Source organism: Vigna umbellata, chromosome 1, assembly GCF_029865625.1.
Source record: "Vigna umbellata cultivar VRB3 chromosome 1, Vumbellata_1.0, whole genome shotgun sequence".
Lineage (NCBI taxonomy): Eukaryota > Viridiplantae > Streptophyta > Magnoliopsida > Fabales > Fabaceae > Vigna > Vigna umbellata.
This window is the reverse complement of record NC_142165.1, coordinates 11340167-11392508: the sequence shown is the minus strand read 5'-3', so window position 1 is coordinate 11392508 and position 52342 is coordinate 11340167. Positions and strand designations below refer to the sequence as shown.

The 52342-nt window shown below is 34.4% G+C and overlaps 7 protein-coding genes and 1 pseudogene across 18 annotated transcripts; 3 read left to right on the top strand and 5 right to left on the bottom strand.

The window, feature by feature from the left end:
• The first annotated feature begins 4929 nt into the window (after positions 1 to 4929).
• Positions 4930 to 8490, top strand: LOC124838032 (uncharacterized). Of its 3 annotated transcripts, XM_047313540.2 has the most exons (3): positions 4934 to 5093; positions 5163 to 5243; positions 6439 to 8490. In XM_047313540.2, the coding sequence occupies exon 3, from the start codon at positions 6449 to 6451 to the stop codon at positions 8384 to 8386; it is 1938 nt and encodes a 645-aa protein (XP_047169496.1). In that variant the 5' UTR covers positions 4934 to 5093; positions 5163 to 5243; positions 6439 to 6448; the 3' UTR covers positions 8387 to 8490. The 3 variants fall into 3 exon arrangements, with proteins under 3 accessions (XP_087950860.1, XP_047169496.1, XP_047169502.1); XM_088094734.1 differs by having other exon boundaries at positions 4930 to 5343; XM_047313546.2 differs by lacking the exon at positions 5163 to 5243.
• Positions 8491 to 11009: 2519 nt separating this feature from the next.
• Positions 11010 to 13474, bottom strand: LOC124838023 (uncharacterized). The gene is made up of 2 exons (XM_047313530.2): positions 12540 to 13474; positions 11010 to 12370 (listed from the first exon to the last, which is right to left on the bottom strand). The coding sequence occupies exon 2, from the start codon at positions 12288 to 12290 to the stop codon at positions 11172 to 11174; it is 1119 nt and encodes a 372-aa protein (XP_047169486.2). The 5' UTR covers positions 12291 to 12370; positions 12540 to 13474; the 3' UTR covers positions 11010 to 11171.
• Positions 13475 to 16836: 3362 nt separating this feature from the next.
• On the bottom strand, positions 16837 to 24833 carry LOC124832539 (putative E3 ubiquitin-protein ligase RHC1A pseudogene; annotated as a pseudogene). 2 transcript variants are annotated; one of them, XR_015780897.1, is made up of 2 exons: positions 24602 to 24833; positions 16837 to 18117 (listed from the first exon to the last, which is right to left on the bottom strand). The product of XR_015780897.1 is annotated as a putative E3 ubiquitin-protein ligase RHC1A pseudogene, transcript variant X2 (transcript). The 2 variants fall into 2 exon arrangements; XR_015780896.1 differs by having other exon boundaries at positions 24540 to 24832.
• Positions 24834 to 29328: 4495 nt separating this feature from the next.
• LOC148204624 (elongation factor 1-beta-like) lies at positions 29329 to 32815 on the bottom strand. Its single transcript, XM_088094710.1, has 6 exons — positions 32656 to 32815; positions 32431 to 32547; positions 32244 to 32316; positions 30393 to 30510; positions 30008 to 30121; positions 29329 to 29728 (listed from the first exon to the last, which is right to left on the bottom strand). The coding sequence occupies exons 1-6, from the start codon at positions 32739 to 32741 to the stop codon at positions 29565 to 29567; spliced, it is 672 nt and encodes a 223-aa protein (XP_087950836.1). The 5' UTR covers positions 32742 to 32815; the 3' UTR covers positions 29329 to 29564.
• Positions 32816 to 34554: 1739 nt separating this feature from the next.
• LOC148204623 (uncharacterized) lies at positions 34555 to 36527 on the top strand. Its single transcript, XM_088112870.1, has 5 exons — positions 34555 to 34699; positions 35005 to 35147; positions 35232 to 35329; positions 35584 to 35804; positions 36160 to 36527. The coding sequence occupies exons 1-5, from the start codon at positions 34555 to 34557 to the stop codon at positions 36525 to 36527; spliced, it is 975 nt and encodes a 324-aa protein (XP_087968996.1).
• A 2658-nt stretch (positions 36528 to 39185) lies between these two features.
• On the top strand, positions 39186 to 46773 carry LOC124832867 (Pentatricopeptide repeat (PPR) superfamily protein). 5 transcript variants are annotated; one of them, XM_088094703.1, is made up of 7 exons: positions 39186 to 42065; positions 42506 to 42799; positions 43173 to 43353; positions 44370 to 44852; positions 45323 to 45401; positions 45489 to 45556; positions 46459 to 46773. In XM_088094703.1, exon 1 carries the CDS (start codon positions 39382 to 39384, stop codon positions 42007 to 42009), a length of 2628 nt encoding a protein of 875 aa, XP_087950829.1. In that variant the 5' UTR covers positions 39186 to 39381; the 3' UTR covers positions 42010 to 42065; positions 42506 to 42799; positions 43173 to 43353; positions 44370 to 44852; positions 45323 to 45401; positions 45489 to 45556; positions 46459 to 46773. The 5 variants fall into 5 exon arrangements, with proteins under 5 accessions (XP_087950829.1, XP_087950816.1, XP_087950822.1 ...); XM_088094690.1 differs by having other exon boundaries at positions 45323 to 45556; XM_088094696.1 differs by having other exon boundaries at positions 44370 to 45401.
• Positions 46774 to 47702: 929 nt separating this feature from the next.
• UREF (urease accessory protein F) lies at positions 47703 to 52080 on the bottom strand. The gene is made up of 3 exons (XM_047325526.2): positions 52026 to 52080; positions 51843 to 51929; positions 47703 to 48637 (listed from the first exon to the last, which is right to left on the bottom strand). Exon 3 carries the CDS (start codon positions 48592 to 48594, stop codon positions 47875 to 47877), a length of 720 nt encoding a protein of 239 aa, XP_047181482.2. The 5' UTR covers positions 48595 to 48637; positions 51843 to 51929; positions 52026 to 52080; the 3' UTR covers positions 47703 to 47874.
• On the bottom strand, positions 49306 to 52080 carry ENA (DnaJ/Hsp40 cysteine-rich domain superfamily protein). 4 transcript variants are annotated; one of them, XM_088094674.1, is made up of 4 exons: positions 52026 to 52080; positions 51843 to 51929; positions 50159 to 50220; positions 49306 to 50042 (listed from the first exon to the last, which is right to left on the bottom strand). In XM_088094674.1, exon 4 carries the CDS (start codon positions 49929 to 49931, stop codon positions 49512 to 49514), a length of 420 nt encoding a protein of 139 aa, XP_087950800.1. In that variant the 5' UTR covers positions 49932 to 50042; positions 50159 to 50220; positions 51843 to 51929; positions 52026 to 52080; the 3' UTR covers positions 49306 to 49511. The 4 variants fall into 4 exon arrangements, with proteins under 4 accessions (XP_087950800.1, XP_087950792.1, XP_047181478.1 ...); XM_088094666.1 differs by having other exon boundaries at positions 49306 to 50025; XM_047325522.2 differs by lacking the exon at positions 50159 to 50220 and having other exon boundaries at positions 49306 to 50025; positions 52026 to 52078.
• Positions 52081 to 52342: the final 262 nt, after the last annotated feature.

The following is a 52342-nucleotide window of genomic DNA, read 5'->3' as shown; positions in this document are numbered from 1 at the left end:
CCGATGTAAATACCTTAAACATTGAAAATGAATAATGTTAGAATAAATATTGAATATATTTAAATTTCATAAATGTAGAAATTTACTTACAACAACCAAAGTTGTAGTACTATATACATAACATATTAGTGCCAAAGAGAATTTCAAAAATATCCCTCTGACATATGAAGAAAGAGAGCGAAGATGTCATGTTTGTGACTTTATGAGGCATTTGTAATTCTATAGGAGAAAGGGATATCTTCACTGCCAGCACACCAAGTTGTTCTAGAATTGTTTGTTGTGACGGTTGTGGCCTTTGTTGAAGTGATTCATTCATATCTTCCTGCCCTTGTGCTTCAACCTAGTATACATATTTAAAAACTTACAAAAGATTAATATTACCAATAAAAACAACAAAGTGCGTAATTAAAATAATTACCTCCTTTACAATTGCTCTTGATAATCTAACGAGCTAAAGGATAAAATTTCCAGGAGCCTGTTCCACTTTCTGAACCTCCTGAATAGGCACAAGGACTCAAGCTATAACATCTCGTATGTCTACAACCACTACTCTCATAATATCAGTTGTAATGGTTTCATGGTGTATGGTTGACCTTAATGTATACATTTTACCTAAGTTATCCAAATAATACTTGTAAGTATATCAAATAATATGATTCAACAAACAAGTATATCTAGGCAATATAATAAGATAAATTACCTACGGCCACAAAGCACTGTAGGGCATCATCACTAAAGAACTCGTAGTCTGCATCAATAGTGGAAGAAGCGTTTTTAGGAGAAACATCACAACTCTCCTTTGTGCTTATACAAAGATGAGAAGGTTGAGGGGATTCCTAGGTTGGCTTGAGGGGAGGCTAATTCTGCTCGCACAACTGCTAATAATTGTGCCCACATATAAGAGTATATCCTTCTTCAATTGTGCCCGCATATCACCATACTCTTTCTTCATCTCGCTGATCTCCTCCCTCATATCCTGTCTAATTTCTTCTCTGATACCCTTGAGGACCTCCTTACTGCATGAGTTTTACTATGATGACTTGTTGGAGGACCGAAGAATTGACAAATGCCAATAAATTTACCAACACCTCGAACACGTCTAGATGCTCTGAACGACCAATGGCAACTGCCAATATGTCTTCACGGCCCTCTGGGAGTGAATGTATCCTGTGTGCTCTGCTCTACCAACTCATCCTACAACCAAACATTTAAGTTAAGTTAATCACATATGGGAGGTCATATGTTGTTAATATAGGGACTTACAATGCGCCTAGCTATGCTCGTTGTTTCCTCATATGTGTACTCCCCAGATGGTCTTTGGCGAGCTCTCTTCCATGCAACATGGCGTGGAGGACGAGTTATGGTACTCGTATCGGAGGCCCCACTAGGTATAGAGACAAATACCTCTTTCATCATCTTCTGCTCCAATTTCTCATAACCCTCACGAAACAATATATGGGGTAGACATTTTCTTGTGCAACTCTCCTCTTAGCCTATGACATTAGTGTATAGAAAAAATTTACAATACAAATTTGTATTATAAGTTTTTTCGGACAAAAGTGCAAATCTTCTAATGTAATTTTTCTATACAAAATTGTTTATCTTCCATACAATTTTTCTATAAAAATTAAAAAAATTTCAATGACATAACTATCAAAATCTCCACAACTCTATTAAACCATGGTACTAACTTCAAAACCAACTCGATTACTTTTTTTTATATTAATTTTATAGTATTTAAGTTATAAAATCACTTATTAATAATTTATAATGCTTATAAATCACTAAGGATAATATTTTTAAACGTTTAAAAATAAGAGTAGAAATTTAAATGAAAGGATGAAGAAATTTAACATGTTTCCCTCGTATTAATACTTTGAAAAAATATTATTATTTATTACACGATTTTTTAGTCACAAACTAAAAATTTTGAGTACAATTTTTTCTAAATCAAACTACAAATTATTCTTTCCAATTTTTCATTTGGAGGATCGAAATGTAAACTTTCTTGTATAATTTTTTTGTGTGAAAAAATAAAAATTTGTATTGTACAATTTTTTTGGACAAAAGTGGAAATCTTGTGTAATTTTTCTGTACAAAATTGTTTATCTTCCATACAATTTTCTATAAAAATTAAATTTTTTTCAATGACATAACTATTAAAATCCCCACAACTCCATCAAACTATGACAACTATTACACAAAAATTATTATATTTGTTGTTGTCAATATTAAGTTTAGAAGAGAGATTTAAATTTTAATATACAAAGTTGACTCTTTTTAATGCCAATAAATAGAAGAATCTACTAGCGGAATATACAATGTTATTAGGTTAGATTTTTGAAAATAAATAAATAAATGTGCCTAAATTCTTTTCAACTAAATTACTATAAAGAGTCACAAGATTTACTTCAAAAATAAAGAATTTATATAATAATAATGATAAATATATTATTACAAGGAATTAAAACATCTAAATTATTGTTAACTAAATTATTACAAAATAATTAAAACATCTATTTTTTAAAGTTAAAAATATATAATGTATGTAATAATAATAAACACAGTATATTTGATTCCTTTTCATTATGCACCTATAACTCACGTAAACATAATTAGGATATAAGTTAAAATCATTTATTAACATAATTCTTTATAAAATTTAAATGAAATATGCAAAAGCACTATAAATGTGTGCAAAGGAATGAGATAAAGAAAAATAAAAACTAATTTACTTTCTTGAAAAAACACTAATTGAAGATATGGTAAACGGTCTCTGATTTTCAAACAGATTAACGTATGAAAAGAATTCTCAAAAAAAAAGTCAGAAAATTCTACAAAAAATAGTTTTTATGATGTATTTTAAAATAATTAAACTGTTTTATAACATAACATTTTATATTAAATTCATTTCATATTAAAATAATCAAATTTTATTATTTTTTAAATTTTAAATATCATTTTCTAGGTTTTTATAATATAAATTAAACATTATATATTGAAAAAATAATTCAGATTTAATTATTTGACAAGCTCTATATTTCATTATAAGATTTATTAGATAATAAAATGTGTAAATAGAAAACACATAGGAAATTTGATTTTATAAAAAAATTTGTGAAAAAAACTCACCTTTGTTAGTGTGATGAGAAAGGTTCCCAAGCCAAATGCCCTTTCCAATTTTTTCACCTAAGGCTTAATAAGAAGGTCTTTAATATCCATTACCAAATTTTCTATCTCACTTAATTTTCAAATCATTTCCACTTTGTTATTAGTATATAAGACTTTCTAACAATTAACTTATTGTCTTAAGAAGACTCACACACATTAACTTTTTATATTTTATAGTATTTAAATTGTTTTGTAATTTTATATATATATATATATATATATATATATATATATATATATATATATATATATATATATATATTAAAAGTAGAAATTTAAATAAAAGGATAGAAGAAATTTAACATGGTTTTCTTTATATCATAAATACTCAATAAAAATATTATTATTTAGTATGCAATTTTTTTTGTTAATATGTAATTATTTCTGTTAAAAACTGAAAATATTTATAAATTTTTTTTAAATCATAATCGAACCGTACAGAGTTATATTATGTAATTTTCTTTAGAGAAAAGGACAAATATTGTATATTTTTTTAGAAAAGATTGTACACCTTTCATGCATTTTTTTTTCTATAAAAATTATAATACAGAAAATAAATTATTATTGTATACATAATTACTTTTTTATATAATATTTTTTTCTACCTTCATTAAAATCTATAATTTAATTATAATATTATTTGAATTTAAAATAAAAATATTAATACATATTTCTATTTAGTTATCTATATAAAATTAAAATTAATAAAAATTTTATTTAGTTAAAAACTAATTTTGGATATTATAAATATTCGAGAAAATAAAATTAACAATACCCTCTTTCCATTACAAAAAAAATATATAGTATGTGTCTTCCGAGAATATTACATAATATAACTCTAAACCAATTTATTACAGAAAAGTGGAATATATAATATTATTAGGTTAGATTTTGAATTTAAAAATAAATAAATAAACAACTTCTTCTAAACCAAGCAAGTTAAAAGATTTGGATAAAAAATATAATATTTATATAATAATAAATATATTATTATAAGGAGTTAAAACATCTAAAGAACTAGATTATTACAAAGAGTTAAAACATCTATTTTTTTAAGTTAAAAATATAAAATTTATGTAATAATAATATTTAGTGTTTTTAATAATTTTGTAATAATCTAGTTTCCTTCCTTCTCTTTTATTTAGTGTATATATAATTACTTTTTTATATAATATTTTTTTCTACCTCCATTAAAATCTATAATTTAATTATAATATTATTTGAATTTAAAATAAAAATATTAATACATATTTCTATTTAATTATCTATATAAAATTAAAATTAATAAAATTTTATTTAGTTAAAAACTAATTTTGGATATTATAAATATTGGAGAAAATAAAATTAACAATACCCTCTTTCCATTACAAAAAAATATATAGCATGTCTTCCGAGAATATTACATAATATAATTCTAAATCAATTTATTACAGAAAAATGGAATATATAATATTATTAGGTTAGATTTTGAATTTAAAAATAAATAAATAAACAACTTCTTCTAAACCAATTTATTACAAGCAAGTTAAAAGATTTAGATAAAAAATATAATATTTATATAATAATAAATATATTATTATAAGGAGTTATTATTATTACAAAAAAGTTAAAACATCTATTTTTTTTAAGTTAAAAATATAAAATTTATGTAATAATAATATTTAGTGTTTTTTAATAATTTTGTAATAATCTGATATGTCTGTTTCCTTCCTTCTCTTTTATTTAGTGTTTTTTAATAATTTTGTTCTTTTATCATTTTCAGATCTTCAAAACCCTAATTCTGTCAAATTCAGTTTGAGCCTCGAAAAACCTATCTTTCTTTTCTCTGTCTGCATCTTCTCTTTAACCATTTCGCCATTCAACGATCTCCCATAGTCGTTATCGTCATCATTGACATCAAAGCTTTATCGCCGAAACCCTAGGTTTGTACTTTTTTTTCTTGATATACTTTTTTTTTCTTCACTTTTCTCTCCTTCAATCTCAAACTGCAGCTACGATCCTGTGTCGCCTCGTTTGTCGGGGAGCTAGTAGCCGCTTGCTTGGTTTAGAGCTTCGTGCAATCACGGAACTGGGTAATTCGGATTCCGCAGTTTTTCGTTTGTGGGATTTGGGAATTTTTGGTCTGTTTGGATTGTGAAGTGGGGATAAAGTGGATCTTCGAGAGGGAATAGCGTGAGACTCATGCTGATACTTCTTCGTTTGACCTTGATTGTAGTTTTTTAATTTTGAGTTAGCTGTGATTATAGGTTTCTTCGCCTTGAGTTCCCAGCTCTAGGCAACATGAATTTTCGTTGTTTAGATAGAGGTGTTACATATCAGTGTTAGAGGGAATTGTGGGGTTTGGTTGCTTATCCGAATTTGATTTTTTGTTCGGGGTGGGATGACCGTGTGAAAGTTGTGGAGTCTTTAGGCTTTTGTTTCAGTTTGACTACAAGCTTTGTTGTTTATTCGCATCTGAGTGTATTCTTAGAAGACCATTCTTTTTGTTTACTGTGTTGATTAATGCCGAAATGGAAGACAGGAGAGCATGAAATGTTGGTGTTTTATCTTACAGTTAATTGCTTAAAACTTTGGGCATGATTGAAGGGCTGAACTTTGGGCAAAATGATTTTTGACTTTGTGATACTTACACTCTCAGTTTTGTCTTTTTAATATCTGTGTGAAAAACTAATAGTCAGTTATGTGCATTTTTCTGGTAGATTTAACTGAAACGTTCTCAATTTTGAAACCTAGCAATGCCTGTGCAGAGATAGATCTGGATTTTTGCCCAGATGTGTAATTGTATAAGTTTCTGCAGCTGCACTCGCATAGAGGAAGTTAGGAACAGTTGATGAAAGAACTATTGTGCGATTATATTCTGTTCACAAAATACATTGAGTGTACGGACAGGAAATCCTTCCTCTTCCTCTCCTCATTCCTTAAAACAGTTTTTTTCTAAAACTTCGTTAAAGGGAGAAGTTCTACTATTTTGTGCTGTTTAATTTTATAACACGCCCTTATTGTTTTGACTTCTTTGCTTTCTCTTTTTGCCTCTGTTCATATGTTTTATTTTCCCCTTAGTAGTGCGTAGTGTGTTACTCAGAAGTGGCTGCTCGTTTGCCAAAGGATCTACTACACACATGATGTTCCTTATAAGTTATATGAAGATACTTTTAGCTCTGGGGGGTAGTGAGAGTTTTTGTTTATCTTTGTTGATACATCTAATCCTGTATTTATTTGGTAGTCAGTTATAAAGCAATGCACAATAACTTTTTTTAAATGTTACAGGGCTATTGTAATGATGTCTCCTGCATCCCGATCCAAGTCTAAAGACAAAAAAACTAGCAAGGAAGCCCAGAAAGCTGCTGCAAAGCCTACAGGATCTGGTAATGCATCGGCTGGTGTTCCAGCCAGTGCATATAACCCCTTATTAGGAACATTCCATACACTGGACATTTCACCGACACCTACCTCACCTATACATGCTAATGGTCGTTTTCGGAACATAGATGAAACAGATGAGCATCCTGTCAACTCAGTGGTTGCTGGTGTTGAGTATGATTCTGTTTCTAACAATGGTAGTTGGTCTGGTGAGTCCGAAGAACATAAAGAGAAAAGTTCTAATGCCCCTGTTAGATCAGACTCGGTACCAGGAGCTGATAATGACAAACGAGAGAAAATACGCCAGAAAAATGAGAGGAAACATCAACGGCAGAAAGAAAGGCGAGCACAGGAATTGCATGAGCGGTGTACTGGTTATCTCATGTCGAGGAAACTGGAGGCACTTTCTCAGCAGCTTGTTGCAATGGGCTTTTCTCATGAAAGAGCAACAATGGCACTGATACTGAACGAAGGTAGGGTCGAGGAATCAGTAGCGTGGCTGTTTGAAGGTGGTGAAGAAACAGATGGTAACAAGGATACAAACATACGTAGGGGCAATTTGAAAATTGACATATCAGATGAGCTAGCTCAGATTGCAGACATGGTAACCAGGTATGATTGCTCAAAACAGGAGGTTGAAAGAGCAGTTGTTAACTGTGACGGTGATCTTGATAAGGCTGCTGAAACCCTGAGAGAGTTGAAACTTGATCCCCCATCTGCTCCGCCAAAGCCAGAGGAAACAGGTGATCCTCTCATCAATAATAATGTTAAGCAGTCAGGAGTTGGAAGTCAGAGCTCAAGGCCACAAACAAAAGCTGTTCCTTTACCAAATCAACCTAAAAAAGATGACAAGGAATTTAACTATACAAAGGCTGCAATAACAATTGGAGTCCCTTCAGATTCCAGTAATAGAAATGTGCAACCTGTAAAGAGAATCCAACCTAAGTCTGAATGGGCTAAGCCCCAACAGGCTGCTGTACCAGCTGATAAAAAGTGGCCAAGTTCAGGATCTAATTCTTCTGTTTCTTATTCCCTGCAATCACCTTTGCAAATATTAGCCCCGCCTGCTAAGTCTGAAGCACGTTATGTGCCTGTTGGAGGTGAGTTTAAGAACCTTCAACCTGTAGCATCCAGGGAACCATTAATCATGATGCAGTGGCCCCAAACTGTAAATGCAAAGCAAGTTCCAACGACAACTATGAGTTCATCGCCTCCTGGAATAGCTGCTACTTGGTATACAACTAACGGTCCAGATGCTGTGAGATCTAATGGTTTTTTATCCCATGCCCCGAGCACTAGAAGCCCCAGTCCAAACTACCTTAGTTCTAATCAAAGGTACCACCAACTTCAGTATCAACCTCAACAACAGTTTGCTGGTGGCAGCAGCAATTCAGTAGATCACCAAGCAACCTGCCAAGGGAATAGCAATTGGAATAGAGCAGGTGCATCCCCAACGCTTGCTGCTGCTACTTCTCTGGGACTCTTTTCCGGACTAGGATCAGCTGGTCAATCAGGGGCAACCTCTCCAGTTGACTGGAGCACTGGTGGGTCAATGCAGTTTGATTATACTAACATAGACTGGTCCTTGGATAGAAGTTTAGCTTCACCAAGGTCAAACGGTTCATGGCTAGGATTTTCACCATTTTCAAAGAGTAATACTCAGATGTATGACTCAAATGCTTCAGGAGTCGTTTCTCAATCATCAAATGGGAGTATTGTTCCCTTGCCTGGACTGCAAGATGGTGGAGTAGCTTCTTCTGAGACATCTGCTGGTTCCCGGGACTGGGGTTCTCCATTTGAAGGGAAAGATCTATTTAGTTTACCGAGACAGTTTGTTTCTTCTCCTACTCTGTAAAATGAGTGGAGAAAGTTGAATGAATAAAATGAAAAAAGACCCAAAAATGTGTGTGATTTGATGTTGGCTCTGATGATTCTACAGTTGATGAATGTTGGTGGTAAGCTCAGTGGGTGAACCATCCAAGAATATTTTGCATGCTTTTGCGCTCACATGCCAATTACACACTATTCAGTCACAGAAACATCACAGTTGACAATAATGGTCAGAGTGAGTGAGTGAGTGGATAGTACTTAAAGCTAACCAAATTTATAAACTGGATACCGTTTTAAGTTAACCAAATGCCACAACCGTACTAGTCGTTGATGCGGAAATCTAAAATGAAGGCGTTATTGGGTAAAAGGTTACATCAATTTCGTTAAATAGAGTGGAAGTTATAAACAATAGCTTGTTTTTAATTGTGAAAAATCACTATTTCAAATTAAAATTGCAGACAATTATACCCAAGACATTAGTTGATACTCTGAATCCAAGTTATCTTATTTTTAGGGATGATAATGGTTTGGATTAGATATGCTTTGTTTAAATTTTTAGGAATGATATTTCTTGTCTAAAGAAATTCGTCTAGGTCATCCATGGCATTTTTGTCGGTATTGTGTAAAAATGTTCTTTTTTTATATTCATATATAACTATGGATATTTTTATATTTTATATAAAAATATAAAATAGCTTGTTCTTAAAAAGAGTGGAAGTTATAAACAATAGCTTGTTCTTAATTGTGAAAAATCACTATTCCAAACTGAAATTGCACACACAATCATACTCAAGACATTAGCTCATACTCTCAACTCAAGTTATCTTATTTTTAGGGATGATAACGGTTTGAATAAGATATATCCTTGTCTAAAAAAATTTGTTTACGTTATTCATGACATTTTTGTCGGTACTGTGTAAAAATGTCATTTTTATATATTCATATATAACTATGGATATTTTTATATTTTATATAAAACATAAAATAGCTTGTTCTTAAAAAGAGTGGAAGTTAAAAACAATAGCTTGTTCTTAATTGTGAAAAATCATTATTCCAAACTGAAATTGCACACACAATCATATTCAAGACATTAGCTCATACTCTCAACTCAAGTTATCTTATTTTTAGGGATGATAACTGTTTGGATTAGATATGTCTGTCTAAATTTTTAGGGATGATAACGGTTTGAATAAGATATGTCCTTGTCTAAAAAAATCAGTTTACGTTATTTATTCATGGCATTTTTATCGGTATGATGTAAAAATGTCCTTTTTTTATATTCATATATAACTATGGATATTTTTATATTTTATATATTTTTTTAATTTTAAATAAAATTATTTAAAAACGTCTTTAAAATAGAAACTTATATAAAATTCTTTTTAATTACAATTCAAATCAAATTATTTTACAAAATATTAATCTTAATAAATTTAGTCTTTTAAAATGTAAATTTTAAAAATATTAATCTTCAATAAAATAACTTGGTTTAAACGTACAGTCAAATTTTAAATTATTCTCTTACAAATAATATTCCTTCTATTAATAATTTTATTTAAATCACTTGAATATAAAAGAATATTTAAATAGTGAGTTTTTTTTAGAGAGAATTATTCAAAAAAATATAAATCAATGGAACACGAGACCTGCTTTTAATCTAAAATCTTAAAATAATAAATTTATAAATCCTCATTTTTATATAGTGTTTATTTTTTTCATTTTTATTTAATACGAAACTTAAACTCTTTTAAGAATCTCAACCATCCATATTTCTAAGTTTTTCTTTTGAAAGTTTCTCTTTTTGATAAAAATAATTTCAAGTTAGATTTTATTTATTTTTGTACCGTTTAAGATGAAACTTTGAGATATGGATGAAATTTTGAGCTAATGGTGAATGAAAAAAGACACTGAATTCATGTTTCCAGCCAAAAGATTAACGTTAATTTTCTTAAAGAAATTGCTTTAGCACGAATTACGTACAGTTTCCGATCCTGCGGAAAATGGTTTTCTTATTGTGAAAAATCTTGTTTCTCCCATCATTACTAAATTATATGAATGGATCCAATTGAACCTTTTCAATGGCGAGTTAGGAGGGACACCATAACTATCATACATAACTTTCTCCTATGCAAAACCACTGTACGACGACATTGCTATTCCTTGTATTATTTTTCATCGAGTTTTTTAACTTCAATCTCTCTCTTTCTTTATAATATAAAGATTAATTTTTTTAATCATCAAAATATCCCTCAAAGTGCGTTTTGAGTTGGTGAAAGTGCTGTAAAAATAAACATTTTCCTTTTCAATTTGATCAGAACAGTACTGTATTTAACTTTTTCAGAACAGCAGTTTATGAGAGCAATTGTCTTGGCTGGTTCTTGAATGAAAATTCTGATTTATATTAAGCCAAGGCCCAAATGGTTAGCACAGGAACACGGGCCCAGTACCGAGTAGCCCACAACTGGTTTAAGTCCATCAGCATCAGATCCTTCTGCAGACGTGTCCAGAAGCCTTTGCTCGAGTGAGGAGAGAGAACAGAGGATTCCAGATAATTCCTCCTCAGCACCTGGTGAACCAGCGGCGGTCCGGTGGCTTTGGAGTGCTCAGACGGCGATGGTAAAAATGAAGAGCGCAAAGAGACAAGTAAGTAAAACGTAAACTTTTCTTAATCTGATGTTATTGCTTTTTACTGAATCATTCTCACTGTTTCTGTTTACAGCTGGCTGCTGAGCACCTGCTGGATCTGGGATTGGGGGAGGGGATATATTTACATGAATCCTCTCAAGAACTCTGTTCTCACTAGCGCCCTGCTAGTTAGGTCCACATAGAAGTTGTCTAGCTTGCTTCATTGGTTGTGTTTCACGCCTTCTAGCCACAGTCATCTGATGAGCATTAGCTAGCTCCTCAACCAAGCGTAATTGATCACCTGATACAGGTAGAACAAACTGGTTCGCAGTAGGAGCATTGGTTCTTTGTTTGATGACCCTTGCCACAGAGAGAATTATTGGGAACCTGGCTCTCTTCAACTTGCTAACATCGTCAAGGGCTCCGAAGTAAGGAAAGAATGCAGGATATCTGCACTTAGCCATTGCTGTTATGACGTCATTCAATGCCAATACTTCAGCTCGCACAATGCTACTGAAGAAAATTGGAGAGTCATTGAGCATCAAGCACTCAAAGACCCACCGGTACGCACTCATGCCTGTCCAGGCAATGATGTCCAGAATGTAGTCGCAGAACCTGCTATACTCTCCATCCCTCGTCCGCTCTTCGATCAAGCACTGAATGACAGCCCTGCAAAACAGATTGTTAGCACCTAATACCTGTCTTATGTGCCCTGCTTTTGCTAGCCGAAACAGAGGCACGATAGGGGAGGTAGTTGGCACTCTAGCCAATGCTTTCATTGCAGACATCCTCTCATAGAAGAACTGGTCGTAGCTCACAGCATTGATGTTTTTGAATAGCAGCATGATCAAATAACCTGTGATTGTTATCATTTCCGGGCCACTGTACCTCCTAGCTAGCTCCAGGGGCAAGTTGAAAGTAGTCGCTTGAGATGGAACCCTCACTGTCTGATAAGAGATTCCAGCTCTTGTGGCATACCCCTCCATGTTTGCCCTCAAATTCACCCAGCAGTGCTTTAGCATGGCCAGCACAGCACCTACTGTTTCTAGTGGTTCAATGGATGTTTCTGCATTGTAGGTCAGAAGCCCGAACGCATAATTGTCAGTGGGATCATCATCCTCATACAGTTGTATTGACATAAGAGTCCCAATCTGGTCAAACTGCTTTGACCCTTCGCCTGCAGTTGGTTTGTCCATGAAAGCATCCATGAGATTGACAGGTTGATCTACCGGATTCAGATTCTGCACTCCAAGATCTATGTGCTCATTGACCATCCTAGCTTGTTGCTCTGGATTGAATGCCATTATGCTGAAAGGTATTTCACAGTTGTTGTCTAATAAGGCTCAAAGAACCAATGCTCCTAATGCGAACCAGTTTGTTCTACCTGTATCAGGTGATCAATAACAGAGTTCTTGAGAGGATTCATGTAAATATACCCCTCCCCCAATCCCAGATCCAGCAGGTGCTCAGCAGCCAGCCGTAAACAGAAACAGTGAGAATGATTCAGTAAAAAGCAATAACATCAGATTAAGAAAAGTTTACGTTTTACTTACTTGTCTCTTTGCGCTCTTCATTTTTCCCTTCTGCACCATCGCCGTCTGAGCACTCCAAAGCCACCGGACCGCCGCTGGTTCACCAGGTGCTGAGGAGGAATTCTCTGGAATCCTCTGTTCTCTCTCCTCACTCGTGCAAAGGCTTCTGGACACGTCTGCAGAAGGATCTGATGCTGATGGACTTAAACAAGTTGTGGACTACTCGGTACTGGGCCCGTGTTCCTGTGCTAACCATTTGGGCCTTGGCTTAATATGGTATCAGAGCAGGTCTAGTACCTGCTCTGCTTCCGCTCCGCCGGTTGTTTTTCTTTAAGTTCTTGGGGGTGGTTTTTACAATTCTGGAATTCTCTGTTCTCTCTCCTCACTCGTGCAAAGGCTTCTGGACACGTCTGCAGAAGGATCTGATGCTGATGGACTTAAACCAGTTGTGGGCTACTCGGTACTGGACCCGTGTTCCTGTGCTAACCATTTGGGCCTTGGCTTAATAATTTAGAAACAGGAAATGCTTACTAAGCCATTGTCTTCACATTGGACAGCAAAGTTGTTTCATATGTAACCTGTTTATGAAAACCAGTTTGTCTATTACAGCATTGACTGTATCAGTATGATGCTAGTTTCTGGATTTCAACACTGCTTATCACAGACCACTCTTCATGGAAATACTAAGACATGCCCTTTGTTGTTAAGCATATTGGAGTGATGCTTCTCTCATGTGAAGCTTATATAGATATCACAATCTCTGTCATCCAAGTTTAAATGTGTATTATTATTTAATATTCATAGCTGCAAAACTTATGATTACTTTTCCCTTGATTTTGCTTATTTGTATGCACTGAAGCATTGCTTATTGCCATCATCATATCCCTCAAATGCAAATAAAAATCACAGGTGGGTGCTGTTTTCGCTGTAATTCCTGATTAGAAACAGGCTTTTTAGCATCTGTAGTTACTTTACTTGCACTCTTTATTGATGTGGCAATGATCATGATTGTCATGAAGAATGTAAGTGTTTGATTTTTTCTTTTTCTTTCATATCTTCTGCATAAAAGCTGACACTTAAATCTGATACAAACAATTTATGATTTACTGTGACCTATACTGCCTTGTTGTCAAGTAAATTGCAGACTTTGAAGGCTAGGAACTGACATGATTCTACTTCTTTGTATATTTGAGCTATGAAATAGGATTCCAAGAATGTAAGTGAATCTCCCAACAGACAGAACATACCTCTGACACAAACTGACTTTAGTTTCACCACTTGCATTGTTGGACTCAAACATTTTCTAAAGCCTTGAAGTTGTGTAGGTATAGCTGAAATGTTCTACCTGCATGTGTTCATGTGATTGCTCATTGTTTTCTTCATGACCATCATAATCTTTTTATACAACAAACATATGCAGCTCATAGTTATTTCTTGAAAAGTAGTTTTCAGTTTTTGTCACTGACAGTTCTATTGCTTTTTGGAGTTATTCCTGCTGCATTGTCCTTGTCAAATTGAACTCAAACTCATCTTTTTGAATTAAACCAGAGTTTGCATTAAAGAAATTTTTAATTTTCTAAATCAAAAGTAACCTTTTTGAAAAAGACAAAAACAGCCATGTGGGAGGAAACTATGAGACAGCTTGTGTGCATGCATGTTAGTTGTGTTTAATTCAAACATTTATTGTTCAAACAACAGTTCATAAATAGTTTATATAATAAAATTTTCTATGTTTATTTATTTCTATTGCATTATTTATTATACGATGTCTTATTTTTCTTTTATCTGTCTCCATTTTTACCTTATCTGCAAAATCTTTCTGTCAGCACCTTTTCACTGCCAAAATCAAGATTTTAGTTTGAAATTCTACCACAGAAAAGATGCCATAAATTGTGGTAGTGAATCTGCTAGCTGTCAAATTGATTAGAGATCAAACACTCAAAATAATAATAAATAATAAACAAAGACAAATTAATGTGACAAGACATTTTGGTTTTACTTTATGCATTTTGGTTCATTCATAATAAAGTTTTGAACAAGTTGGCAGCATCACAGTTGGCTCTATTTTGTCTGCAAGGTTTGAATTCTTGAACTTTTTTTCTCTAATATCCATATAATTAAAGCACACAACGCTGTGTAGAGATTGGAAACTGTTCATTTTGCTTTCAATAATTATCCAAAGCCAAAAGTAGTACAAAAATATCTGATATGATAAAAAAGTAGTGGTTTGGTGGAGCCTGCATATGCTTCCTATATCTACTTTATTCAATGGCCAGTTCAAAAAATATGTAACTGTGACAGTAAACTGTGCAGTATGTATAGTAATCTAAGTTTTTGTTTAGTTTTTTCACTTGATGAGAAAGAAAAATAGCGTAATTTGTGGGACTAGGAAATTGCAAAAAATAAGCAGTGGTAATAAAAAATTGTGTGTAGTTTCCAAAATTGGTATTGAAATGTGAGGCATGATGTTTGTTTGTATTAAGTGTGACAGATAAAGCTTTTGAGGAAGAGAATGATGGTGCTTGTGACTCCTGGCATTGTAATTAATGTATACATGCCAACATAGTCCCAACTTTTTGTCTTTCTGTGTACATTACAATATCACAAAACCATAGTTTAATTTTAATTTCTATTAGAGTGATAAAATTGAGAAAAAATAGTAATTAAGAAATATATGGTGTGGTAAAAGATGTGTGAGAAAAATTAAAAGTGAGAGGATGCTTATAATTTTGTTTAGCTTATTTATGTTTATTTTTGGCTAAATGTTTGATTTTATTTTATTTGAGTTTTAAATAAATATTTATAAATAATTTATATTTTTTATGGAACTGTTTTGGTTATGCGACGCATTTTAGACAACGTGTGTAGTAAATGTAAATTGTATTTAATGAATGTATTTATGAAAAAGAGTTGAAATTTCTTTTTGTTTAGTAAATTGTTAATTGTAGTTTCTTACCGTAAAATGAAAACTAAAAAGTATTTAGTCAAATACATTAACATTTAAAAATAACGGCGAAGAGATAGGATAATGATGTTCTTATTTATTTTAATTTATTTAAAATAAACAAGAAAATTTTGGGCAACAAATGATAGTTATTTTTAATTTGGAGTTTTTTAGTGATTAATATATTGTACGTTTCAATGGTTTAGCTTTTATTTGTCTGAAATTACTTTGTTTGATTATAACATTAAACAACTAAATTATCTTGTATAAACTCTTCTTTGTTAAATATATATTTTGTTAATTTTATTTGATTGTTTACATATTTCTACTTTTATTGTTATTAACCCAAAAAAGAATCACAATCCATTGTACTCATGTTATTGCCATGTAAACTAAAAACAAGAAATTATGATATTCCTTTTTCCCCCTTTTTTTGTTATCCCTTTTTTTTACTTTAAGAATTACATTTAATATCTTCATAAAAACATTTATTTTTCTCAAGTTTTAGTTTTGTAATGTTAATTAAATACGATATTTCTTAATTAAGCACACTATTAATTTTTTTCTTCTAATTGTGTTTCTATCCTTATAAATTTTTATAATTTTAAATGTAATATATAAAAAGAATGTGGATAACAGTCATTTTAACTTGCATTTAAAACTTGAATGAAAAGGTTAGATAAAACAAAAAATTATTAAAGATAAAGATAAACAAATACAAACAAGCATCACAAAGTTCCAACCCCCTTTAGAATTTGGCCCCCACTGATATTTTCTCCTTTTCTTTATCTATAAATTGACTGAATACAGTATCTTATCCTCAGTTTTATATAGCAAAGTTAAATAAACTTCTAATGGAGTACATATTACTTTTTTCTGCATGCAAGGAGTGTTAGAATTATAGATATTTAGAGAGAAAAAATTACAATTTGTAAATGTAATCAAATTGTGAGAAGCATTCTAACGTAAATATCTGACTGACTAATTTGGATATACATCAGAGTCATGTCAATGGGTGCAATATTTGCTTACTTTTTCTCAAAAATAAACCAAACAGAAACCTATTCATCATGGCATGCAAGCAAGGACTAACACATTCAGTGACAACTTGCAGAATTCCAACAAATTTCCAATTCTATTTTAGCTATAAAAATACTCACTAAAATACACATTCATTGACAACTCACTAAAATACAGCATAAAAAGAATCCAGAGAATCTGGACTTAAAACATTCTCAAAAGTGCATAAACTTGATGATGCAGTGATTTCATGAAGGAAATCTGATGTGGGTATAAGTTTCATCTAACAAACAAATTATTCTTGGCATTTTGTGCTTGCTGCCTAGACCCCGAAAGAAACCAAACAAACCCATATCAGAAAGAAACAATCAAACTGCATAATGACAGATGAAACGTTGAAGTTTCAAAGAGATTCAACTGAACAGACAATTTCATGTACAAAGATTTTAAGAAGCCTCTATCTTATCTTCCTTACATAAGCTTAAGTTTGAAAAACAATCTTGATAAACTCTTAGCAATTTAAATTACAAGCATTATTAGACAGGAAATTATACTTATCCATGAGAAGAAACGGTTGACTTCTAGTGATCAAAAGGCCAACCACTATAACTAGTTCCATTATTCTGATCAGGAGTGGTTGAAGAGCTGCTTCCACCAGTCTCAGAATAATGACTATTGTTTGAGCTAGAAGAGGAGCGAAATGGCCACAAGAATGATAAGGGGTTTCTCCTTCCATGGTTCTGAGGGCTGCTGTTCTCCCTGCTCCTGGAGCTGCTGTCAGTGCCACTGCTGGTGCTGGCATTCCTTCCTCCAAAACTTCGAGCACTGCGGGAACTAACCTGTCCTTGAGGTGGCAACTCAACACGGCAAACAGGACACGAGTTATGCTGAACCAACCAAGGAACAATGCAGTCAGAATGGTAGATATGGTTGCATGGCATCTCTCTGGCTTCAGTGCCTAGTTCAAATTTATCTTTACAAACTGGACAGTGTGAATCCAAGCGAAGATGTGCCTGTGTTATCCTAATAGTAGGCATAGCATCGATCGAAGAACGTGCTGCCGGTGGTGGACCTCGCCGGTCATTCATGGTGAGTTGCTCAATGAGTTCTTCCAGTCCAGGACCCATAAAGTAATCACCAAAATCAACACGCTGAGGTCTACCACCTCTTGGGCTGCCAGTGGCCAAGGAGAATCCAGGAACTTGACCATGAAATATTAAATAAGGACCAGAACTGAAAACACCCCAACTCTGTTCAGGAGCTGGGAAAGAACCCGACCTTGCTCTAACATCAAAGTTTGAGTTTCTTCCAGCCATTCTATGCCTCATGAAATTATCAACAGCATCCATAAGCCCGAATCTCTGGTCAGAACCTCTCTGCCCCATGAAAGCATGTATAGCATCAAAAAGGTCAGGCATTTGATGAAACTCTCCGGACTGTGATGAAGAATATGAATGCTGGGGTGCAGGTGCTGCTCCTCGCAACTCATCAAGTTCTTGTACAAAACCTCCATCACAGTAAGGACAGAGAGTGTCTCCCCCATCAAGCACAATTGGTTGTCTGCACGCATAACACCAGTGCGTTGCTCCACTTGACATCTTTTTATTTTTTAACAGGATTTTTTAATCTGTAAATCTGCACCAAAATTCAACGTTCTGTGTGAAAGACACCCTCATATTCAGATATGAATAACATTGATTTGATTAATCAAAACAATAGTTATAAAGTTGGAATCAGTAAACAAGATTCAATACGCCAATTGACTATGCTAGTATTGATATGTAGGTCTAAACTGAATAACTTAGTAACTCACAGGAACAAATTATCCCAATTAAGCTAAAGGTGGTTAAAGCCAAGTCAACCATACAGTACAAAGAAGCACAGTAAATTATGCTCACTAAAATTTGAACCAAGGACAAATCAAGAGTCAAGACTACTCTGAACAAAGAAGCTGTTCATCCAGAGTCATACATTCGGATCGAAACATTAAACACTTGAACAAATTTGATGAAAGAAAAGCTACCCACATATTCTTTGATTGTTTTTACAATCAACTGAAATTTATTGGGCTCAAGAAAGGATGATGGTCACAGCTTTTTATTGGCTTTCTCTCATAATGTGGCGATTTTCAATACATTTTAACCATAACTATATGATGTAATAGAAATTTAGTTGCAAATGCTGTTAGGCCTTGGAGGGTTTATGAGAGGAGAAGGGTGAGGAATAAGACCTAACTGTTATCTAACAGAATAACAGTTAAGAGGGCGGGAACAGGGTCTATATAAGGACCCTGTATTTGTTTCTGAAAGTTAGTTAGTGACTTGTTTGTAGTTGACCGGTCTAAGGACCAGGTGAAGGAGGTTAAGCTCCTGTGAACATTGTATTCTTGATTTGTTGGTGTGAATGCAATTCCATTCTTTCTCATTCTATTTTGCTCCGTGTTGGTGTAAGTAAGTGAGAGTTAGAGAGCTCGTTAGGGATTTCATCTTGAATACCTAACAAAGTGGTCCGACCTGCCGGATCAGATCGGAGGAAAGCGCGAGTGATGGAGGGAAGAATGGTCAAGGTTGAGGGGAAGATGGAGCACCTGGAGTTGGCGGTCGACGGTTTGAAGGCAGAGACGGCAGCGAATCGCCAAGAATCGATCGCGATGCGCAAAGACATTCAAGAATTGTTACGGTTGATGGGGAAACGTAACAGCCAAGGGGAATCAGGCTCGGATGAAAGTCAGGATTCAGTGAACCATAATGGAGGGAACCGGCGCGAGAACGAAGGAGGGGGAAGAGAGGGAGAGCGATCAGACAACGGCTTTAATTGGAGACGACGGGTGGAGTTACCCATATTCGAAGGACCTGATCCTCTGTATTGGATTAACAGAGCGGAGAAGTTCTTTGAGATTCAGAAGGTAGCGGAAGCGGAGAAAGTCGAATTGGCTCATATCAGCATGGAGGGAAGCGCGGCTTACTGGTTCAAGTTCTGGAAAGACAAGGCAACGGATCGAACCTGGGAGGGGTTGAAGGAAGCATTGCTGATCCGATTCGAGAGTCGCCACCGTGGGGGAATTTACGAAAGAATAGCGGCGATTAGGCAGACCACTACCGTGGAGGAGTACGTGAAAGAATTCGAAGCATTGGCGGGGCAGACAAAGGAATTTTCCGATAACCAATTGTTAGGTTATTTCATTGCGGGGTTACGTGAGGAGCTGCGGTGTCAGATGAGACCACATGATCCCCGCGATTTGATGACGGCGATGAAGATTGCGCGGGACGTAGAGGAAGCTCTTCGCGGCCTAGGGTTGATGGGATGGACGGCAGCGAAGACTACCCCCGCGTGGGGACGATCGTCAGGAGGAGGAGCGGTGGTGACGAGGACGGAGCAACCAAGGGGTAGCATGGTTCGAGCGACACCGATAGAGAGTGTGGGATCGGTGAAGCGCGACACGGCGCCAGGGAGTGAACCCGTGAGGAGCGGAGGTTACGGCGGCGGGGACAGTCGGAATCGGAGCTCAAGAAATTTGCCGTATCCTGAGTACTTGAAGCGCCGGGAGGAGGGTAGATGTTTTCGCTGTGGGGGGCCCTTTAGTCCCGGGCACCAATGTCCTGAGAAGAACTTGAGGGTGGTGCTGTTGGCCGAGGACGAAGAAGGAGATGAAGGAGAGACAGGGGCGGAGACAGAACCGCCATGCATGGAGTTGTCGGCTTTCTCAGCCGGAGGGCTGACTCAACCAAAAACCTTGAAGCTGCAGGGGAGAGTGGGAGAGAGAAAGGTGCTGATACTAGTGGACAGTGGCGCGAGCCACATCTTCGTTAGTCAAGAATTGGTAAGGGAGCTGAAACTCGAGCAGGAAGACACATCCCCATATCACGTCAGTTTGGGGGATGGTCAACGAAAGAAGACGCGGGGGTGTTGTCCGAGAGTGGTGGTTTGCATGGGGGACGTCGAGATCATGGAGAGATTTTATTTGTTCGAACTGGGGGGCGTAGACATGATTCTCGGAGTGGAGTGGTTGGCTAAGTTGGGTGAGATCACGGTAGACTGGGGAAAATCCACCATGTCGTTCTGGCAAGGGGAGCAGAAACGCACCATAACCGGAGACCCGAGGTTGGAGAGGAGGGTGATAGAACCCGAACAACTGCTGAAACTTAGCGAGGTAGAGTCGTGTGCGTTGGTTTGGAGTCTGGAGGGCAAAGAGGCAAGTTGGGAGACTGAGGAAGAAAGTGAGTTGACGAGAGAACAAAAGGAGGATATGAAGAAACTTTTGGAACAGTATGCGGGGGTATTCCAGGAATTTCCAGGACTGCCACCTAATAAAATGGCGAAACATCAGATTGTTTTAAAAGAAGGGGCCGATCCTGTAAATGTGCACCCTTATCGTTACCCACATGTCATGAAATCGGAGATCGAGCGACAGGTGGCGGAGATGTTACATGCAGGGGTTATCCAACCCAGTATAAGTCCATTCTCCAGTCCGGTGATCCTCGTTAAGAAGAAGGACGGAAGTTGGAGATTTTGCATCGACTACCGGGCTCTCAACAGGGTGACTGTTCCAAACAAGTTTCCCATCCCGGTGATTGAAGAGCTTCTGGATGAACTAGGGGGAGCGACGTATTTTTCGAAAATGGACCTCAAATCCGGGTACCATCAAATAAGGATGGAAGAAGAGGATGTTCCGAAAACAGCGTTCAGAACGCACTTGGGCCACTACGAATTCCTGGTGATGCCCTTCGGCCTCACAAATGCTCCGGCCACCTTCCAAAGTGCCATGAACGAGCTGTTCCGACCCTACCTGCGGAAGTTCGTTCTCGTCTTTTTTGACGATATACTCGTGTACAGTCCGACTTGGACTGAGCATATGCAGCAGGTGAATCTCGTGATGGGGCGACTACAGGAACAGCAATGGGTTGTCAACCGAAAGAAGAGTGAGTTTGGAAGAACATCGATAAGATATTTGGGCCATGTAATAACAGGGGGAGGTGTCGAAATGGACAAGGAGAAAGTGGAGGCGGTTCTAGCCTGGGAAGAACCGAGAACGATAAAAGCGCTGAGGGGATTTTTGGGACTCACCGGGTATTACCGGAGATTCGTCCGAGATTACGGCAAGATAGCGCGACCATTAACGGAGATGCTAAAAAGGGGGAGCTTTGTCTGGACTGAAGCTGCTAGAGGAGCAATGGGTCGATTAAAGGAGGCGGTGACGACGGCCCCAGTGCTTGCGCTACCAGATTTCACACGACAGTTTCAAGTGGAGTGTGACGCCTCGGGGGTGGGTATCGGGGCTGTATTGACACAGAGAAAAAGACCCATAGCTTACTTTAGTAAGGCGTTGTCGGAGGGGACGTTGGGGAAGTCGATCTACGAGAAGGAGCTCATGGCGGTGGCGTTGGCGGTTCAGCACTGGCGGCCCTATCTGATGGGTCAGAAATTCGTAGTGCACACTGATCAGAAAAGCTTGCGGTTTTTGCTGGAACAGAGAATAACCACCCCAGCTCAACAACACTGGATAGCCAAGCTACTGGGCTACGATTTCGAAATCGTTTACAAGACGGGGCAAACTAATAAGGTGGCTGACGCTTTATCGAGAAAGGAAAGAGATGAATCGGAGGAGGAAACCGAGGAGGGTATTCCAGGAAGGGAGAAGGAGCTGAATATGGTAGTAAGACCATACTGGAAAGACTTCCAGGAAGTGGTAAAGGAAGTTGATGAGGACGAAGAGCTTAGAAAAATTATAACCGCCCTAAACCAAGATCCTGACAAACATCCAGCATTCACGATGGAGAATGGGAGGTTGCATTACAAGGGGAGACTGGTTCTCTCAGCCAAGTCAAGTTGGATTCCGAAGCTGCTGGTTGAGCATCATACTACACCGACGGGAGGTCATTCGGGAGTATACCGCACCTACCGCCGGATCGCACAGTCCTTGTACTGGATCGGAATGAAGAAGGCTGTAACAGAATTTGTAACTCAGTGCCTGGTATGTCAGCAACACAAATATTTAGCAGCCTCTCCCCAAGGATTGTTGCAACCCCTACCAATACCCCAGGCTGTGTGGGAAGATATCAGCATGGATTTCATAGTAAGGTTGCCGAAATCCAAGGGGTACGACGCGATACTTGTAGTTGTGGATCGTCTGAGCAAGTACGCACATTTCATTCCTCTCAAACATCCTTATACCGCAAAGACAGTGGCTGAAGCGTTTGTAAAGGAGATTGTGAAGTTGCACGGGATACCCAAAACTATAGTCAGTGACCGAGACCCACTCTTTCTCAGTTTGTTTTGGAGGGAATTATTCAAGTTACAGGGTACTCAGCTTCAGATGAGCACCTCCTACCATCCAGAGACTGATGGACAAACGGAAGTGCTCAACAGAATTTTAGAAGGGTATCTCAGATGTTTTTGCTCTGAACAGCCTAAAAGCTGGAACATGATTCTCCCTTGGGCCGAATACTGGTATAATACCAGCTATCAGGGAGCAGCGAAGAGTACCCCTTTTGAAGTTGTCTATGGAAGATCACCCCCTACTTTGACCAGGTTTGTACCGGGAGAAACGATGGTAGAAGCTGTAGCCCAGGAATTGCAGACGCGTGATGAGGCACTGCAGCAACTTCGTTTCCATTTGGCAAGGGCTCAGGATGCGATGGTCAAACAAGCTAACCGAGGGAGGAAGCCAGTTACGATTAAGGTGGATGACTGGGTATTTCTCAAAATCAGACCGCACCGACAAGTTACGATGCCTGTGAGGTTGCACCCGAAATTAGCAGCTAGGTATTATGGACCGTTTAAGGTGATTCAGCAGATAGGGGAAGTAGCATTCAAGTTGCAGTTACCTGAGAACGCAAGGATTCATCCAGTTTTCCATGCGTCCCAGTTGAAGTTAGCTATTGGAACGAAGCAGGTAGAGAAGGAGCTGCCAAAAGATCTGCAGGAAAGTGGCCCAACCTGTTTGCCTAGCAGAGTGTTAGATAGAAGGGTCCAGCAGCAAGGAGGGGACCAAAGAGAGCAATTACTCATTGAATGGCAAAACAGTGGGGAGGAAAGCGCCACTTGGGAAGATCGGGTGATGATGCAAGAACAGTTCCCAGAATTCAACCTTGGGGACAAGGTTGATTTTCAAGGGGGGAGTAATGTTAGGCCTTGGAGGGTTTATGAGAGGAGAAGGGTGAGGAATAAGACCTAACTGTTATCTAACAGAATAACAGTTAAGAGGGCGGGAACAGGGTCTATATAAGGACCCTGTATTTGTTTCTGAAAGTTAGTTAGTGACTTGTTTGTAGTTGACCGGTCTAAGGACCAGGTGAAGGAGGTTAAGCTCCTGTGAACATTGTATTCTTGATTTGTTGGTGTGAATGCAATTCCATTCTTTCTCATTCTATTTTGCTCCGTGTTGGTGTAAGTAAGTGAGAGTTAGAGAGCTCGTTAGGGATTTCATCTTGAATACCTAACAAATGCACCCAAATTTCACAACAATTTACAAATCACAAATTGCAATCATCAACACCAGATGCTACATATCAGTGTAAAACTACGCAAAACAACAATTGCAATAACAATCTGTTTTCATTGAGAAGTCATGCTTCCATCCATCAACACAACAAAGAATAGTTTAAGGAATCAGGTCCAACAGTAACAAGGGGGAAATGCTCGCATATCCATCATAATAGAAAAATTGAAATGAAATCAACGTTTTCCTTGAAGGATTTACAAAATTATCAAAGATGAATAAAGGAATAACAAAATTCATCCATGATTCAAAGAGCACTAATCGTGAGAAACAGTAACAGTGGAGATAAAGCATACCTAAATCCCAAGTTAAAATTAAGAAGACAACAACAAACTTGTCAACAAAGAAGAGGTTTTTTTCAAATGGGGATTCAATTTATCAATACCCAGTTACTCTAATGGCCAAATTAAGCTCGAATTTTACATAAACAATCAACCACAACAAAAAAAAAAGAGGTATAAACCCAAAAAAAATTGCATCAGTGCAGAAAGTTTCCGAATTCATCGTAGTGAAACTTATCAAAAGAAAAAAGAAGAAGCAAGAACTCAAAGGTTAGTACCTGAAGATTCGGAGTTTGAGGCAAAAGAGAGAGAAAGTAGGGAGAGGGAGAGAGAAGATGACCTTTTATGCTTCTGAAGTTTGTTCCACTGATGCAAAAGTCTTGATTTTACCACTTCAGAATTCGTGTTGTGACTCTTTCTTTTATACAATAAATTAAAGTAAAATTCTTAGTGGGAGAAAAGAAACATAGTGGAATTTCCAACACAAACTATCAGCAGTTTCCATGGAATAATTAATCAAACACGGCCATTTTTTTTTTACCGCGTTTGTTGCAGAATTGCAGTTACACGAGTTATCTTCTAAAACCTTTCGAATCTAATTTAAACACAACACGGAACTATTCTTTTGTGTGTTTTTTGGTGATCTCGTTTGATTTTGCAATCAATTTATAAACCTTTTTTGTTGCTAATATCATTTTAGAACATTCCTATTGCATTGTGAGTTCATTCTATGATTCTATCTTAAATTGAGGGTAACATTTTTGGCAAGACATCTTCCGTAGACACAAGTAACATAATTGTAAATCCTGTCTTTTAATACGAAATTATTTGTTACCTTATAATAATCTAACATGAATTTTTTTTGTGAGTTGAATTCGTTGAAAGTAAAAACTTTAAATGGTATAAAAAACTGTTTCATGTTTATTTTCTTTTTAAAATAATATAATTCTTGTTTATTTCAATTTTTTATTTTAATTAATATTTTATTTTCAATACTGACAAGACAACTGAGTAAGGATTAACAAGGAACACAAAGAAAGTATCGTGCTAGCAAAATTTGTTTTAGAAACTTTAATCAAATAGAATAGCATATAATAAAATATGTTTCAGTTTATATACTATGATATGATATAATTTAGTTTCTTACAAACTTAAAATATTTTAAACACATTTTATTCTTAAATAATATTTAAATTTCTATATAATTAATTTTTCTTTGAAAATCCAATAAAAAAATTCTTTAAATTAAGTGTCTATTAAATCAATATTTTTATGTTTTGGTTTAAATTCATGAAAAAAATATTCATTAATGTTTTGTCTTTAGTATTATATTATCCATTTTAATTAATTTTAAAATATTTGTATCAACCTGAATTCATCATAATAATCAATTGTAAGCGGATTAATGCATATCAATTTTTAATATGATTCATATTTTTTGACTTAATGTTTCTTAACTTAATACCATAAATTATTTGTGGATGATTTTGTTTCACAAATAAAAGAAAAAAATTGAAAGAAAATTCTGATAAGAAAAAGAAAAAAGTAAAAGAAACAAAAATATATAAAAAAAGAGAAAATATTTTATTAACGTTGAAAAATACTATAAGAAAATTTCTCTTAAAATATGACACTTGTTTCTACTCTTACTCCACTCCCACTGTTTTATTCTACAATCTACGCCAAATAAATATATTACCAGCCCAATATTTTTAATAATTACAAGGAAACGATAATATTTATAATATATACATAAATAGTATTTATATAATAAAATATAAAAGCATTTTCTATATTATTATATTGTTGGACTTGATCCGATTTACCGAATTTAAAATTCTCGAACATGTTACCAACTCAATTTTAATTGAATATACGCAACAAAAAGAAGAAGAAGCTATTTTAACCCCAACACAAAAGAAAATCAAGCTGGATATGTACACTCTTAAAATACAAATATATAATTCTGCAGTTAAAAAAACAAAAGAAAAAGAAATATAGTATTAATAAAAACTCGATTTTAATATTATTAGATTAACATTTTCTTTATTTCTTTATATATAATAAAATGGTACCTCCTATTACAATTTGAAGTTAAAAATTCACCTTCAAACCTTAATTAAAGAATTTAAATATTGAAGCATCTAGATTAACAATTTTTCAAACTAACAACCAAGAAGGAAATTATGAGTAATATACAAGAAAAATATAAAAATACAAATTATATTGTATGACTGTAATTGTTAGTAATAAATTTAAACAAATCACTTTTAAAATCAAACATTGTAGAACTTGACCAAATAATTAATCATCAGGACAATTAATTTCAGTGTTGAATAACTTAAGAAAAAATATGATTATTATCATAATTAGGTTATTGTTAATATAGATTTGAAACAAGAAATAAAGTTATTACACATTATAAGTATCTGAATTGTCTGACTTTAATATTAAAGTATCTTCCTAACGATATGAAAATACAATTACGTAAGATTTAAAGTGAAACACAACTTTTTAAATTCCTTGAATGACTCTTTTTAGATTAAACATTGACATTTACTCTATAATAAAAAAATTCAATTTATTTGAATTTACCTAACAAACTTTTTGATACTTTTACCTTGTTATGGTTTGTTTTGGTTTCTCTTATTCTCACCTTATTTTTCAACATAAAATACTAAGAAGGAAGAAACCTTTAAAAGATGTTAAAATATTAATTTAATATAAAAAATGAGATATTATAATCACAATAAATATGTTAGATCAAACTAATGTGTCAATAATGCATACTATATAGAATATTTTATGTTTTTCTCTTTAAATAAATGTCTGATTTAAGTTGTAAGTATCTCATAAATTTAGACATTTTTTGATGTACTTGTTTCTTTTTTAATTATTATGTGCCTTACTCTTTGATTTTACCTTCAATAAACTAATGTGACCATCATTTTTTATTTTTTTCATTTTCAATTAATTGTCCAATTTGTTTTTTTTTTAATATTTTTATATACATCAGTCAACTTACTGTAGGAAGTTGACCCACAAATTTAAAAAGATTGACTACTATTACTACGGTATAAGATTGAGTCTAAATGAAAAGTTATATTCAATATCCAATGTCAAACAGGTACCAGTCAAAATATTAATATTTATAAAAAAAAATAAAAATGTATAGCGAAGATGACTAATACATTGTAAATTGAAATACCAATAAATAAAAGTATTATTTTTACTCTTAAGTTACGTAAATACATTTTATGAATATTGTACAACCAATTTTTTTAGTGAATAATTAAATATATTTAAAATAAAATTCACATTAAAAATATAAGCAGTATATTTTTGTATATTTCCATTGTCGGTGATGTATTTTAAAATTTCACTGATAAAGAATGAACTGGGGAGTTATTTGACAAAATCATCGTAAAGTTTCATATGGTGAGAGAAACATTAAAATAATAATGTGAACAATTTTACTTTCATTTATTTCTTCTTTTTTTACATCAAAATATTTTTAATTGACAGTTGAGAGTAATACTCTTCAAATCACAAAGTAAACTTTTTTTAAATAAAATTTTCTTCGTACACATAATAAAAAATTAAACTCATAATAAACAAATTTAAGAAAGTCAACTATTTACCAACTGTGTTAAATTTTTTGGGTTAGTTGCGTTTCTCCTAAAATCAACTATTTATTTTATTAATTTATTTTTCCAGAAAAACATGTAGGAGAGACCGATAATAATATAGAAGTGAATGGAGCCTTTTGTCACTGATAAAATAAATAAATCACACTGTACTTTTGATTTCGACATTTCTTTGACCCTGAACTATTTTTCTTTTTCTTTTTCTTTTTCTTACATATTTTTTCAGTATGCATTTTCTGGTATTGGTAGATAAATATTTTTAGTATATAATTGCAGGTTTATCTTAAAATAAGTTACTTTTATAAAAGTAAAAATCACAACAAAATATAAAATTATTAAATATTTAATATAATTTCTTTCTAAAAAATATAATCATCGAAATATTAAAGTATTAAACATCAATTAGATAAAAGTAAAAGAAAAAAAACATTAAATAATTAAAAAAACTAAGCTATGTTTATAAATTTACATAATAAATTAATGATATTTTCATCACTTAAATGATCACCATCTTACTCTGATTTAAAAAGTTAAGTATTTCTCTTACTCTGTTAATTATTATGAAAATTTTCCATTAAAATCAAGATAAATTCAAACAATATAAATTTATTTGTAATCCATAATTTTTTTAAACACCAAAATTTCAGTTATTATATACTAAACCAAATTTGAGTTCCAAAAAATAAAAAAACTTTACAAAATAAAGTGATACAGACATTAGTGTATTATACTTCGTGTGAATGTGTGAATAAGTGGAAATGGGTGGTGAACAGGTAAACATGGTCAATAAGTTGAAATGAAATTATATTTGTTAAAAAAAGAATAGTCTCTCATAAAACCAGTGTTTTATAGAAAGGGTCATTGTAGTACACTTAATTATGATACCATTTCTTTCATGTTCTAAATTCTTTAAAAATACATATTACCTTCAATATTTGAGGGTCAACACAGTAGCTTCTTGAGAAAGTCAACTTTAACACTTCTTCAGAAACTTGTCACTTTTAAAAACTAATGTGTATAACAAATTAAAATTAACTTCATAAAAAAAGTTTAACATGACTTTTTTATTTCAAAACCAAACGAATAGAAAATAATAGTCAAAGGTAAAATCTACATAATAATACTTTAGTAAGATGAATTCTAGAAACAGAGTGGTGTGTCATAGATGAATGAAATCAGAAATCTTATGTGAAGGGTACTGTTGCAGTAGCAGTAATGATTGTTCGGTGAAGTTGATAAAGCCAAAGTCAGCAAATTTGGCTTTGGTGAAGGGAATATTCTTGGTTGGTTCCAACAACTAAGCACCAATAAATAACTTAAAAAGAACATATAATGGTTACGTGTCAGAAACCGAACCTGTTTCATGCTACATACCCTGAAGCACATTCCATGAAACTAGAGCTGAGAAACTTATAAACAATTAAATGCAAGAACATTGTTCATTTATCTTGGTATCTAAATTAAAAAGTAAAATTCAAAGTTACACCATAACATGGATACTCAGTATATCTATCTGTTTTACTTCTCACAATTCTTGCAACAAAACCACTACAGAAACATACCAAACATGAAGAATGAAAGGAAGGGAGTATCAATCAGACTCGAAGTCTGATCAGCCGCTTGAAAATGGCCAAACTCGAAATCCAACAAGAAAACTTAAATTTTGTTGAATGCAACAATGTCACAACTTTGGATATACTCGTTGCATGGCTCAACAGTCAGGCGTTCTTCTATGAGGGTGTCCACAGATACAAGGTCATCCACAATAGTCATCATGATCTGCAATTTCTTGATTCCATATCCCACTGGCACCAGTTTGGCTGTATCAATTAAAACAATCCATTTTAGATACATTGTAATGTTTTCAAGAAAAAAATAGATTATACACTTACATTATAAGGATGGTTTACAATGTCTTTCAATCACAAACTACTATGTAAAGTAGCTTTCTTTGGACTTAAACAATAACTGTCTTAAAAATAATGTTAACACTGATTTCTGATTGACTGATAGGATAACAAAATTTACAGACAATGCATAGCCATTATAGTGAATGGATCAGATTTGAGTGAGAAAAGTTTATGAAACTTTGAACATACATGCTCCCCACAATAAACCAGGCATCTCAATACTGCGGACAGCCTCTTCCAGCTTCTTCATGTCGGTCTCATCATCCCAAGGCTTGACATCGAGTAGGACAGAAGACTTGCCACCTATACAACGTCATTCAGTTACAGTTTCCAACAATTTCAGCAATGAAGTAAAATCTAGAGATAAGAAAAAGCCCCTGTATGTGACAAGTTCTTACAAATTTCAACCATTGTTCTACTGTATAGCAACATGCCTAGTTTCTACGTTTCCCAAATAGCAAGACAATTTTACTTGAATTAAACAAAGTCCAGAACAGCTTCTATCAATATTTTATTTATGGGAAATGTTTCGTGGACCAGAAATTACTGTCACCGAGCTCTTAAGAAAGCTTACTCTCTTTTTTCTTGGCAGGCTTTTTAGCAGCCTCCCTTTCCTCTGCTGCCTTCTTATCCTCCTCTGTCTCGTCACCAAAGAGATCAAGATCATCATCATCTTCATCAGCAGTAGCAGCCTGACAATTCAAAGAAATCCCAATTATTACATCAGTTGAACAAGTTCACTTTAGCAGCTACTGAACAGCTACAATAATATATAACATTTCACAATAAGTATCAGCATACTATAAAAAGCCAAAAGTTTATATTCTAGAATTCCAGAATACGTGTACTGCCTCTAATAGTGTTATCCTAGATAACGAGTTTACTTAATAAACACATCCTGATGAACCCAATCAAGATAACTATCTCGTTTTAATAGTGTCAGAATTGCTTAGCTAGTGTGAGGGGTTAACTTTTTGAATAGGTTAACTCATCTTTTGTATTTTACTGATGTAAAAAATATGAATGAATCAGCTAAGAGACAATTACACTCTTTTATACATTTTTTTACGTTTTCCATTTTTAAGATGATTCAAAACCCATTTTATTGAAATTTATTGGGTTTATTGTATCACTCACTATCAAACCGGCTATATTCAATCCTTAGAAAGAGGGTGTATTGGAGATTCCACATTGATCTGGAATATAGACAAGTTATAATATATAAATGGATACAAATCTATTCTTTATAAGACAATTTTTGTGAGATTAAGTGAGCTTTTAAGATCTACTTTCTAAGAAATAGTATTGTTCAGCTCTACAATGTGCCTTCAAAGTAGCTATCTTAGCTAAAAACTATCTCATTCAGGAATAGCAACTACATTAGTATGGTTAAAAATTCAAGCTCTGCTCTTTCCAAAACTGAATATTAACGTAAATTCAACCAGGTGTTCCCCTAAATGGAAGTATATTTTTGAAAGAAAATAATAATATATTGCTTTGTTTTCTATTTTAAGCACAAATCCAAGGTTTCCAAGTTTGACAATTTTTAAATATTCTCTTTCTGTTAGAGTGATAGTTTTAAATTTGAGATGTTACAAGGTCAAAATATTGAAAAGTAAAAAAAAGTGCCTTGTGGCGAGTAAGAAAATTAAAAATGAAAAAGAAAATCTTTGGGATGGATAAAAAATGGGAGAAATGAATGCATTGAGGTAATAACTTGATTATTAGCAAGCACTTGAATCATGTCATAAAATAATCCAAGGGCTCAATTAAAGATTCTCAGCAATTACATTTAAGACAGAAGGGAATCCAGGTCCCTTAGTGCCATGCCTCTCATTTCAGACCTGGACTCTATTTTCAAATTTCATTCAGCCAACTCTGGAATCATAATCCCAAGATGTTTCTTTCATTCATATTCTATTAACCTTATAAAGTTTGAAACACAAAATAACTGGTAAAGATTGCACTTTCACACACACTCTTGAAGTGCATGCAAGCCACTTCCTATCTCTTCTATGAAATAGGACCCAAATTCCCAGCAGTCACAAAAAGCAACTGCAAGTGCAAGGTCCTGCAGTCATAATTCAATGACTCAATTAAGGATTCTCTGCAATTACATTTCAGACAGAAGGGAATCCAGGTCCCATAGTGTCATGCCTCTCATTCCCATACCTCTCTCATAACCCTAACTTCATAGCTGCTCGACAACACAACTATAAAAATTCAGATTGATAACCTACCACTATATGCATGGCAATCACCAACCATCACACTCTTATTTACAAAAGGTTTGTCCTTTAGTTTCCTATCAACAACAAAATTCACGATTTATGACTAACTTATTTATGCATTTTCAATAAAAGAAACGATTTTTTTAAAAGAAAATTACAGAGACAACAAATGTAAGATTAAAGAAAACACATACCGATTTGGCAGGTGCAGCTTCAGCTGGAGCAGCTACGGTACTGAATCTAACCCCTTGAGCCTTCCCAGGGAAGCTACTCAAATAAAATTTAGCATTAACAAAAATTTGAAAAATCCGACAAAAATAAAATAACAAAAGCAGAATTGCAGCAGAAAAAAAGAGGAAATGAAGTGAGAGAGGAACAAACCTTGAGGCAAGATGAGAAGAGACAACATCGTACCACTTGGCAGCATTGGGGAAAGAGTCCCCAGGCTTTTCCACAACAGCTGCATACACTTTGATATCATCCTTTGTCAATAGATCCCTGAAGTCAAACAAAAAATAAGCCACACACAAATTCAACCACCCAAATATCAGAAACAGTGAAAGATTGGTTTTTTAACAGAAATTGAGTGAATGGTATAAGTGTTACCCAGAAATATAGGTTTTCCCAGAAAGGAATTGATCGAGGGTTTTGATACCCTCTTCGGTGTGTAGATCTGAGAAGGTGACAGCCATCTGGTGTGATTGAATAGAAGAGTGGCAATGCAGAGTGTGGAGTGGGAAGAATAGAAAAATATTCTGCTTGTGTTCAATGATTGATATTTATAGTCTGCATAGTCACAAACCCTAGATCAGTCCCAACCTTAGACTTCTGAACTGAAATTCATTAGAAGCCTTATTTTAATTATTTGTTTAACCTTTTTCTAATTCTTGTAATTTTACTTTCTAATTTTTCTTTAACTATAAAGAATAAAAGGCATTATATATATATATATATATATATATATATATATATATATATATATATATATATATTTTAAAGATAAAATTTATAACAAAATAAGTCTCTTCGTTAAAATGAAAATTCCAAGTTACTCATGGAGTTACTTATTTTCACTTCAAAAATATCATATACCATTTCAAAAATTACTTTTTTCACACAAAAGGATATTTTTTTATAAAACAATGTCATGACTTGAGAAAAGGAAGACATACACATGAATTAATAGTTGTTAATTCTTTGAATTTTTTTTTCAATTTCTTAATTACAGTTTGTTAGATGATTAAGACATTTAAACCCTAAACAGAAAAATATATTTAAATATTTATCCTAAACTCTAAATCCTACGTCCTAAATTATTATATATATTAAAAATAAACCAGTCTTCCTTTGTAGCAACCAAATTAGCTTTAAAAATGAAAATGTTATATTGAGATTTCAGTTGTAGCATCTGTTGGAGAACACTCACTGCTCAATACAAAGCATACATTTGTGAGGGTTACCAAAATATTTTTCATAGAGAAATAATACTTTCTGTTTTGAAAAGTAGATAGGTATTCATTTTTCACACATGCCTGATTCTTCCCATTTAAAAAAATAAAAGATTGTATGAACAAACCATATATTTAGTAGTTAAAGAAATTGAAAATTAAAAAAGTAAAAAAGAAGGGATTAAGTAAAAACACATCAATGTTGTTCATTTTGTTAGAATCTTTAAACTCAGTTACCATCCAAACTGTGATACATAAATGGTAAAGTAAGTGTTATCTATGCAGTCCAATAGATTGAATTATAAAGTTACCTAAATTAAAGTAAGTCACTCCTAGTTTTTTCAAGATAAACCAATTTGTCAGTTTATGAACTAACTTATTTTTAAAAGTTAATATTGTAGTTTTATTTTATGTGTTGGTTTGATATAAGAGTATCAAACCAGTCAATATCTTCTAATCTATTTAAAACATAGGAAATTGCAATATATCCCTAGATATGCTGCTGGCTCAGAATGAAATTTTGCAGAATAGTACAATCACATAGGCTCAGATTCAAGTTGAGTTTTGGTCCAACCCTTTTCACTACGATTTCCCACATATATGGCAAAGACACAAATTTGTACACAAGCCTCAAGTTTCTACAGCTGCAGAGCATAATCATGCAGAAGGATCAGCTTGGTAATTTCGTTACCTCACCAAGAAACCATTCGTTCTCATCGAAAGTTTGGTCAAATTTCTTGTCCTACTTATGTGACAATTCTTGAAGGACAAGGGTTAGGGGAATTGGCTTAGATTTTACCAAAGCTGAGCCATTAAGGCCAATCATGAATAACAACTTTGAAGTTACTTTGGATGCTCGTTAAGCACAAGAAATGCTGTCATAAGATATTATCACTCTTTGACAGATCAATTTGGACACACACTGTCTTCAGCACCTTGTCAAGGTAAACTCGTTCTTATTAAGCTGCTGCGAGTTTTGGTCCATTAGAACTTACTTTGCTGCACAAAACCTTTTCTGCAATAGAAGTACAAAAAGGTGGAGTTCCTCGGTAGGGCAATGGAGGGGAAAAATGTGGTGGTGATCCATGATGTATCTCGAGAACTCAATGTAAGAATTTTGGAATGGTCTCTGCGTGGCTTGTCTCTTGTGCCAGGAGATGTTCTCACACTGATTGCAGTCATGCATCAAGTTGTGACTCCTAGTGAGTAATGTTCTTCAGATTGCAGGGAGCTTCTTATGATATTGTTCTATTCATCCCTTGAAATGGATTTTGGAAGAAAGAAAATGGAAAATCAAAGATCAATGAGTCAATAAGTGTTGTGTTGATTAATCTGACTATTTCTCCAAAGCATGTTAATCATTTTTACTGGTTCACTTTGCATGATGTGTTGAAAGTCCTGCATCTTGTAGTGATAAGTCCAATTTATAATATATAAATGAGTGTTAACCTTATTTTATAAGTTGATTAGGTTTAAAGTTTATTTATTAACACATGATTTTTTGTAGTGGGATACAAAAGCAGTGTGGATAGCAGATTAATGTTTGGAGCAAACCAGAAGATGGTAGAGGCACAAGTTGCCAGGAAGAAGGAAAAGTATATGAACAATGAAGACATTGCTCGTACTTTTCAGCTATACAAATCAGAAAAGGTCATATAATTTATAAATACTAGTTAAGAAAACCATAAACCCTCTATTTTTTAATCTTGTTAACTTTGCACACCATATTTTCAGGTTGCACTTAAGATAGATTTGGCTTTAGGGTCGTCACTAAAGGCAGTTGCACTGAAATCAGCCTTGAAGTTAAAGGCAACTTGGCTTATACTAGACAGGTAAGATGAATTTAAACTTGCTATCATTGACTAGATATGCAAGAATAATATAACCCTTTTGAAACTTTTCATCTGAAGACTGTTAAAGTTAAAAATGAGCTCAAAGATTTGGCTATTACTTAGAACTTAATCACCCTTTTAGAGCTTCAAGTATTCTGTTTCTAACAACAACAAAATCACAACATAAACTGATATATAGTTTGTAAAAATCCAACCTTTTTTTAGTGAATCATCTTGATACAACCTGGTAACAGGAAAATGAAGAATGATGAGGAGTATTTCCTCCAGAAGCTTTCGTGTGGTATATTAAGAGTAAGGCGTTTCAATAAAATTATACGTTTAAGAGGACCACTACATCTCCCCCATGAATCACGCCCCAGTACCAGCACTAATGAAACAAACACTGACAGTATCCCACTACCAGACATTTCAGCTGAACATCTTTACCTCTTCAGCACTGACACTTCTCCCAACAGTAAATACTCCTATACTCTAAGACTTCATCTCGTTGCATGCACTCATGATATTAACTGTCATCTTTATCAGCTTCTAAACTTCTCATTTCTGCAATTCACATGTGGGTTAACATTAGCGTAAGTTTTCCTCGTCCACTTGAAAATATAAGTATGAGTCTAAATTTCAATTTAAATACAGATAAAAGAGAATTAATCACTATATAAAGATGAAAATCTATAAATTAACATCAATCTTTATATAAGTTCTACTCAGGTCTCATTAGTATTAGTATTGTGTGTCCGAGTAAACTCTCCGTCCTTATAACAGATCCATCGATAACAAAGTTATTTTACATATGCTAACTACCTGTGCAGGTACAGTAAGAGATTATCCAATGAACCAGAAACAACCACAGGGACAAAAGAGCCCTCCTGATGAAGTATGGCACTCAACTCCTGATCAGAGCACAGAAAGTTATAACGGTAAGCAAAGGGCTAATCAAACACATGAACAAAAAGCAAGCAGAAAGCATGGTGATAAAGAGAATGACCTAAAACTTGAACAGAAGTTAAAAGAGGAAAACTGTGACATAACCTGTGGTGGTAGCAACAGGCAAACAGAAGAGAAAGAAGAAAGGTGCTCTTCTGTTGGTGGTGCTAAAAACTTTTTTCTTGGAAAGGCTGAAGAATACACAGTGTGTGAACAATATTTTAGTTTGAGTAATTTTCATGTGAGGAACTAGTTTCAAATTTATACCTATATTCATTACACATTTGTGTTAATAGATCCTACTCTTCTCTAGTCAATGTGATGGTTAGATTAGCCATTATTGACCAATCTTTGTCTTAGTTCATGTGATAATAACAGTGCTAATATTATTAGTTTTTATTTCAGAAAATTATAACTGATACTGTATTTAGCAAAATGTATATTCTCAATAGCTATTCTCAATAGAATTATTATACTGTATCCAGTGACTGGTGTTCTTGAAGTCTGCAAATTTAAGCACTTTGACACTTTAACAAAAAGGCCCTACCAGAATTCATGCTTCTTCACCAAATTAAAAAGAGAAAACAGTTTTATACCTTTTAAGAAGAATGTTAGATCATAAGAAATAAAAGATAAAAAATAAATTGATTTAGTTAAAAAATCATAAAATATCAATTATTAGTTATCAGATTCACTTCATTTTATATGTTTATTTAATCAATTTTCTTTTATAGATCTAGATTTTGTTTTTACAATGCGCTTATATATATTATACAAAATTAAATAACACTAAATTTCAACAATAAAATTACTCAACATTTTTCACATAACTTTTGTCTCAACAGTGATACATGACATTTTGATACATGACATTGTCACTTCAATAGTGATACACGACATTGTCACTGCTACATCGTATTCACTCTGATAGGATTCTCATTTAAAACATGACAAATTTAGAAGAAAAAAAACATAATTTGAGGTACATGAATTAACGTCGTTAGTATTATTCTAACGAAAATATTAAATTGCATTACATTTTTAAAATTGAAAATCTAATTGAAACCAATGAAAATATAATAACATGAAATTTCAAACAAACATGACAACAAAGGGAGAGTTTAAGACCACTTACACATTCAAAAAGCTTAATATGTATACTCCAAACTCCAAAATCGATAAATGACATACATAGAATTTAAAATATTGAGACACCAAAGTGTAATGAAGTCACATAGACAACAATATTTTATTTAATACACAACATCCCAAAAATATCAACCCACCAAAATGGATCACAAACAAACAAAAAAAACTACACGAAAACCTTAAACCCTACAACAAAACACCAACCACAATATGTATATACAAACACAAATTAAGAAGTGAAACTCTCCTAGTCGATGACCAATTCCTTTGAATTTTAACAAATGGTATCCAAAATCTACCACATCATGTTTAGCTTTGTGCAATGTTGCCCAAATTTCTAACACATAAATGATTGTATCCAATTAAGTCTTCAATTTAAAAAAATCACAACTCATATAGTTCATAATGGGTCACTTAAGAAAAAAACAACGCAACTCATTCAAATATTATCATCTTACACATTCTTTCATTAACAATTTAAAAGTTGTTATGAAAAATATCAAATTAAAAAAAATTTGATCAAAATAAGGATCTAATTGAACACGAAAAATAATGAAAACCATGATAAACAAAGCGACTAAAATATGGACTACAAAAATTTTTTAAGTATATTTTAAAGGATAACGATACTTTGACAATATTTTTTTGACAACATTTTAATACCACCTACATCACAGAATGATATATAAATGATAATGTAAAAATGTTTTTAAAAAATGTTGTGATCCTATTTTAAAAGTTTTAAAAACATTTACAACTCAGTAATAATGTTTTATGTGTAATGATGGATGACGAGACAACTTGGACTATCAAAACAGGACAGACCAATACAATTCATAACCTCAGATTCTGACAACCAAAAGTAATTCGTTAAGAGTAAAAAATGAACTAATGATAATAAAAACACTCTATTTATAATATAATTTAAACTCTTTATATGACAAAATTAAATTAGTTATCAATATTCCATTGTATTACTTTAAACATGAAATAAATTATATTAAAATTATAACATAAGCTCATTAGTGAAATAAATAAACAATTTAGATGATAAATCAAATGTGTTCTTTTAGAATAATTTTAATGTGAATACAATAATAATAAAATTAGATACCATATAAAAAAGACAGCAACATAAATTTAATGTCTTAAAATATAGATAAAAACAATAACATAATCATAACAACAACCAAACTCAATATTATAAGAGTTTAATATTAATTTTTTATATAGACTAATTTAGGTCACATTTATATAATTTTAATAAAGAATCTTTCATAGAAAAATCCAACCATTTTTTTATTCCTATTTTATGGTTTTAATTACTCTTAGTCTCATTGTTTTTAAAATTGTGTTCGATTTCTTAAAGATTTGATTAAAATTAATTTAATTTCTATATAACTTTGTGTTCTTTAAGTATAACGAAAATAGTCTTTAAATATTTAAAAATATAAGTTTGATCCATATGCGTTTAAATTGTGATAATAATTACTCGTATTATGACAAATATTATTCACTTCATAAATGAAAAAGAAAAAACTAATGAAATTAAGATATACTATAAAAATAATTAATAAACCATGGTCAAATAATAAAGTAAGTATTGACATTTTAAATATGAATATCGTTTTATTTAAAATCAAAATTGTATTTTGTTGAAATTGATTTTGTACAGAATTTTTGATGTGCCGAAGACAACTTATTTAAGGTATTTAGGACTAATATGTTGTTCCGCCAATTTTATTATCCAAATTCGGAACAAATATTGGAATCAGAGGTTTTGGTGGATTGATAAAAAAGCAGAGTAAGGTAAACTAGTTAGTGTTAGTTTCGTTTAACCCCCCACTAAACCCAGAACTAGGAAAAGGAGGTTTTTCATGTTGCTGAGTCTCACACAGACATATACACAAACACTTGGAGAGCGACGGTACCCTGAGAGAAGAAGAACTCATTGATCCATGACCACTATGCTACCAATCAAACATGTGACCAAACACCGTCTCAGATCCAAATCGTTCGTCTTCTCCATTGTCAATCCTTGCTCTTCTTCCCATGCTGCATGCGCTTCTCTCGCAGCATCACTTTCTCCATCAACGCCCTCAACTTCAAATTCATTTCAGTTCACGAGAAAAGACGTGGTGTCCTCCTTCAAGACGTGGTTCGCAACGCGGAAGGTCCAGCTAGACCCCCTCGTCAACCGCATCTACCAACTCCTCACCGCCTCCGCCGACAACGAAGACTTATCCGCCGCACTGTCCGCGCTCTCCCTCCCGCTCTCCGAGTACCTCGTCCTCCGCGTCCTCCGTTACACCGCCACTCACCGCGACATCTTCTCCTGCCTCAAGTTCTTCGACTGGGCCGGCCGCCAACCGAACTTCCACCACACGCGCGCCACCTTCGTTGCCATCTTCAACATCCTCGTGCGCGCCGACCACAAACCCATTGTCCTCGAATTCCTCGATGGCTTCCGCCGCGGCGTCTTCCTCCACAACGTCCGTTTCCACGACATCCTTGTCGTGGGCTATGCTATCGCCAGGAAGCCTCAAAACGCGCTCCATGCGTACGCCCAAATGCGCTTCATCGGCTTGGACCTCGACTCCTTCTCTTATCACGTCCTTTTAGACTCCCTCGTTGAGAAAAACTACCTCAACGCTTTTGACATCATTCTGAGGCAAATTCGTGCCAGGGGTTTGGAGAATCACGCTACCAATATCATTGTTGTTAAGCATTTGTGCAAAGAGAGAAGGTTGGAGGAGACTGAGGGTTTTCTCAACGATTTGGTGCGTCGTGGGGAGGGGTTAAAAGGGCCTGAAGTGAGTTTTTTGGTTGGCGCTCTGTGTGAGTGTTTTAGGTTTGAGCGTGCGGTTGAGTTGGTTAAGCGATTCGGGAGCTCGGGGTTGGTTCCATTGGATCATGCTTATGGGGCTTGGGTAAAGGGTCTTGTTCGAGGTGGTAGGGTGAACGAAGCATTGGAGTTTTTCTCTCAGAAGAAGGATTCTGAAGGGTATTGTATGTCCTCTTCTAGGTATAATGTTTTGATTTATAGGCTTTTGCGGGAGAATCGGCTTCAACAGGTGTATGATTTGTTGGTGGATATGAATGAAAGTTGCATTCCCCCTGACGTGGCTACCATGAATGCTGTTCTGTGCTTTTTTTGCAAAGTGGGGATGGCTGATGTTGCGTGGGAGTTGTACAGTTCTCGGTCTGAGTTTGGTCTGTCTCTCAATCACTTGGCATGCAAGTATTTGATACTTACTTTGTGTTGGGATGGAGGTGTTGTGGAGGCGTACAACGTTGTCAAAAGCTTGGTTGGCAAGAGTTATTTTCCTGATGAGCAGACATTTCGCACGCTTGCGAGTGCATTGTGTAGGGAGTGCAAGATTGATGAGATGATAGAGTTGATGCATCTTTCTGTCGGGCGGGATATTGTGCCTCCTGCTTCAATGTATGACCAGTTCATATATGCTCTGTGCCAGGCTGGGAGAGTGCAAGATGGTTATTTGGTACATGGGGAACTTAAGACTGTTGCTGCCAGGGCTTCGTATGTTAAGATGATTAACGGTTTTGTTAAGTCGGGCAGGGGAGATATTGCTGCTCAGCTTCTTTTTGAAATGAAATTGAAGGGTCATAAGCTGAACTTTCCATTGTGTACAGCTGTAATTTGCTGCTTACTTAAAATGGATAATTCAAGAGGGCGTTTTTTCAAGTTACTGGAGATGCTCACTCGTTGTGAATTTCCTTGTCGCGTTTATAACTTTTTCATGGAAGGAGCTGCGCGTGCCCGGAAGCCTGACTTGTGTAGGGAAGTATTTGAATTGATGCAAATAAATGGTGTTGAGCCCAACTTGAACTCTCGTGTTCTTGTGTTGCGAGGTTATTTGCGCAGTGGGAGAATTTCTGATGCTCTGAGTTTTTTTAACGTTGTCCGGGGCCAGGGTTTGGAATGCAAGAGGTTGTATACTACCTTGGTTAATGGTCTTTGCAAGTGCAATAGGATAGACATGTCACTTGGGTTCTTTTTGAGCATGTTCAGAGTTGGATTGAATCCAAGTCTTGAATGCTATGAGCTTCTTGTGCAGGAGCTTTGCTCATTGCGAAGATATCAGGAAGCAATACGTATTGTTAACGCATATGAGAAAATGGGACGCCCAATTAGTTCTTTTATGGGCAATCAACTGCTTCAACATTCTTTGATTTCACCAAAACTCTACGATACATGCGTTTATTTAAGAGGAGTGGGAGAGGGGGAATTTTCTGCTAATTCAACACTTAACTTGGTGATTGGTGCCTTTTCCGGTTGTCTCAGAGTGACCCATTATATTTCGGACTTGGAACGATTAATAGAGAAGTGCTTTCCGCCTGATATTTTCACCTACAATCTGTTGCTGAAAGAATTATCCAAGAGTGATATGGACAAAGCTTGTTTGTTGTTTGGTCGGATATGTCAAAAGGGTTATGAACCTGATGGTTGGACATATCATATCATGGTACGTGGTTTCTTAAATCATGGAAGGAAAGATGAGGCTAAGCGATGGAATAAAGAAATGCTCCGAACAGGATTTTCTAGATTTGAATATAGAATCTAATAGAATATTCATTTAAGGACAATTGGTCAAGATGTAACATGGCTTACCCAATTTTAGTAAGTATATTATGATTTTTAACCATTTATTGGAAAATGGGCTACATTGGTTTTACTTTTTCTGTCAAATTGTTATTCTTAAACAATCCTTGTATCTTTTATTCTCCCTCCCCCTTTTTTCTTGTGGAAGCATTGGAAAATAAATTATGTTTTCACCTCGTATTATTTATCACACTGGATTGACATTAGCTATGATATTTGGCGTAGCTTTTATACATCACCTTATTCTCCATACTGTATTGTTGAAGTTAGAAGTATTGTTTCTTATCCTCTTTTAGAGCTAGTTATCACCACCAGATGAAAAATAACATCATATAATTCATGGTTCAGGACACAATTCTGAGTCTCAATAAGGTAGTTGTAGTATCACTAATTACTGATTGCCATGAGGACCTGTGGGTTTCATGTCAGTACCACATTTCTGAAGTTATTTTGTGCAGCTTGTTGAAGATACTGAAGTATTTATGGATGGAACTCTTGGTGGAAGTGCTAGTGGAGGAAAACTGAACACTTATAAGGAGTTGTGTAACTTAGCAAATGAGATGGGACAACTGGACTTGATATATAAGTTCATGGATTTAGCAAATTATCAAGCTTCTCTGAATTCAAAGAGGGGTGCTGCTTTTGGCTTTTCTAAAATAGCAAAACAAGCATGGGATGCTCTTAAGCCATACTTACGTTCTTTACTTCCAAGGCTTGTACGCTACCAATATGATCTGGACAAAAATGTGCAGGTAAGTTCCATTTAAGTAATGTGGTGAGCCCGGTACTGAATCTAATCCTTACCAAGGGCATTTCCAGGCAAATCCAGAAAATTTCTTTACCTACTTTTAATCTATATGATAGAAGATTATAGTGCTATATAATAAGTGTCTTTATCAAACCTCAAACAATAAAAACGTAGTTTTACCCCCTAAAATTTGTGGTTTGGTTCTCTATTTCCATGTAAGATTTCTCCTTTATTTTGTGCAGCTTTTCCTTGCCTTTTTCAGTGAAAAACTTATTTTTCCTTGGAATGCAATGTTATGCATGATAATATCCAATGAGTATATGAATTCTTATTTTCAGGCACGTACTTAATTTGACTATTGCATTTTTTTTGTCTAGGATGCAATGGGTACATATATGGAAGTCACTCACTTGTGGATGACTAAAAAAAAACCATTGATGACAGTTTAGACATCATAATTGCAGATTTACTAGAACAATGTGGATCCAGGCTTTGGCTCTCGCGTGAGGCACATGTCTTGCCCTTACAGACATTATTCAAGGACGGCAATTTAAAGAGGTCATTAAGATTACTTATATTTTTCTTGAGTTTAAAAGTGAGTTGTCACCGATCAATATAGACAAGAAGTCCTGAAAATTATAGTAATTAACTAACTACGCTAGGTGTTAGTTTTGTATTCGGTCTGATATTGTTTCTTTTCATTCTCTATATAAAGAGAGCCATTGTTTTCTTTGTACATTTTATCAATACAAAAGTTACTTTTCAGTTTCTCTTTTCTCTCTCTGTCTTTTGACTCTAATACTTGGCAACAAAAACCTTAGTAACTACTGTTGTGGTGAGTCACTATCTGTAAAAAGCAGGGAAATTTTTTCCACTGTGGGTTTTGTGATGTTTGCCGATGGAGAATAGTACTAGTTATTCTGGTCTTCTGTTTCTTCCTTCCTACTTTTATTGTGTTGTTTAATTGGCTTTATTCAGGTGTTAAAATATGGTTTATATGTTTATTTAAGTTTTTTTTTATTTGAAGAGAGATTACAAAGCTATTTATATTTGATGTGCTATTCCCTTTCATGAAAACTAATGGTTGATTTTCCCTTTCATTAAAACTAGTGGGTGATTTGTAGTATATTGGGCTGTTGAAAGATGTGAGTGATTTATAAAGCCAAATGACTGAAGAGTGTGTTGGTAGTTACTTTTAACATTTGGGTAGTTTATTTTAATTTTTAAAATATAATTAAAGGTAAATAGAAATATGAAATGTGTACACCAAAGAGGAGAGTCCCCTTTATATGTTGTTATAGATTAATAAAATAAAATTAATAATGGTAATCAGATAAAAAATAGTGGGTGATTTGTAGTATATTGTGTTGTGCTGATGAAGTGTGCCTGGGTAGTTTATTTCCATTTTTCTAATTTTAAAACATAATTAAGGATAAAATAGGAATATGAAATGTGTACATCAAATGAGAGAATCGTGTTTATATATTGTTATAGATGAATTCCTTTATTGGGTCATTACAAATACAAATATTTTTTATTAGTTGATAAGTTGATGGTTCTCGATTGGACTGCAGGTGAACCCATTACTCAACACGAGTAAGTCCAGCGGAAGGATGAGTGAAGATGCAGCAGAAAAGAGAAGGAAAAACAGATGAGCTAGGTGGAAGTGGAACTGGCGAATGGCGACTCGGGACTCTCTCTGGCCAGTGACTGTCAAGAAAAAAAAGGGCTGGAGTGATCTCAACAGAATTTCTTATTAATCTCAAAAGTATTTTACAGGTGTGGGAAGCATTGCTTATAGAGGGTCCCTCCCTATGTTGCAGCCATGTGCCTAACAACTTCCACTACTCATGGATCAAGTGCCACGTGGAAGTTTACGTTTTTTTTTTTACAAATTAAGCATGTGGAAAAAAGAAAGAAAAGCAGCAGCTTCTGGATGCTGTACGGTGTGTCGCTGGGCGTCTAGCATAGGTAGCTGAGTGGTGTGTTGCTGAGCGACCAAGGAAGAATCGCTGAGCGGGCTTTGGCTGGTTGGTCTTTCCAAGTGAGGATGTGATGTAAATTTCCACTCTCTCTTGACATATCCTCCTCCCATCCTTCAAGTCATACTCCTAGTGATAGGTTCATTGGTTGGACCCAAGTCATCCTAAGTGTTTCATTGAATTTTGAGTAGCCTCATTAAATACAACTTTCACTTAAATAAAATTTGAATCTACGACATTATTAATTAAAACTAATCAATTTAACTACTTTTATTAGCCTTCTTGAATTGTATATTTGTCTTATATATAGAACTTGAGGTAATAGTTTTTTTATTTTGATGAATTGGATATCAATCCATTTTGATCCATTAAAAAATTATTTAAAAATCTAATTCATCCATGTTTCATTTGATAAATATATCTAATCCATTCATTTTGCCATCCCTATCTACAATTTGAGCACTGGTTGATTTTTATTATCTAAAGCATATCAACATGTCATTCTTTTCCATTTGTGCTTTTCTTTCATCATGCACCACCTATAGGTTGGGAAGCATTTAAAGAGGTTATGGTCTGGAGCATTTTGTGCAATGGATGAGATAGAGGAAACTGTTAGAATTTCTGGTAAAAAGCTATACCGTGGTGTTTCTCTAACTGAAATGTCAGATGCACACAAAGCAATGGACATTGTTTTACCCTTTTTGTTCGCAGAAAGTTTACTAAGTAAAGTTTACAGTGTCCGCAGAGCATCGGTTGAAGTTTTTATGAAGCTTACGAAGGTTAGGATTGGCTTGGTATCCCATTGCTTTTCAACTTACTTCATACACTCACTTTGCTTTCACTTTGCTTTGTTTTTCTTAACTTTCTTCCACCCGATTGTAAATTTTGTATATTTACATCTCAGTTGTTTGGTCAAATCTTGTCAAACTTTGTAGGATTGTATATGTTTACTTGGCTCTGGTGTATATAGATGGATTATAACACAAGACTGCTTAAATATTATTTTATTCTCATCAGATATGATGTTGGTTGTTCCTTTTTTCTGCTTTGTTCATTACCCGATGATTTTTCAGGTGTGGTATTTTTAGTAATCTTACAGATGTTTTGGTTTTGGTACTACTTTCCGAGTTTGTTTATTTCAGAAGTATAACTTATCCTATTTTCTTGTACTTAAATTTTCAAACTTCTTTCCCGAAACCAATTAATTAGAATACCAAATGTTGTAGAATTCATTTCCCAGTAAGCATGATTTGTGCTAACCTGCACATATTGGATTCATAGTTTTGGATATTTTTGTTGTCTGTTTTGGTGTTAGTTTTTAGTTTATACGTTGTGCAGTTTCTGGTTTTCCTTTGACTATGTTTATCTGATTCTGATTATGTAAGAAGAATAATGATTGATTATTATGGAGGGATAACATAGTGCTATTATTCCATTAAGTTATGCTGCTGTTAAATCTGAGTGTCTTATTATTATTGTCTTGTTTTAGCATGCTGGAACTGCAATTTATCCACATATGTCTGATTTAGTTTGCTGCATGCTTGAAAGTTTATCAAGCCTAGAAGATCAATCGCTCAATTATGTCGATGTTAGATTGAATGATATTTTCAGTTCCTGCATAAGTTCACTTTTAACTCTTGTTTATTTATATGTTAACTTTTTGTGTTTTTCGTTTTATTAGCTTCATGCAGCAAATGTAGTGATACAGACAGACAAGCTTGAAAGTTTGAGAATTTCCATAGCCAAAGGCTCTCCTATGTGGGAGATTTTAGATTCATGCATGAAAGTTGTTGATCCAGAATCATTGAACACATTGAGCCCACGGCTTGCTCATTTAGTGCGATCTGGTGTGGGCCTCAGTACTAGCTCTGTTCTTAAGTTATTATCACATTTCTTTTGCTTTGGTCTATTGAACATTCAAAACTTTTATATTTTTTAATTGAGTTATTGTTGTTTAATTCTTTGTTAATTGGATGACGTGGTTGTTGTTTTTTCAGACATTTTTTTTTATTTGTTTACATGAATTAAGAAATGTGAGATTTTATAATTAATATAAAATGCAGTTAATGTAAAATGATAAATAATTTTATTGAAAACATGTTGGGTGATAAGGGATCGAAAGTATCATCTATGTCAATAGTAGTGATAAAGATAGTCTCTTGTTGTAAGTGATGACATGAAAACTATCGAGAAGTATGATGATTTTGTTATCCAATTTATTTTCAATTAAAATAATAAAAATTATTTATCATTTACCTTACATTTTTAACACATGAAAACAAGTAAAATGACAAGTCAAGATAACAATCATGTCACTAAGTTAAAAAAATATAAAAAATTAAGTACTCAATAAGTCATTGGGTCAAACAATTGAATAGAAACTAAATTAAAAATATTCACATTAGAAACTTGAAGTTTAATTAAGCCTTACTTTTTAATGGAGCATTCTTATTATTCTTTGAAAATTGATATCGGACATGGCCCTCCTATCAGTTGGTTTCTGAAGCTGAGAAAGTAATCATAATGTTAGTAGAGTCTTCTTGGAGTCACTATGATGAGTTTGTACCATTCTTCGTGTATAATTGTAAGAAGTATCCTAGTCGAAACCCTTCCAAAAAAAGCCTTGGTTTTCTTTATGATTAAATAAAAATTATATGGACAATAGAAGATAAAAACATTTTTAAAGTTCAAAAAAATTCTAAGTTAGTAGTAATGCTTTATGTGTAATTTTAAAAATATATCTACATCCAGCATTGTCTTGTTTCTTTCAAGGTTACCATATTAGTCTTACACAGTTTCAAAAATTGAATGAGCCACCACCACCAATATCTTTGTTACCGAATTAGTCTCGTAAAATTTCAAAATATGCCCACATTTTTCCTTATTGAATGCCAAGTAATGAAGAAAAAAGAGTACACCCTTGCGTCATACACACATGTTAACCATTAACCAACAAATAATTCCGAAAGAGATATCACATAATCCGCATCAAAGTGTGGGTAACTGAAGTTCTACAACAAGAAACCTTAAGCACATGATATAACTGATACCACAGACTTAATCAGAATATGAAATGCAATATTCAACTTTTTGCCTTCTAAGATGAAAACAGTCTTGAAAACAAGTAACCGTGGCAACCTTGCACAGTATCTAGCAGAGGCATAGTTTGGCATGCTTCCTCAGCGGCACGATTCATCCATTTTTCTAATATAACTTCCGCAATAGAAGCAACCTGATGCTGCAACAGTGCTGCACCAAGGGGTCCTATCAAATTTAGCCGAGTGGCGGCAGAAATCACATCTCTAATTGTGATGAACATGTAAGCTCTCTGAGAACTAGTACTATCAAATCCTAGTGTTCCACATACAAGTCCAAAGACAGGAGCATGGTGAAACGACACAGTACCTAAACCCAGAGAAGCATCTCTAAAGGTTTTGAGGGAAGGAACCTCAGAAAATACAGCTGAAGCCACCCTCATTAGTGCAGATCCTTGCGAGATTGATGCCTTCCGACCCATTTCATTAGTTAGGGTAGCATCCAATATTTTGTCAAGCTTATGCCAGTTTTCCAAATTGGGCAAAATGCAAGCTGAGTACACAAAAGGAAGCAGTAAGCTTCCTGTATTCTCCAATATATGGATGATAAATGTCTTAAGATCATTGGAATCAGACACTAAGTGGGTCTGAACTGCTGCTTCAAGGCCAAACGAATGAGCAAATCCACCAGTAGGTAGAAGAGAATCAAGTAACTGCCATTGACTCCACTGTAAAACTGGGTCTGCAAAGCAGGGTCTGGTGTGTCCTTTATCTATTTCCATTGTTAATCATATGATTCCAGCGCTGGCCACCACAGTGTGATTACTACAAATGCCCAGAGCAATAAACCAGGTTTATGTATTCAATCTTGTAAAACAATCTTAAAAAATTCCATAGATCTTTTCAAAACGAATGATATTCCTAACATAAACCTTTTCGGAAATTCAGACTGACCAAAGTTGAAGTTCCGAGACCTTATCACTACCAAATACAATAAGGTCACAGAAGATAGGTGGTATCCATCATTATACTTAAACTAAATATGCAGTCTGCAGATATATATATACATAGTATGACAGCGACCTTGTGAAAGAAAAAATTAAGATGTGACTTCGTCAAAAAATACTTCTGTTCTTTCAAAAGCCAGACAACTCTCAAGCGAACTATAAAAGCATGCTAAGGAAGAAGCTTCAATTCTATACTAACCAGAATCAAAGAAATGTATTTAATAGAGGCGAGGAACTTCTCTCAACAAATTTTGGAGAAGAAATTGCCAAAATTAACAAGTTCTTAACTTGCTCACCAAGTCAATATCTCCTCTAAACACAGTTGTAAAGTAGGTTGAATTTAATGGTAGGAACTTCCTAAATGTTGAAGATGCATATTCAATCCATTTTTAGTTATTTGACAGTACAAAGAAAAACTAAGAGAAAGTAACAGTAGCATTAAATGTGCACAAAGGTTAAAGACATCCTTCAAAGCTCTCCTGAAACTTAGAAGCAAGACGAAAATACTTTAAATGACATTACCTGCAAGTCAATATAAATTATACTGGGATGTGAGACTTGGAACAATCTATATATCAAGGTTTTTCATACTGTGATTGACACTAGTCATTCAGCAATTACAAGTAAAGTTGTCGCATCTAGACATTCTCTAATACCTTGAATCTAGTACTATCATCCAAGACAAGAAAAGGCTAAGACTTGTTTTCTTGAGATTGATTATCATCCTGGTTCATGAATTGGAAGCCCATGATATACCTATACTCTCCAGTCCCAAGGCAACGGGAGCAATAATCAAGACCACTTCCACCACAAGTCCTACACCATATTGGCCATTCACCTTTCGGGAGCATTTCCAAATGAGTCTGGTTTGTCCTTCCCCTTCCACCACATTGGTGGCAATCAACCCTTCCACACCCCTCACATATCACACAATGCGGATCCGGCTTCTTCCTCCTTTTTCTCCGAACATTCGACTCCGTTTTCACAACCCAACATGGTTTCGTGAATGATAGATGAGGAGACGACTTAGAAGACCGAGATGGGGGCAAACCATTGAAATTCGTGGCCTCAAATCGGACAACCACGGATAAACTCAGTGTCCCGAAACCCATCTATGCCAGCAGAACTCCAGTGCCCACTCCACTTTCACAAATGGAATCTGAAACAAACGAGGGTATCTACTCACTGTGGACTTCCAACAAACATCTGTTACACAGTGATCCCTGGTTAGTAATTCATGAACAAGATTAGGACAACTGCGAGTAGCACACTGAAATGTATGCATGTACTAGTACTTGGAGACAGATTATAATAATGGGAGTTATATCCATCTACAGACCACTTATTTTTTGTCAACGGCACATGCGATGTGTCCAAGGGCCTTGCATGATATGAATCTCACTGGATCAATAGTCAGAAACTAACTTGTTAATTTGCATCAATATTCAGAAAAAATAAAACTTGAATCAATGAATATAGCTCACTATTAAACATATAAACTCGGTAATGAATTCAAACTTCCAGTAATAAAAAATAACTGCCTATTAACTGACAATCGACTAATTTAACTGCTAAACAATAACTGCATCTTAACTAACTTAACTGACAACACACCCCGCTATGTAATGCAAAGATTGTTTTTTCAGTTGTTAAGGAAAAGGAAGCAAACAAGGCACACTGTTATGGAGTGGGAACAAGAAAAGCCAGCCGAGGGAATACCATTAAAATTGAAATAGAAAACCTAACCCAATTTACAACCAAGCTCTGAACAGCTGTTACAACAAGGGATTTGTTTCTCCATGAGACTTTTCAATGGTACATACACAAAACATTAGGGAGATGATAGGTTGACATTCCTTAAAAGATACAAACCTTGACAATTCTCTCTCTATAAATATATATTATTTGAATCATATTTTTTATATTTAATATTTATAGTTTTAGGATAGGTTGTAAAGTGAATATACTTTATTTTATATAGTGTCAGTATAATTTTTCAAACAATTATCCAAATTGATATCGAGATATGAGTAGTGGAAGATGGCTTTTACCCTCAAGGAGGGTATTGGGTATATTAGCACGGATAAGGGTTTTGTAATATCAACAAAATTATAATGTTGCTTACCCTCTTTTATTTTCTAGGTACGCATAGGTAATGTTAAATACCGGTCAGGAATGCAGCAAGGACTATTGCTAAGTAAACTACTGATCTTTGTTTTCACCAAGGAAATGGCAGAGAAAAAAAAATGTAGAAGGAAAGATGTGGCTGGTTAAAGTCAAGGTGCAGGTAAAATTGGAACCTGGGTGCATGTAATGTTTTAAGCCATTCAACCTAAAAGCGAAGGTCAACTACTTCAATTTGACGTTTTCCTGGATGCTTCCTCTCCCCACGTCTTCCCTCTTCAATCAAACTTTTGGTTTTTCCTTTTCATTATCCTTATTGCCATAAACTGAAGAAGCACGAGGCAGAATTATGGCACATTTTAGGAGATTTTGCCTAGATTTGATAACGAGTTATAGGTTTCAAAGAATCTCTCTGACCAAACTAAGCATCTCCCGTAAATCTTCCATCCATCATTAAATGCTTCAAGCACTAAATTTCTGAGACTTTTGTCCAACTTGAAACCTTTTCAATCTCTATGCTAAATTCTCAATCTCACTGATGTTGATGCTCACAAGAGGAAGCACACATACTTTTAATTTTCTCCTCTCTTTTGTTCCTGTTCTGAGCAAGATCTTTCCATAGATATTTTTTCCTCTGCAACCAAATGGATAATTTCATCCTAACCAAAATGCCATGCCTTAAATCCCAAGATATACGTCATTGGTGATTCCCCTTGCCCATTGGATGGTTCTAGAAAATGCATCCAACCACTATTATCAGGGTCTAATAAGGTCTTGGTTTTATTTTTGGCTGCTAATATGCTAATATACATAAACGATTTAAAAGCCATAAAAAATTAAGACAAACGATTTCATTTGAGGCAATGGCAAAATATGGGTTTTTGGCTGCAAAATCATACCAAGCATCCAAATTGAATCCGACGTCCTCTAGGCACCAATTGCTTCTTCAAAACGTCACAATTCTTCTTAACTATCTCTAGTTTTTCCTGCATAAAAAAACTTTGATGGTCGATATCTAAGGCACCAAAGTGGAGAACAAAAAACAGAACAACAAAAAATTTTGAATCTCAAAACCCTAAAACCTGCGACTGGGTCCACGGCAGGATTTGGAGGAACAACACGATTTGGGAATGATAGGGAAAGAGGCAATGGGCTGGGGAACGGCTGAAATTCGAACTGAACAGCGATTTCGGAGTGAATGAATTTCAAGTGGAACGTCTTCTTTCAAGAATTTCGAAACAGCATTTTTGTAAATTTAAATTAATTGAAAAATTAGTAACAGTTTTTAATTCTGCCATGCTTTAATTTAAAAATAAAACAAATTAAAACAATAATTCCAATTTAGTCATAGAAACATCATAAAAAATAGCGTTCTAAGTGCCATAACTTAACGGTTAAT

Bases quoted from the DNA above. Each gene is read 5' to 3' on its own strand.
- LOC124838032 (XM_088094734.1), top strand. From the start codon at position 6,449: ATGATGTCTCCTGCATCCCGATCCAAGTCTAAAGACAAAAAAACTAGC.
- LOC124838023 (XM_047313530.2), bottom strand. From the start codon at position 12,290: ATGGCATTCAATCCAGAGCAACAAGCTAGGATGGTCAATGAGCACATA.
- LOC148204624 (XM_088094710.1), bottom strand. From the start codon at position 32,741: ATGGCTGTCACCTTCTCAGATCTACACACCGAAGAGGGTATCAAAACC. The intron at 32,317-32,430 runs GTTTGTTCCTCT...TTATTTGAGTAG, and splicing joins TCTTCTCATCTTGCCTCAAG to CTTCCCTGGGAAGGCTCAAG. The intron at 30,122-30,392 runs GTAAGCTTTCTT...GACGTTGTATAG, and splicing joins GCCTGCCAAGAAAAAAGAGA to GTGGCAAGTCTTCTGTCCTA.
- LOC148204623 (XM_088112870.1), top strand. From the start codon at position 34,555: ATGGAGGGGAAAAATGTGGTGGTGATCCATGATGTATCTCGAGAACTC. The intron at 35,148-35,231 runs GTCATATAATTT...CCATATTTTCAG, and splicing joins AGCTATACAAATCAGAAAAG to GTTGCACTTAAGATAGATTT. The intron at 35,330-35,583 runs GTAAGATGAATT...ACCTGGTAACAG, and splicing joins ACTTGGCTTATACTAGACAG to GAAAATGAAGAATGATGAGG.
- LOC124832867 (XM_088094702.1), top strand. From the start codon at position 39,382: ATGACCACTATGCTACCAATCAAACATGTGACCAAACACCGTCTCAGA.
- UREF (XM_047325526.2), bottom strand. From the start codon at position 48,594: ATGGAAATAGATAAAGGACACACCAGACCCTGCTTTGCAGACCCAGTT.
- ENA (XM_088094674.1), bottom strand. From the start codon at position 49,931: ATGGGTTTCGGGACACTGAGTTTATCCGTGGTTGTCCGATTTGAGGCC.